The 63,849-nt window shown below is 35.9% G+C and overlaps 3 protein-coding genes across 3 annotated transcripts; 1 reads left to right on the forward strand and 2 right to left on the reverse strand.

Annotated features, from left to right (window-relative positions):
• Window positions 1–12,654: 12,654 nt before the first annotated feature.
• Window positions 12,655–13,590, forward strand: Olfr944 (olfactory receptor 944). The gene has a single exon (NM_146507.1). The coding sequence runs from the start codon at window positions 12,655–12,657 to the stop codon at window positions 13,588–13,590; it is 936 nt and encodes a 311-aa protein (NP_666718.1).
• A 19,192-nt stretch (window positions 13,591–32,782) lies between these two features.
• Olfr1537 (olfactory receptor 1537) lies at window positions 32,783–33,727 on the reverse strand. The gene has a single exon (NM_207665.1). It carries the CDS (start codon window positions 33,725–33,727, stop codon window positions 32,783–32,785), a length of 945 nt encoding a protein of 314 aa, NP_997548.1.
• A 19,288-nt stretch (window positions 33,728–53,015) lies between these two features.
• Olfr945 (olfactory receptor 945) lies at window positions 53,016–53,975 on the reverse strand. The gene has a single exon (NM_146506.1). The coding sequence runs from the start codon at window positions 53,973–53,975 to the stop codon at window positions 53,016–53,018; it is 960 nt and encodes a 319-aa protein (NP_666717.1).
• Window positions 53,976–63,849: the final 9,874 nt, after the last annotated feature.

The following is a 63,849-nucleotide window of genomic DNA, read 5'->3' on the forward strand; positions in this document are numbered from 1 at the left end:
TGTCTGCAAATTTTACCACATATTTAGAACCCATCTCTAATTAATATACACTAATAGGGAAGATTTAGGTTGTGACTTCCTTAAAGCAGAGGAGATGTCACATTAATTTATAGTGCAGCAGTGACCAAAGTTCAGAGTTATTTGCTTTGTAATTTAGCAAAATTTAGAAAGAGATGGGGAGTAAGAAACAGAGATAGAATTAGGAGGAACAATATGTGGGTAGGTGGAAACATTTTCCAGGTTCTGTCTTTGAAGCATGGTCTTAGAGTAATTTTACTCAACCTAATAGATCCCATGCGCATAATTCATTTGATATTTCTATGGTTTTAGAAATTTTATTCCTAATACTTTAGGTGATTCAGATCTCCACATACTACCAGAAGAAATTTCTCTTCATGAAATTATGCATAAAGTTAAACGCTCCATATTCAATTTTAATAGGTGAATAAATAATCTTAGGAAAATTTAATGTTTGTATAAGCTACCAGTCCATGTACCATACAATATAATCTCCAAATCCAATAATTAACAAAGAAGGAATAGTGACTGAAGAATGCTTAATGACTGAGTATAGAATGTGGGCATGTGATATAATATTAAAAGTCAGTTTGCTTACATATAGAATAGGAGCAATTTATAGCTGTTGACTTGATATTGAAAAGAGATAGAGATTGGACAAGTGCTATTCTTCAGAAGTTGTTTTCTCTTAGAGAATAGGCTAAGACTGAAACGAAAAATGCAATTTTTTTTGGCTTTTGTTCATAAAAATGTTTATGTTTTTGTACTGAAAAACTTTTATCAATGTTATAGCCATCTTATATGCCATACATATAAGAATGGTAGGAAATAGATTCATATATAAGTCCTATTATTATGTGTTTTATATCTGAGTGAAAAACATACATTACTCTCTTAGAAATTAAAGCTCTAATTGGGCAGACAAGATGAATCCAAGGGTAAATGCTCTTGCAACATAATTCTGATAACTTGAAATCTATCCTCTGAACAAACATGCTGTCTAAACCAAATCATTTGCACTATAATATGCACCATAATACACCATACACCTGTGCACACATATGTCATATAAAGTATACATACTAATAAAAATAACAACAATAATAGAGTATTTTAGAAAGGAAATTAAAACACTCCTAATAGAGTATGTGTATATTATATATAAAGACTTAAAGAAGAAAGTTTTGTATTGAGCCTTTTATATATCCAGAGTTTCCTGATTCTATTATTTTTAATCATTTAAGATGTATTATTATTTATCATCTCGCTAATCTGATCATTACTGTAAATTCTGAAATGACTAAACAAGAAAAATGTTGCTTCAAGTACTTCTTTGGTATCTTAAATGCTATGACTTTATACATGAAATGCACTAGTTGGATTATGATATGCATATCCATAAGTCTTATGACTTGATTTCTTTACCATATTGAACATTAAAGAACACTATTATTACAAGTTGTTCTCTCATTAAACTTTTCTTCAATATATGTGCATTGTTTGTATTTTTATTAGAATGACATCTGAATATTTGTTGGAAAATCTGATATTTTATGCCATTACTATTTCATTATTTAATTTTGTAGAGACCATTGAAACATTTTTCAATATAAGGACACACAATAACAACATATAAATATAGAATACATTGTTTGAACTTTAAGGACTATCAAGTATAAAGCTTGTCATGAGGTATTTACAGGAGTAAATTCAGGCTTCAAGTGGGACAGGAGTAAAATAATTTTTAGTGTATTGAAAATAGGTGCAATTCAAGTTTGAAAAACCAAAGTAAGAAAAACATAACAAGTATTTTTAGTGCATGGATGACTGTGCTTTGCTCAATATTATTACAACAGCATTTACAAAGCCATTGCACACAGGAATAACTAAGCAATATAATAAAAATACAGAAGCACAATACATACATGCAATGCTTCAAAATCGTGTGTATTCTGGTACAGTATAACATTTATTATACTTTGATAATATTTTTAAATGTTTAAAACACAACAGATCTTTGGTTTGACAGTACTGTGAGGTATATGTTTTATCTTGTGGAGGGAAAATGCTTCAATACACCATGATATTCATGACTTCGTTGTAGCCATGAGAATATTTTCCAATCCAGATGTTAATATAGCTCACAGGTTCACCTATAGAAAAAAATTGTTGAGCAGTGGTTTCCTCCAGTAGTGCTCATATTATTGTTCAGTACTCTGAAAGCTAGTCAATAGTGATTTATGTTCAAATCTAAGCCAGGTAGCTTCGTAATTTTATGTTCTATGATTCAAATACAGGATGCCCTCAGCAACAAGGTCATACCATTGGGCTCCAGTGTGTAATCAATGGTAATGAGAAGAGCCTGTGATTTTTTCAGGGGCTGATGGAATCTCTCTAGCCAACAACTTCCAAAAAGAGAACCCATTCACCCGAGATGGTAGATGAATACAAGGGAACAATGTCATCCAGAGAGAGGCGACAGTGGCACATTTGAACTGACAGTGATTGTAACAATATTCATAATTCCTGTGCAAGCTCAACCTGATTTGAAAAGTGTACTTCATGCTATTCCAATAATACCATGCTTTTGAATTATATGTTATTGACTGACTGAGTCATTTGTTCCTTAATAAATGTAACTAGAATTATATTGTATACAAAAAATGCACCAGATTATTTGGGTTCTTTCTTACTAAAGCCTCAACAATGGATGTATTCAGCTGTCAGAACATTTTCTCAATTCTTTTATTTTTGGTTGTGAGCCTAGCTTTTAACAGCTGAGCCATCTCTTCAGCCCTTCTCAATTCTTTATGCAGAAAATTGTTCCCATTTATCCTGGGTATAAACTAAGAAATAATAATTGAAGTGCATAGAAGATGAGTCTTCACACTTATAATATGTTGCAAACCAGTTTTACAAACTTTCAAGGCTGAACATTTTACTCCACTAACACATGTTGTGTGATGTGCCTAGATACTCCTCATCTGGGTTAGGCATTACTGGAATTTTTCAATGTTAATTTTAATTTCCTTGTGTGGTGATATCATATTTTGAGTGCATTCTTGTTTAAATATAGTGAGCCAATTCTAGTATACAAATTTATTCTTCACTTACTGATTTTGTAAATATCTTATTTATAAGTTTCATTTTCCAATAATATATATATTTTATTTTAAACATCATTGTCTTTATGGTATTACAAATTATGAATATTTTAGGTATTTTACATTAAATACTTTGTCAGATATATTTAATCACTGTGGATCTATCACCTGATTTTTATAGCTTAAAGCTTTAAAATATAATAATTAACTTACATTTTTATAAGCATGCTTTGATCATATTAACTATCTATTCTCCAATGCTTTAGAGGCTAATGATCCTTCCCTATCTATCCCATGCAGGTTTTTGTTATCTTGTTACTGTTTTCACAGCACAGCCAATTTGTTCAATTCACATTTACTGGGTTATATGATTTACCTCTGTTACATGGTAACCATGTCTGGCTGCAAATGAGAGAGAACTGGAATGTCATTTCAGCAATTAACAGCTGCCAATATCTCCTCAGAGAGCATGAAATCTGTGTGTAACTCTCATTTCCAAGGTGGCATATGGTGTACTTGGTCTCACATAGATCCTGTGCATACTGGAACATTCATGGTGAGTCTGTTCTACTGTCCCCAGAAACACTGCTATTCTGTAGTCACCTACCACCTCTGAATCTCCCAAGCTTCCTAACACTCTTCACAGTGATTCCTGAGTCATTGGAAGAGGGCTGTAATTTTAAGTTTAGATGACAAACTCATTAATTTATATTTTATTAAAGTTTTTGAATACAAGTAAACACCAACACACACATACACACAAACTCAAACACACACTCAGATTGGTATGAACAATCCACCTACAAGTGTCTTCCAAGCATTGATGGAATTTTTATTTGTTTTACTATGTTATCTGACTAGAATTTTAGAACTATAGAGTGGTGTATTGTGGTCTTATTAGTAAGAACACAATTGAAGACAATGTCTGCTCCATTTTAGAACTATTAGTATCCCATTTCTTAATGGGGAGTGGAAGTGCCAGGTCTACTTTCTTACAAAGTCATGATATATTATTTAGAGGCTCAGTCTAATGTGCACCAGTGATGCTGAAACTGCTTCTTTGAAATCATGAAAGCACTGGCTGGGTCATTGTAATTGCCAAGTACACCCCAAATTGCTGCATTACTTTGTCTCCTACAGTCCTTCTGGCCCCTTTCGTATTATGATTAAAATTACTAGATGTTTTGACATCTAATAATTATTATTATGTTATGTGTTTATTTCTAAGGAATCTGAACTTGGATTCTTCTAGTGCTGCCATTAATTTCATCTATGCTGTCTGCAAGACCTTCTGTCTTACTCAATCTGTAAGCTTTCTTGATATTTATGTTATAACCTATGCAAGAAATAAGTGTTTAAAACATTCCAAATTTTGCTTTTCATTTTAATTTTTATTGAATTATTTTATTTATATTCCAAATGTTGCCATACATTCTGGTCCTCTTGACTGACTTCTTTACCCATACCCCATCCTCATTGCTTCTCAGAAGGTACTCCCTAAGCCCCACTGAGCCCTTTTCAGAATCCCCCTACTCTGTAGCTTCAAATTTCTATAGGAATAGACTCATTTTCTCCCACTGATGTGAGACAAAATAGTCATCTGCTTCATGTGAGTCAGTGGCTTTGGACTAGCCTGTGTATGATCTTTGATTGGTGGCTTAATCTCTGAGAACTCTCAAGGTCCAGGTTAGTTGACACTGTAATTATTCCTATTGGGTTGCAATCCCCTTCAGCTACAACATTCCTTCCCCTAACTCTCCCAAAGGGGTTCCTGATCTCAGTCCAATGGTAGGCTGTAAATATCTGCATTGGCACCTCTCAGCTTCTGGTAGAAACTATCAGAGGACAGTCACACTAAGCTCCTGTCTGTAACCACAGTATGACATCAGAAATAATGTCAGAGTTTGGTGCCTGCACATGGGATCGAACCCAAATTAGGCCAGTCACTAGTCTATCCTTCAGTCTCTGCTCCATTTTTTGTGCCTGCATTTGCTTTAGATGGAACAATACTGAGTCAAAACTTTTGAAGATGCTTGACTAGGCCCATGCTTCAGTTGGGGGGGGGGGTGTTATTTCTTTCTACTAGTGGTTGTTTCTTCAGATTCCACCTCTCCACAGTTGGGCATTTCAGCTAAGGTCATAACCATAGAGTCCTGGAAGCCTCTCACATCCCAGTTCCCTGAGATTTTCTAGTGCGTCTCGCCACCTCCAACCCCTACTGCTGCATATTTCCATTCATTCTCTTGACTCCGTGGGCTTCTTTCCCATACACGATCCTGCCCCGCTTTTCCCCTCTCTCACTCAAGTCCCTTCCTCCCTCTGCCTCCTGTGATTATTTTGTTTGCCCTTTTGAATTGAATTGCATCCACACTTGGGATTTCATTCTTGTTAAGCTTCAAATGGTCTTTGAGTTGTATCATGGCTCTTCTGTACTTTTTGGCTATTATCAACTTATCAGTGAATACATACCATGTATGTCCTTTTGGGTTGGGTTACATGGCTCAGAAGGATATTTTTTACTTCCATTCATTGTCTGCAAACTTCATGATGTCCTTGTTTTTAATGGCTGGATAATATTCCACTATGTAAATGAAACACATTTTCTGCATCCACTCTTCAGTTGAGGGGCATCTGGGCAGTTTCCAGCTTCTGGCTATAACAAATAAGGCCACTATAAACATAAGTAGAGCATGTGTCCTTCTGGTATAGTGGAATATCTTTCGGTTATATGCTCAAGAATGATACAGCTTGTTCTTTAGATAGAACTATTTCTAATTTTCAGAGGAACTACCATATTCATTTCCATAGTGGCTGTACCAGTTTGCAATCACATCAGCAATGTATAAGAGCTCCTCTTTCTCCATATCCTTGCCAGTGTATGCTGTCTCCAGAGTTTTTGATCTTATCCAATCTGATTGGTTTAAGGTGTAATATCATAATAATTTTGTTTTGTCTTTCCTTGATGACTAAGGTTGCTGAACATTGCTTTAAGTGATTCTCAGTCATTTGAGATTCTTCTGCTGAAATTTCCCTGTTTATCTCTGTATCCCATATTTTCATTGGGTTATTTGCTTTTCTGGATTCTACCTACTTGTGTGTGTTGTATATTTTAGCTCTGTATTGGATGTAGGGATACTAAAGATATTTTCCAAATCTGTAGTCTGTCATTTTGTCCCATTGGCAGCGTTCTTTTCCTTGCAGAAGAATTTTATTTCCATGAGGTTCCATTCATCAATTGTTGATCTTAGAACCTGATTCACTGGTCTTCTGTATGGGAAATTTTCCCTTGTGCCAATGCATTCTAGGTTATTTGCTACTTTCTCATGTATTAAACTTTATATATCTGGGTTTATTTTGAGGTCCTTGATCCACATGGACTTGACCTTTGTACCAGGTAATAGATATGGATCAATTTGCATTCTTCTACATGTAGACCACCAGTTAGGCCAGCACAATTTGTTGAAGGTTATTTCTTTTATCCATCGAATGTTTTTGGTTTCTTTGTTAAGTGAGTGTCCATATGTATGTTCATTTATTTCTGGGTCTTCAAGTTTATTCCATTGATTGACCTGTCAGACTCTGTACCAATACTATTTGTTTTTACTCTCTATTGCTCTATATGTGCTACAGCTTGAGGTTGAAGAATAGTGATTTCCCCCAAATGTTCCTTTGTTGAGATTGTTTTTTTCTATCCTGGGATTTTTGTTTGTTTGTGTGTTTGGTTGGTTTTTTTTTTATTTGTTTTTGTTTTTGTTTTTGTTTTGGTACAGTATTTCTCTGTGTAGTCCTGGCTGTTCTGGAACTCACTCTGTAGACCAGGCTAGCCTCGACCTCAGAAACCCACCTGCCTCTTCCTCCCAAGTGCTGGGATTAAAGGTGTGCACCATCACTTCCCAGCGGGGATTTTTTTTAAATTATTATTTGTATTTTTTTATTTTTACTTTTGTTTTGTTTTTGTTTATTTCATATGAAGTTGAGAATTGCTCTTTCCATGTCTTTGAAGAATTGTGTTGACAGTTTAATGGTTATTTCATTGAATCTCTAGATTGCTTTTGGTAAGAAATCATTTTTACTGTGCCAGTCTTAGCATTCCATTAGCATGGGAGAATTTACTATCTTCTGTGTTCTTTGATTTCTTTCCTCTGGGATTTCAAGTTCTTCACATACAGATCTTTCACTTGCCTGGTTAGAGATAGCCTAAGAATTTCTTATATTATTTGTGGATATTGTGAAGGGTTTTATTTCCCTAACTTCTTTCTCAGCTCAATTATCATTCGTATAAAGGAAGCCTAATGATGTGGTTGAGTCCATTTGAAATCCAGCCATATTGCTGAAGTTGTTTCTCAACATTAGGAGTTCTATGGTAGAATTTTTGGCATCTGTTATGTATACTATTCATATAATCTGCAAATAGTAATACCCTGGTTTCTTCCTTCCTAACTTGTATCCACTTTGATGTTCTCTGGTGTCTAGCTAGAACTTTGAGTACTATATTAAATAGATACTGAGAGAGTGGGGCAGCCTTTTTTGTCCCTGATTTTTGGGGATTGCTCCTAGATTCTCTCCATTTAATTTGAAGTTGGCTGTTTGTTTGCTATATATTGCTTTTATTATGTTTATGTGTGTGTCATGAATTCCTAATCTCAAATATTTTTTGGGTGAAGTAGAGTTGTAATTTTTCAAATGCATTTATAGAATATTATAGGTTATGATGTGAGTTATTTGAGTTTGTTTATATGGTGGATTATGTTGATGGAATTTCATATCCTGAGCCATTTCTGCATGCCTGGGATTAAGCATAATTGATCATGATGTATGATGCTGTTGATGTATTCTTGTATTTAGTTTGTGAGAATGTTATTGACGATTTCTGCATTGATATTTATAAGCATATTTGGGCTGACATTCTTTCTTTGTGTGTCTTTGTGTGGTTTAAGTATCTGAGGAACTGTGGCATCATACAATAAATTAGGTAGGTTTCCTTATGGTTCTATTCTGTGAAATAGTTTGAGGAGTCTTGGTATTAGCTCTTCTTTGAATGTCTGGTACAATTTTGAACTAAAACCATTTTTTTGTGGTTGGAAGGTTTTTAATGATTGCTTCTATTTCTTCAGTGGTTACAGGAGTGTTTAGATGGTTTACATGATCTTGATTTAACTTTGGTAAGTGGTATCAGTCTAGAAAATTATCCATTTCATTTAGATTTTCTAGTTTTGTTGAGTACAGTTTTTGTAGTAAGACCTGAGATATATATATATATATATATATATATATATATATATATATATATATATATATATATGTTTAATTTCCAGAGTTTCTGTTGTTAAGTCTCCATTTTAATTTCTGATTTTGTTCATTTTGGTACTATCTCTGTGTCCTTTAGTTAATTTGACTAAGGGTTTATCTATCTTGTTGATTTTCTCAAAGAACCAGCTCTTAATTTTTTTTTGATTCTTTGTATAGTTCTCTTTGTTTCTAACAGGTTATATCCAGACATGAGTTTGATTATTTCTTCCCTTCTACTCTTGTTGGATGTGTTTGATCTTTATCTTCTAGAGGTTTTAGATATATGATTAAGTTGCTAGTGTAGGACCTCTCAAATTTCTTTATGAAGGTTCTTAGTGTTGTGGATTTTCTTCTTAGCACTGCTTTCATTGTGTCCCACTTATTTGGATATGTTCTGCCTTAATTTTCATTGAATTCTCAAAAGTCTTTAATTTTGCTGTTTATTTCTTCATTCATCAATTTATTATCAAGTAGAAAGTTATTCGGTTTCCATGATTCTTGTTTTTATGGCTATAGAAGTTCAGCCATTGTCTATGGGAGAGTATGCATAGAATTATTTGAAACTTCTTGTATGTGTTTAGGCTTGTTTTGTGTCTGATTTTATTGTCCATTTTGGAGAAAGCTCCATGAGTTACTGAAAATTTATATTCTTTTATTTTAGAGTAAAATATCCTGATGTTATATAATAAAACCATTTAGTTCATAACTCCTGTTAGTTTCAATCTCGTTCTGTGTAGTTTTGTTTTCCATGATCTCTCCATTGGTGAGAGTATGGTGTTTACATATCCCACTATTACTATGTGAGGTTCAGTGTGTGTTTTGATCTTTAATAAAGGTTTTCTTTATGGATGTGGATACTCTTGCATTTGTGGGATAGATGTTCAGAATTAAGAGTTCATCTTGGTGGATTTTTCCTTTGTTGAGTATAAAGTGTCCATCCTCATCTCTTTTGTTATCTTCTGGTTGAAAAATCTATTTTATTGGATATTATAATGGCTACACAAGTATTTTTTCCCATTTACTTGGATTTTTTTCCAGCATTCTTCTCTGAGGTAGTGTCTGTCTTTGACACTGAGTTATGTTTCTTGTATACAGCAAAGTTCTTGATCGCATTTATTTATCCAGTTTTTTAGCATATTGGAGAATTGAGCCCATTGATGTTGAGAGATATTAAAGACCAATGATTGCTATTTTCTTGTAAGATTGTTGATGGATATGGTATTTGTATGTGTGGTTCTCTTCTTTTTGGTGTTATGAGATGATTACTTTCTTGTATTTTCTTGGGTATAGTTACACTAATTTAGTTGAAGTTTTCCTTCTAGTATCCTTTGTAGGGTTGGATTAGTTGAAAGGTGTTGTTAAAATTTGGTATTGCCATGGAATATCTTGGTTTCTCCATCAATGGAGATTGAGTATTTTGCTGGGCAATGTAGCCTGGGCTGATATTTCTGTTCTCTTAGGGTCTGTGTGACATCTGTCCTGGATCTGCTGGCTTTTAGAATATCTTTTGAGAAGTTTGGTGTATTCTGGTAAGTCAGCTTTTTTTCTTTATAGCCCTTTTTATTCCTTCTTTGTTCTGTGCATTTAATGCTTTGATTAGAAAGGGATGGGAGGATTATCTTTTCTGATCTAATCTATTAGGTATTCTAAAGACTTCTTCATTTTGGTCATCTCTTTCTTTAGGTTAGGGAAGTTTTATTTTATGATTTTGTTCCAGATGTTTTCTTGATTTTTGATAGGGAATCTTCACCCTCTTTTTTCCTATTATTCTTAGTTTTGGTCTTTTTGTGTGTCCTGGATTTCCTTGGTGTTTTGAGTTAAGAGCCTATTATACTTTGTTTTTCTTTGACTGATGCTTCAATATCTTTTATACTTGAGATTCTTTTATACTCAAGATTCTTCTATCTTTTTTATTCTGTTGGTAATGCATGCATCTGTAGCTCCTGATTTCTTTCCTAGGTTTTCTGTCAGGGTTTGTGATTTCTTTATTCTTCTGTTTCCAGTTTCATGTCATTAACTCTTTTGTTCATTTTTTTCACCTACTTGATTTTGATTTCCTATATTTCTTCATTTCCTCTTTAAGTGCTTCTACCTACTTGCCTCTTTTCCTGTATTCCTCTAAGGAACTTATTTATAGCCTACTTAAAAGGCTTCTACCATCTTCATGAGATAGGATTTTAGGTCAGAATATTGCTTTTCACATATGTTATGGAATCCAGGCATTGCATGGTGAGAAAAGTGGATTGTAATAGTGCCAGATTACATGTTTTCTCTTCCTTATGTTCTTGTGCTTGCCTCTTGCTATCTGGTTGCCTCTGGTGTTAATTCACATGTATGACTCTTACTAGATCCTCCCTGTTTGGATGCAGTAGAGCTAATGACCTGGGTTAAGTCAGGTCTTATGGAAGGCAAGAAGTGATGTTTATGTTGGGGGACTGGGGCTCTTGTGTCCCTCATTAGAACAGGCCTCCTCTGTTCCTTTTTAGAGCAGTCCTCCTATGTCCATGCTTAGGGAAGACATCCTGTAATGCTGTTTTGCGTGAACTTCCCAGGAGACAGTCAGGTTTCGGGGCCCAAGGATAGGATCTTTCCCAGTTCCAGAAGGAGGTACAGACTAGAAGGGCTATGTGGCTCAGGAAGAGCAGGATACACCCCAAATCTGCTGGTCTCTGTGCAGTGAGAGGGTCTTGGTTGGTGTGCTTTTTTGGGTCAAATGTTTCAAATGTGTCCCTGGTTAAGGCTGACTTCCTGAGAGACAGGTAATATATGTGGTATGAAAGAGGGGCAGTCACACATCTGACCAGGGTGAAGGTACATATCAGAAAGAAGATTGGGCTCCTGTAGAAAAGAGAGATCCCACATCTGCTGGACTCTATGAAGGTCCCAGTTTACTTGGGTTAGTGGGACAGAGGTCTCACCTGTGTCCCAAGTTATGGCAGACATCCTTGGAGGCAAGCATGCTATGGGGTGTGGGAGAGAAGACAGGCAGCAGATCTGTCCCAGAGGGAGGTGTAGATCTAAAGGATGATTGGCCTATGGCAGAGGGGATAGACCCATTTTCTGCTCCGTGGGATTTTCAGCTGACTTAGGTATTGGGGCAGGGGTCTCAACTGTGTCCCTGGTTACAGCAGACCCCTTGGACACAGACAGGTTGTGGGGTATTGGAAAGGGGCAGGCAAACCCATCATCTCAGAGTAGAGGTACAGATTGGAAGAAAGTAACATCTTACTTTTTAATGATAAAATTCTAATTTATTTAGGAAGTTATTATGTGTACACAATCAACAACTGATTTAGAGTTTGAAAGAATATAGTACAGTACTTATATTTTCCCCTAGCTAATGGGTTTCTGCATTGCAATTCTTCTTATTTCACAACACATAAATTGAAAAGGAAGAACTGACTTGAGTCTGTTTCTTTGATTATAATATGTAGGAATACCTAATTTTCTACTTGAGTGTTTGTCAATATGATCATACAATGTAAAATTTGTACTGCAGATTTATTAGTGATAAGATGCCAGTAATACTTAATTCTTTACACTGTAAAAATTAAAAGATATATTATATTAGCTATCAGTTTTATTGGTATGTAATAGAAATGAATCTGGGCACTTTGTGTTTATGGGTTCCTAAGGTAACCATTGTTCACTGATTCTCTTCCAGAAATGGTTCCCCAACCAGCATCCCATGTTAATAGAATCATGTATTCACTATTTAATCCTATTAGTAACAAGTTTCAAATAATAAATGGAATGGGTGCTCCAGAGCTCAATTAATTTTCACTATTGTGTATTTAAAGACTTTATGTAGATTATGGATTAGAGAAATAGTAATGTCTAAAGTAAAGCTCTGGAGAACTCATCTGAAATTAGATTTTGGATAATAATTCATTGCATTTGTGGAAAAAATACTTCCTTGACACAGTGGGATATTTTTGCACAGTAATACGCACTCTACATCTCAAATTTGAGGCATAGTTTTGAACACATGAAATTTTATAGCTTTAACTCAATGACAGTATTTTATATACATGCATTTTTAATTAAGTATGTGTTTAAATTTTTAAATAAAAATTAATTGTGTTTATCTAAGCTAATTCACTTAAGGCAATTATATTGATGGCAAATGTATACTTAAGCAGAAAGAGTTTACATGAGCTTTTTGTACAAGTAAATGAAAAATAAACTTTATTCAGTTAATTGGCTTACAAACTTTATTCTCCTTTAGATCTGATTGGAGGACATGGCAGCCGGAAACCACTGCACAGTGACTGAGTTCTTCTTAGTTGGGCTCTCAGAGAAGCCAGAATTCCAGCTGCCCCTCTTCCTCCTCTTCCTTGGAATCTATCTAATCACTGTGACAGGAAACGTGGGCATGATCACACTGATTGGGCTTAGTTCCCACCTGCACACCCCCATGTACTTTTTCGTCAGGAGTCTGTCCTTCATTGACTTCTGTCAGTCCACAGTTGTTATTCCTAAAATGCTCATGAGCTTTCTGACAGAGAAGAACATCATTTCCTACTCTGGATGCATGGTTCAGCTCTACTTCTTCTTCATATTTGGTATTGCAGAGTGCTACACGTTAGCTGCAATGGCCTATGACCGATATGTTGCTATTTGTAACCCCTTGCTTTATAATGTAACCATGTCCTATCAGATTTACAATTCTCTGATTTCGGGGTCATATATTTTTGCTGTGGTCTGTTCATCCTTAATCACTGGCTTCATGTTTAGGATTCAGTTCTGTAATTTAGATGTGATTAACCACTATTTCTGTGATCTTCTTCCCCTCTTGAATCTTGCATCCTCTAATATCTATATCAATGAAATATTGATTCTAGTTATTGCTACACTGAATGTCTTTATCCCAGTGATGACCATTATTACTTCCTACATCTTCATTATTGCCACCATTCTCTACATTCACTCCAGTGAGGGCAAGTTCAAAGGGTTTAGTACTTGTAGTACCCACATCTCTGCTGTTGCTATCTTTTATGGTTCAGGAGCATTCACATACTTACAGCCCTCATTACTGAATTCTATGGGCCAAGCAAAAGTGTCCTCTGTGTTTTGTACTACAGTTGTACCCATGCTGAACCCCTTCATCTACAGCCTGAGGAATAAGGATGTCAGTTTTGCACTGAAAAAAATATTTGAAAGAAAAAAATTCATGTAAGCAGAAATCATGTGAGAATTATTCACCACAGAAAAATAATTAAAAATGCATAGAAATATTTTTGACTCCACCTGTCATTATTATTACATATTTCCTAGGATCCTTTAATAATTTTACAATTGGTAATTGCAACTTAATTTTTGAGTACCTAATATATTATATGTTTATCAGAATAAGAAATGTATACAAATAGTATAGTTTACACAAATTGTTACGATCATAGATGATGTCCCTTCATTTTATGTATATTTTTCTTCATATTTGATAGACTTTAAAAATATATAAACCTCTTTCTAGTTTACCACAAATGACACCTTTTAAAAAATTATTTCTTCATTTTTAAAACTCCAGATTTTATTCCCTCCCTGTACATCCTCTGAATGTTCCACATCCCATACCTTTCTCCACCCCCTCACCTGTTTCCATGATAATTTCACCATCCCCCATTTTCTATCCCATGAGAACTCTCTATTCCCTGTGGACTTCTGTCTCTTGAGGATTTGGTGCATCTTCTCTGTCTGAGTCCAAATCCTGCAGTCCTCTGCTGTATAATTTTACAATTAAAATTAAAATGTAGGGGGGTTCCTGGTTGGTGTCTCAGTGTCTGAGATAACTCACAGGTTCAGGTTAGTTGACAGTGCTTATCCTCCTATAGGGTTGTGTCCCTCCTCAGCTTCTTCCAGCTTTTCAATAATTCAACCACCAGGGACAGCAGCTTCTGCCCATCGATTTGGTGTAAATAATCTGCATCTGAAACTTTCATGCTTGTTTTATCTTTCAGAGGTGAGTCATGGCAGGTCCCTTTTTGTGAGCACACTACAGCATCAGTAATAGTGTCAGGCCTTGGAGCTTCCCCTTGAGCCTGATCCCAATTTGGTTCTGTTGCTCAAACTCCTTTTGCTTTGGCTCCTCTCCATTTTTACTCCTGCAGTTCTTTCAGACAAGCACAATTCTGTGTCAGAGTTTTGACTGTATGATGACAACCCCATCCCTCAATTGATGCCCTGCCTTTCTGCTGGAGGTGGCCTCTACAAGTTCCCTCTTACTAGTGTAGGGCTTTTCATATAAGGTCTCTCAGTTAGAGTCCTGAGAGTCGCCCACATCCTAGGTCTCTGGTTTATTCTGGAGGGTTCCCCCCACTTTCTACCTCCCAGGGTTGCCTGTTTTGATTCTTTCTGTTGGCCCTTGTCTTCAGTCTTGCCCCCTCTCCCAATACCTGATCATGTTCCCCTCTTTTCCTCCCTGTCTCCTTCTCTACACAGTTCCCTCCCTCCCTGCCCCATCCTGAGATTGCCCTCTTCTCCCTCCCAAGAGGGATTGAGGATTGAGACATACTCACTTGGGCTCTTCAGTTTAACCTTTTTTACGTTCTGTGGATTGTGTCCTGGGTATTCTGTACTTCTTCTTCTTCTTCTTCTTCTTCTTCTTCTTCTTCTTCTTCTTCTTCTTCTTCTTCTTCTTCTTCTTCTTCTTCTTCTTCTTCTTTTTTTTTTGATAAAATCCACTTATTAGTGAGTACATACCATGCATTTTAAAATAATTTTAATTCATTTTTCAGAATTTGATATATAAGTGCTGTAACTATATCTGTTCCCTTGTCTCCATTCAACCATTCCCATGGTCACTCTGCTATCTCTCAATTAATGACGTCTTCTCCTTTAATCCATATATACTCATAGGAAGACATATTCTGTTCTCAATAATTCTTATTTTCCCACTTTTCTTCATCTCAGAATGGGGTGCTTGATATTTGTCAGTTCTCCTTTGGAGAGCAGTGTTGTTTGTCTTTCTGGCTCTGAGTCACCACCATCAATCTTTTCTAGTTTCACTTATTTACATGAAAATTTCAAATTCTTATTTTTCTTGACACCTACATAAAATTCTACTCTATTTTCATGATCACTCAATTATGTATAGTTCATTTAGTTCACTTCCACTTCTTTGCTCTTGAGAATAGCAGATGAAGTATGGCTGAGCAGTTAACTGTTGTGTAGAATCAAGTCTTTGGTCATAGGCCAAAGACTGAAATTTCAGGGTCATATGTTACTTTATCTATCTATCTATATATCTATCTATCTATCTATCTATCTATCTATCTATCTATCTATCTATTGGCTTGTTTACACTCTTACTTACTTATTTATACCACCACAGCAAATTCAATAGAAGCTGCAGCAGTTAACAAAAATTTCAAAAGTGGACAAAGTTTAGTTAACATTTCTCAACATCCTCTTGATATATATGTATATGTACATATTTGTATTTTATATTCTCGATTTTATCTTAATAAGATAAGTTGAAATCTGAAATTTGCATTTGAGTTTTGTTTGTTTGTTTCCTAGTTTCTTAGTTTCATTATAATAGGATAGTAGAGATTGAGTAATTTTCCATACCACATGGGAATTTGTATATATGTTTACAGGACATTATGGTTCTGTGTCCTTGGTTTTGATTGGGAAATAAAGTTTCAAGCAGCCAATGGCTGGGCACAGAGACAGAGGCAAGATATTTAGTATTCTGATGCAAGAAATACAGCAGAGGCAGAAGAAGAGAGTCCAATATGAGAGGGGTGTAGGACAGACCATTCCTTGATGGCAGAAATTCAGGTGCAAAGGGTAAAGCAGCCCTGGAAGAGTTACCCAGAAGGGTCTGGAGCAGTAAAGGTAAAATATAGACTTAGAGAGAAAAAACTCTGCATGGTCTTTCCTTCAGTCTCTGCTCCGTATTTTGTCTCTGTATCTCCACCCACATGTATTTTGTTCTGTCTTTTAGGAAAGACCAAAGTACCCATACTTTGGTCTTGCTTTTCTTGAGCATCATATGGTCTGTAAATTGTATCTTGGGAGCCGGATGTGGTGGTGCATGCCATTAATCCCAGCACCTGGGAGGCAGTGGCAGGCAGATTTCTGAGTTCAAGGTCAGCCTGGTATACAAAGTGAGTTCCAGGACAGCCAGAGCTACACAGAGAAACCCTGTCCTCCGCCCCCCCCCCAAAAAAAAATTGTATCTTGAGTATTCTGAGCTTTTGGGCTAAAATCCACTTATCAGTGAGTGCATATCATGCATTTTCTTTTGTGATTGGGTTGCCTTACTCAGCATGAAATTTTCTAGTTCTATCCATTTGCCTAAGAATTTCATGAAATTCACTGTTTTTAATAGTTGAGTAGTACTCCCCTGTGTAAATGTATCACATTTTCAGTATCCATTCATCTGTTGAAGGACATCTGGGTTCTTAACAGCTTCTGGCTATTCTAAATAAGGTTCCTAAGAACATAATAGAGCATTTGTCCTTGTTATATATTAGAACATCTTTTGGGTATATGCCCAGGAGTGGTATAGCAGGATCCTCAGGTTCCAATTTTCTGAGGAACTGCCAAACTGATTTCCAGAGTGGTTGTACCATCTTAAATCTCAACAGCAACTGAGGAGTGTTCCTCTTTCTCTACATCCTCACCAGCCTCTACTGTCACCTGAATTTCTGCTTTTGGACAATCTGACTGGTGTGAGGTTGAATCTCAGGGTTGTTTTGATTTGAATCTGCCTGATGACTAAGCATTTTGAACATTTCTTTAGTTGCTTCTCAGCCATTTAGTATTCCTTAGTTGAGAATTCTTTGTTTTGCTCTGTACTACATTTTTAATGGGGTTATTTGGCTCTCTGAGGTCTAACTTCTTGAGTTTTTGTATATATTGGATATTAGCCCTATGTCAGATGTAGAATGGGTAAAGATATTTTCCCACACTATTGTTTGACATTTCATCCTATTGATAGTTCCCTTTACTGTATAGAAGCTTTGTAATTTTATAAGGTCACATATATCTAAACTTTACCTTAGAGCATAAACCATTTGTGTTCTTTCAGGAAATTTTCCTATGTGCCTATGTGTTTAAGGTTCTTCACCACTTTCTCTTATATTAGGTGCAGTGTTTCTGGTTTTATGTGGAGGTCCTTGATCTACGTGGAGTTGAGATTTGCACAGGGTGATAAGAATGGATTGATTTTCATTCTTCTAAATGCTGACCCTCTAGTTGAACCAGCACCATTTGTTGAAAATGCTGTCTTTTTCCCACTGGGTGGTTTTAGCTCCTTTGTCAAAGATCAAGTGAGGATAGGTGTGTGGGTTAATTCTGGGTCTTCAATACTGTTCTATTGATCTACCTGTCTGTCTCTGTACCAATACCATGCAGATTTTATCACTGTTGCTGTGTAGTATAGCTTAAGGTCATAGATGGTGATTGTCCCAGAAGTTCTTCTATTGTTGAGAACAGTTTTTGCTATCCAGGGTTTTTTGTCATTCCAAATGAATTTGAGAATTGTTCTTTCTAACTCTATGGAGAATTGATGTGGAATTTTGGTGGGGATTACATTGAAACAGTAATTGCTTTAGGTAAGATGATCATTTTTACAATATTACCCCTGCCAATCCACAAACATGGGAAATCTTGCCAAATTTTTGAAATCTTTGATTTCTTTCTTCAGAGACTTGAAGTTCTTTTCTTACATATCTTTCACTTCCTCAGTTAGAGTCACACTGATGCATTTATATTACTTTTGACTATTGTAATATGTGTCATTTTCCTAATTTTTCTCAGTATGTTAGTCCTTTGATTATAGGAACGCCTACTTTTGATTTGTTTGAAGTAACTTTATACTCAGTTACATCGCTCCTTTGATTATAGGAACGCCTACTTTTGATTTGTTTGAAGTAACTTTATACTCAGTTACATCGCTGAGTTCTTTATCAGGTTTAGGAGTTCTCTGGATCCATACCATATACAGTTAACAAACCTTAAGGTTACAACTTACAACATTCTAAGAAAAAAAATATTGCATTTTCTGTTTTAAATATTAGTCTTATCACCAAGGGAGAACTAAATCTTTGCAAAATACTTCATAAGGTTCATAACTTACAACATTCTTAGCACATACTACAAAGAATAAATCTATTGAAAGATTTTGGAGAATCATATTATGTCAGACAGTCATAGTTTTAGACAGTCTATAAAAAGAAATGTATATTTATCAAATGACAGAGAAAAGGTGCTTAGTGGCATTCTTTCAAGTAGAATGAAGAGCATTCTAAAATGTGGGTGATGACTATGTTTAATAGAGTGTAGGAACTTTAAGTAGCTAAATGTGCCCACCACAGGAGGGATTGTATGCATGAAGAATTTATAGACTTCCAAAGTAGATTTTCGTTAGATACATAATTTGAAACACACATGCTTAAGTAGAAAATTTTTGGAGTTCTTTTATTCTGATAATCATTGTGGAACATAAGACATTTTGAGAGCAAAATGAATTTTCTGAGAAAAATATAAAATCTATAGACATTTGAATCAACTGAATTAGCAAAAATATTGTTGTGAAATATAAAATGTTTCCATGAAATCTTTAAATATTGAACATATAAAGTAACATTGATGAGTCTCAGAATTTTATGGTTGTGAATTTACACAAATGTTTATTATTCAACATTACTGCGAATATTGGTATCCTTCTGTATCTAGTGTAAGACAATGAATATGCAATAATAATCAACTCTTTTATAAAGTATATATTGCCTTGTCCTACTACTTTTGTTTTATCTGTGATATGTTTTTTTGTTTGTTTGTTTTTGTTTTTTTTGGTGTTTGTTTGTTTGTTTTTGTTTTGCTTTTTTGAGACAGGTTTTCTCTGTATAGCCCTGGCTGTCCTGGAACTCACTTTGTAGACCAGGTTGGCCTCAAACTCAGAAATCTGCCTGCCTCTGCCTCCCGAGTGCTGGGATTAAAGGCATGTGCCACCACGCCCGGCTTGTGATATGCATTTTGTCATATATTTAGAACCCAGTTTTAATGAATATACCTTAACAAGAAGGATTGAGGTTTCGGATTCTTTAAACCAGAGTACATGTCACTTTAATTTAATTGCTACAGTGACCTAAGGACATTTTATTTCCTTTGTAATATAATAATATTTAGATATATATGAAGAATAAGAGACACAGAGAGAGAAAGGAGAAAGGAAATGGAGACAGGGGAGAAAGTTGGCAGAAAGTGTCTGTAAGCATGGTATTATAATGATTTTACCCAATCTAATGGCTCTCAAGTGGAAAACTCATTTGGTATTTCTAAAGTTTCCCAATTATTATTCTTAATATTTTTGGTGATCCAGATTTCTACATGCTGCTGCAAGACATTTCTATTCATGAAATTTGTCATAGGATTAGGAGCTCTATATTAAATAAATTTTAACAGATGAATAGTTATAAGAATATTTTAATGGCTATGTAAGCCACCAGTCTCTTTATAATAAAACAAATATACTAATATACTTCCAAATATACTAATGAACAATGAAAGAATATCATGGGTTTAATGTAACTAAGTGTATAATTTGGAGAGTTGATATAATATCGAAACTCAGTGACTCTAGAAATAGAATAACAACTACTTATTTATAGCTTTTTGTGGTGATCTTAGAAGAGCCAAAGATTAAACAGGATGTATTGTGCAAAGTTGCAGTTCTCTCTTGGTGATAAACCAGAAAATGCAATACTTTTTGCTTTTCTTCATAAAAGAATGTTTACATATTTACATTAGAAAATTTTCCTAATGCTGTTATCATCTTATGTGACTTTTTTTAATATTAGTTTTTTATTTTGTGGTTGTATTTTTTAAAGATTTATTTACTTATTTTATATATATATATATATATATATATATATATATATATATATATATATATATGTACACTGTAGCTGTCTTCAGACAAACCAGAAGAAGGCATCAGGTCACTTTGCAGATGGTCGTGAGCCACCATGTGGTTGCTGGGAATTGAACTCAGGACTTTTGAAAGAGTAGTCAGTGCTCTTAACCATTGAGCCATCTCTCCAGCCCTTTGCAGTTGTATTTTTTTTTATTTTTTATTACGTATTTTCTTCATTCACATTTCCAATGCTATCCCAAAAGTCCCCCATACCCTCCCCCCGACTCCCCTACCTACCCACTCCCACTTTTTGGCCCTGGAGTTCCCCTGTACTGGGGCATATAAAGTTTGCAAGTCCAGTATAAGAACATTAGGACATGAGTTAACATGTACTTTATATTAATATGTATTTTACATCTGAATGAAATATTACTCTCTTAGAAATTAAGATACAAACTGGGCAGAGAACACAACTCAGATGGTAAATGCTCTTGCCACACAATCTTAGTGATCTGACATATATTTTCCAAACCTGCATTGTGGAAGGAGTAAAAATGCTGTCTAAAATTATTTTTTGTCTCTTTAATATGCAGCACAACATACCATAAACATGTGAATTCAAACTTTATATAAAGAAAGACATAAAAATAATTTTTATTATTTTAAAAGTATTTTTAAAGGGAAATGTAAGCATCTGCCAGTGGTGTGTGTGTATATTCTATATAGAGAGATTTGAGAAGAAATCTTAGTATGGATCAATATAAACTTGCACATTTTCCAGATTCCATTATTTCTAATCTTTTAAGATACATATTTCTCTTTTTAAAACATATTTCTTAATACTGGGCTATACTGATTATTACTGTAAATTCTGAAATGGCCCAGAACAGACAGTATGTTTTAAGTATTGTATTTGTGTCTTAAATGCTATGACATTTTAAGTGATATATATTAATTGGATTATGGCAAACCTGTCCGTAAGTCTGCCAGGCTTGCTTGCTTGCTTGCTTGCTTTCTTTCTTTCTTTCTTTCTTTCTTTCTTTCTTTCTTTCTTTCTTTCTTTCTTCCTTCCTTCCTTCCTTCCTTCCTTTCTTCTTTCTTTCTTTCTTTTTTTAATATTTTTATTACATATTTTCCTCAATTACATTTCCATTGCTATCCCAAAAGTCCCCCATACCCACCCCCCCACCACTTCCCTACCCACCCATTCCCATTTTTTGGCCCTGGCATTCCCCTGTACTGGGGCATATAAAGTTTGCATATCCAATGGGCCTCTCTTTCCAGTGGTGGCCAACTAGGCCATCTTTTGATACATATGCAGCTAGAGTCAAGAGCTCCGTGGTACTGGTTAGTTCATAATGTTGTTGCACCTACAGGGTTGCAGATCTCTTTACCTCCTTGGATACTTTCTCTAGCTCCTCCATTGGGGGCCCTGTGCTCCATCCAATAGCTGACTGTGAGCATCTACTTATGTGTTTGCTAGGCCCCGGCCTAGTCTCACAAGAGACAGCTATATCAGGGTCCTTTCAGCAAAGGCTTGCTAGTGTCTACAATGGTGTCATCGTTTGGAGGCTAATTATGGGATGGATCCATGGATATGGAAGTCTCTAGATGGTGCATCCTTTTGTCTCAGCTCCAAACTTTGTCTCTGTAACTCCTTCCATGGGTGATTGTCTCCAATTCTAAGAAGGGGCAAAGTGTCCACACTTTGGTCTTCATTCTTCTTCAGTTTCATGTGGTTTGCTAATTGTATCTTATATCTCGGGTATACTAAGTTTCTGGGCTAATATCCACTTATCAGTGAGTACATATCATTTTAGTTCTTTTGTGATTGTGTTACCTCACTCAGGATGATGCCCTCCAGGTCCATCCATTTGCCTAGGAATTTCATAAATTCATTCTTTTTAATAGCTGAGTAGTACTTCATTGTGTAAATGTACCACATTTTTTTGTATCCATTCCTCTGTTGAGGAGCATCTGGGTTCTTTACAGCTTCTGGCTATTATAAATAAGGCTGCTATGAACATAGTGGAGCATGTGTTCTTCTTACTGGTTGGAACATCTTCTGGATATATGCCCAGGAGAGGTATTGCAGGATCCTCCGGTAGTACTATGTCCAATTTTCTGAGGTACCGCCAGAATGATTTCCAGAGTGGTTGTACAAGCTTGCAATCCCACCAACAATGGAGGAGTGTTCCTAAAGGAAGCAACAATTACTTTTCCTTAATATCTCTTAATATCTTTCTTTCTTTCTTTATTTATTTATTTATTTTAAAATATAGAGTATTACAAAACACTGCTTTGGTAAGTTCTTCTATGATTAAATTTTTGTACAACTTTTCTTGGGACTATTTGAAAGATTCAGTACATGAGGATTGTTTGTATTTTCTTAGATTGACTTCTGGATACTTGCTGATAACTTTTTCCTATTTCATGCCATTTGTATTTCATTGTTTTAATTTTAGAAATTCCATTGAAATATGTCTCAATAAAAGGGCACATAATAAAAAAATAGGAATAAGTATTACATTGTTTGACATGGAAATACTAGCAAATACAAAGCTTGTGGTGAGGCACCTACATAAGACAAAGCAGACTTAGAATTGCACACCAGCAAAAAGAAGTATGTCATAGCTTAATGAGAAAAGGTGTGACTCAAGTTTGCAAAATTAAAGTAAAAATATGAATATCACAAGTTTGAGTGCAGTTGTTATTGTACTTTGCATAATATATATGAGAATAGCACCCACAATGTCATCATACATAAAAATAATTGAACAATATAGTTAAAATACAAACAGCCAAGATATAAATGCTTCAAAATTGTCAGTATCTATTTTGGAATAGTATAATTCTCGACATGTTTTGATTAAAATTTTAAAATGTTCATAAAGCAACAGGTCTTTGGTTGGACAATAGTGTCAGGTATAGATTTTATCTTATGAAGCAGAATATGTTTCAATAATTTCATTATGTTCATGACACCATTGTTTCAATAAGAAAGTCTTACATTCCAGATTTTAATATATCTCAAATGTTACACAGCTGGATAAGATTGTTGAGTGTTTCTTTGCTCCAGTAGTGTCCATAGTATCTTCCAATACTGGGAAAGCTCTCCATTAATAATGAAACTTCCAGGACAAGCCAGATGTGATATTTTCATTATCTTTTTTTCAACTACGGTATACCTTCATCCACAAGGTCATAACATTGAGCTCTGGAGTGTAACCAAGAGTAATAAGAAGAGCTCATGATATTTGCAGAAATTGGTAGGATCTCACTGGCTAGCAACACTGAAATAAGGGCCCACTTCCTCAATATCATTGGTGCATAAAAGAAAAAGATTGTCATCCAGACACAGGAGAACATTGCACGTATGAACTGACAATCATTATGATGGTATACATAATTCCTGTGCAAGCTCAAAGACTGAAAAATGTACTTTATGGCTATTCCAATAGAAAGCTTTAGAAATATATGCCATTGCATGCATGAGTGCATTGTTCCTTTACAAATACTACCTAGAATTTATTCCATACAAAAAGTACAATTGAATATTTGGGCTGTTTCATACTAAAGTATTAATAATGAAGGAATAAAGCTGCTAGAACATTTTCACAATTCTCTATGGAGAAAACTGTTGTCATTTATCCTGGCTAAAACCTTAGAAATGTGACTGAAGTACATAGAAGATATGTATTCACACTTACAATATGCTATCAAGATAGTTCTCAAAGTTTCAAGGTTCTGCGTTTACTCCACAAACACGTGGTGTGTGATGCATCTAGCTACTCTTTGTCCACATTTGGTATTGCCACAGATTTTCAATTGCTACTATGATATACTTGTATGAAGATATTTCATTTTGATATCATTGATGATTAATCTTTTAATTAATTATATTTTATTTACATTCCAAATGTCTCAACATTATTTTCTTAAAGAAACAATTCATTGGGCAGACACTGTTTCAGGCTCTAGACATTGGGGCAGCTTCCTTGCCAGAGGAGAGGTATCTGTCCTGCCCAGGAGGGCTCTGTTGGAGCAACTGGTGGAGCCATCTTGGTTCCCGGATCCCTCAGAGACTAGACTTTGCAGGTGAGAGTGTAGACTGCAGAAGCTACACAGATTTTGGGACAGTCCCTGTTTTAGGCTTTCATCTTCTGCCAGGAGGCAGGTCTCAATGCCAGATATCAGTGTACCTTCCCTGCAAGAGGAGAGCATGAATGCAGAGAGTGCTCTGATCACTGAAACTCAGGAGAGATCTAGTCTCCCAGGTCTGCTGATAGAGGCTAACAGAATCAAGGGAGGAACAAGCTCTAACCACACACAAGTATAAAAACACCAGAGATTACCAGACAGCGAAGGGCAAACATAAGAATCTTTCTAACAGAAACCAAGACCACTCACCACCATCAGAACCCAGCACTCCCACCTCAGCCAGTCCTGGGCACCCCAACACACCCAAAAAGTTAGACCCAGATTTAAAAGCATATCTCATGATGATGGTAGAGGACATCAAGAAGGACTTTAATAACACACTTAAAGAAATACAGTAGAACACAGCTAAAGAGGTACAAGTCCTTAAAGAAAAACAGGAAAACACAACCAAAGAGGTGATGGAATTGAATAAAACCATACAAGACCTAAAAAGGGAAGTAGACACAATAAAGAAAACCCAAAGTGAGGCAACACTGGAGATAGAACCCCTAGGAAAAAAATCTGGAACCATAGATGCAAGCATCAGCAACAGAATACAAGAGATGGAAGAGAGAATCTTGGATGCAGATAATTCCATAGAGAATATGGGCACAACAATTAAAGAAAATGCAAAATGCAAAAAGATCCTAACTCAAAACATCCAGGAGAAAAATCTGGTGTAATTCTGATAGGCTTGCCTTTATATGTTACTTGACCTTTTTCCCTTACTGCTTTTAGTATTCTATCTTTATTTAGTGCATTTGATATTCTGATTATTATGTGTCTGGAGGAATTTCTTTTCTGGTCCAGTCTATTTGGAGTTCTGTAGGCTTCTTGTATGTTCATGGGCATCTCTTTCTTTAGATTTGGGAAGTTTTCTTCAATAATTTTGTTGAAGATGTTTGCTGGTCCTTTGAGTTGAAAATCTTCATTCTCATTCACTCCTATTATCCGTAGGTTTGGTCTTCTCATTGTGTCCTGGATTTCCTGGATGTTTTGAGTTAGGATCTTTTTGCATTTTCCATTTTCTTTGATTGTTGTGCCGATGTTCTCTATGGAATCTTCTGCCCCTGAGATTCTCTCTTCCATCTCTTGTATTCTGTTGCTGATGCTGGCATCTATGGTTCAGATTTCTTTCCTAGGGTTTCTATCTCCAGTGTTGCCTCACTTTGGGTTTTCTTTATTGTGTCAATTTCCCTTTTTAGGTCTAGTATGGTTTTGTTCATTTCTATCACCTGTTTGGATGTGTTTTCCTGTTTTTCTATAAGGACTTCTACCTGTTTGGTTGTGTTTTCCTGTTTTTCTTTAAGGACTTGTAACTCTTTAGCAGTGTTCTCCTGTATTTCTTTAAGTGAGTTATTAAATTTCTTCTTTATGTCCTCTACCATCATCATGAGAAATGCTTTTAAATCCAGGTCTACCTTTTCAGGTGTGTTAGGATGCCCTGGACTGGGCAAAGTGGGAGTGCTGGGTTCTGATGATGGTGAGTGGTCTTGGTTCCTGTTAGTAGGATTCTTACGTTTACCTTTCCCCATCTGGCAATCTCTGGAGTTAGTTGTTATAGTTGTCTTTGTTTAGAGATTGTTCCTCTGTTGATTTTGTTACCCTCTATCAGCAGACATGGGAGACTAGCTCTCTCCTCTGAGTTTCAGTGGTCAGAGCAGTCTCTGTAGGCAAGCTCTCCTCTTTCAGGGAAGGTGCACAGTTATCTGATGTTTGGACCTCCTCCTGGCTGAAGATGGAGGCCCAAAACAGGATCTTTCCCAGAAGCTGTGTTGCTTCGGCCAGGAAGGAGGCCGGTTGCCTGGATCCGAAGATGGCGCTGCCTCAGAAGCTCTGTGGCTCTCACCTTCCCAGAAAGGGCTGGCTTCTGTATTCCACACCGTCACCCGTGCAGCCTGCCCTCCGTGGAGTCCCGGAGCCAAGGAAGCTCCCGCAGGGGCCTGAGGCACAAACCTCTAGGGCTGGCGGATCCCTGTGCACTCACCAGGAAGGTGGCCGATTGTCTGGAGCCGAAGATGGCGCTGCCTCAGAAGCTCTGTGGCTCTCGCCTGTCCCAGAAACGGCTGGCCTCTGTATTCCACACCGCCACCCGTGCAGCCTGCCCTCTGCGGAGTCCCAGAGCCAAGCTATTTCCAATTTTCTAAGGATCCACCAGATTGATTTCCAGAGTGGTTGTACCAGTTTCCAATCCCACCAGCAATGGTGGAGTGGTCCCTTTTCTCCACATCCTCTCCAACATGTGTCGTCAAACTGAGGTTTTGATCTTAGCCATTCTGATTGGTGTATGGTGGAATCTCAGGTTCATTTTGATTATCGTTTCTCTGATGAGTAAGGACTTTCAATATTTCTCTAGGTATTTCTCAGCCATTTGGAAATTCCTCGGTTGAGAATTCTCAGTTTTGTTCTATACACCATATTTTTATTGGGTTGTTTTTTGTTTTTTTTTTTTTTGTTTTTTTTTTGTTTTTTTGTTTTGTTTCTTTGTTTTTTGTTTTTTTTTTTGTTTTTTTTTTTTTTTTTTTTTTTTTTTGTGGTTGCCTTCTTGAGTTCTTTATATATTTTGGATATTAGCCCACTATCAGATGTTGGGTTAGTGAAGATTTTTTTCCCTGTCTGTACGTTCTTGATTAGTCTTATTAGCTCTGTCTTTTGCCTTGTAGAATGTTTCCAGTTTCATGAGGGTGGATTTAGCAATTCTTGATCTTAGATGATGAGCCATTGGAGTTCTGTGCAAATTCTTCCCTGTGCAAAGAGTTCAAGGATCTTTACCACTTTCTCTTCTATTAGATTCAGTGTATCAGGTTTTATTTTGAGTTCCTTGATCCATTGAGACTTGAGATTTGCAAGGTGACAAATATGGCTCTATTTTTATTTTTCTACATATCAACAGACAGTTAGACCAGCACCTTTCATTGAAGATGCTTTCTTTTTTCCATTATATATTTTTGGCTTTTTTGTCAAAGATCAAGTCTCCATAAGTGTGTGGTTTTATTTCTGGGACTTTACTTCTATTCCATTGATTAATGTGTCAATCTCTGTACCAATACCATGCAGTTTTAATCACTACTGCTCAGTAGTAAAACTTGAGGTCAGGAATAATGATTCCCCCAACCAATCTTTTATAGTTAAGTACTGTTTAAGCTATTCTGTTTTTTATAATTAGATATTTTCTTTATTTACATTTCAATTGTTATCCCCTTATTTGATTTCCCCTCCAAAAATCACCTATCCCATTTTCCTTCAACCTGTTTCTATGAGGATGTTCCCCTAAAATCAAACACCCACTTCTGCTTTCCCTCCAGGCACATCTGTACACTGGGGCATCCAGTCTTCACAGGACCAAGGGCCTTCCCTCCCATTGATATCCATCAAGGCTATCCTCTGATACTTTGTGGCTGGAGTCATAGGTCACTCCATGTTCATTCCTCGGTTGGTAGTTTAATCCCTGTGAGCTCTGGAGGGACTGGTTGGATGATATTGTTGTTCCTCCTATGGGATTGCAAACCCCCTCAGATCCTTCAGTCCTTTCTCAAATTCCTCCATTGGAGAATCTGTGCTCAGTCCAGTGGTTGGCTATAAGCACCTATCTCTGTATTTTTCAGGCTTTGGCAGAGACTTTCAGGAGACAGCTATATATGGCTCCTGACAGCAAGAAATTCTTAGCATCCACAATGATGTCTAGGTTTGTTAACTGTATATGGTATGGGTCCAGATTACTCCTAAACCTGATAAAGAACTTCAGCAATGTGACTGAGTATAAAATTACCTCAAACAAATCAGAAGAAGGCTTTCCTATAATCAAAGGATTAACAGACTGAGAAATAAATTAGGGAAACGACACCCTTTACAATAGTCAAAAATAATATAAAATACATTGGTGTAACTCTAACTAAGCAAGTGAAAGATGTGGAAGACAAGAACTTCAAGCCTCTGAAGAAAGAAATCAAAGATCTCAAAAGATGGCAAGATTACCCATGCTTGTGGATTGGCAGGGTTAACACTGTAAAAATGGCCATCTTACCTAAAGCAATTACTGTTTCAATGTAATTCCCAATAAAACTCCAATTCTTCATAGAGTTAGAAAGAGTAATTCTCAAATTCATTTGGAATGACAAAAAAAAACCCAGGATAGCAAAAACTGTTCTCAATAATAGAAGAACTTCTGGGAGAATCACCATCTCTGACCACAAGCTATACTACACAGCAACAGTGATAAAATATGCATGGTATTGGTACAGAGACAGGAAAGTAGATCAATAGAACAGAATTGAAGACCCAGAATTAACCCATACAACTATGGTCACTTGATCTTTGACAAAGGAGCTAAAACCACCCAGTGGGAAAAAGACAGCATTTTCAACAAATGGTGCTGGTTTAACTGGAGGCCAGCATTTAGAAGAATGAAAATCAATCCATTCTTATCTCCTGTACAAATCTCAAGTCCATGTAGATCAAGGACCTCCATATAAAACCAGAAACACTGCACCTAATATAAGAGAAAGTGGTGAAGAACCTTAAACACATGGGCACATAGAAAAATTTCCTGAACAGAACACAAATGGCTTATGATCTAAGATAAAGATTAGATATATGTGACCTCATAAAATTACAAAGCTTCTGTACAGTAAATGGAACTAGCAACAGGACAAAATATCAAACAATAGCTTGGGAAAATATCTTTTCAACTCTATATCCCATACAGGACTAATATCCAATATATACAAAAACTCAAGAAGTTAGACCCCAGAGAGCCAAATGACCCCATTAAAAATGGAGTACAGAGTGAAACAAAGAATTCTCAACTGAGGAATATTGAATGTCTGATGAGCAACTAAAAAATATTCAAAACTTAGTCATGAGAGATATGCAAATCAAAACAACCTTGATCCCACCTCACACCAGTCAGAATGGCTAAAATAAAAATCCAGGTGAAAGCAGAAGCTGGTGAGGATGTAGAGAAAGAGGAACACTCCTCCATTGCTGGTGAGATTGTAAGATGGTACAACCACTCTGAAAATCAGTTTGGCAGTTCCTCAGAAAATTGGAACCTGAGGATCCTGATATACCACTCCTGGGCATATACCCAAAAGAAGTTCCAACATATAACAAGGACAAATGCTCTACTATGTTCTTAGCAACTTTATTTATAATAGCCAGCAGCTATTAAGAACCCAGATGTCCTTCAATAGATAAATGGATACAGAAAATGTGGTACATTTACACAGTGGAGTACTACTCAACTATTAAAAACAATGAATTCATGAAATCCTTAGGCAAATGGATAGAACTAGAAATTTTCGTCCTGAGTGAGGTAAACCAATGACAAAAGAACACACATGATATGCACTAACTGATAAGTGGATTTTAGCCCCAAAGCTCAAAATACCCAAAATACAATTTACAGACCACATGATGCTCAAGTAAAGCACTATGGGTACTTTGGTCCTTCCTAAAAGGCAGAACAAATTACCCATGGGTGGAGATACAGAGACAAAGTATGGAGCAGTGACTGAAGGAAAGACCATGCAGAGTTTTTTCTTCTAAATCTATTTTACCTTTGCTGTTCCAGACCCTTCTGGGTAACTCTCCCAGGGCTGCTTTACCCTTTGCACCTGAATTTCTGCCATCGAGGAGTGGTCTGTCCTACACCGTTCTCATAGTGGACTCTCTTCTTCTGCCTCTCCTGTATTTCTTGCATCAAAATCCTAAATGTCTTGCCTCTCTCTCTGTGCCCAGCCATTGGCTGCATGAAACTTTATTTCCCAATCAAAACCAAAGACGCAAAACCATAGTGTCTTGTAAACAGATATAAAAATTCTCATGTGATATGGAAAATTATTCAATCCCTACAATTCCATTGTAATGAAACCAACAAAATAGGAAACAAACAAACAAAACTCAAATGCAAATTTCAGATTTCAACTTTTCCTATTCAGAAAAAATCAAGAATATAAAATACAAATATGTACATATATATGCATATTCATATACATATCAAGAGGATGTTGAGATATGGTAAATAAACTTCATCCTTTATTGAAATTTTTGTTAACTGCTGCAGCTACTATTGAATTTGCTGTGGTGTGTTAAATAAGTAACTAAGAGTGTAAACAAGCCAATAGATAGATAGATAGATAGATAGATAGATAGATAGACCGATAGATAGATAGATGATGATAGTAGATAGATAGATAGATAGATAGATAGATAGATAGATAGATAAAAAGATGATAGATAGATAGATAGATAGATAGATAGATAGATAGAAAGAAAGATGATAGATAGATAGATAGATAGATAGATAGATAGATAGATAGAGTAACATATGACCCTGAAATTTCAGTATTTGGCCTATGACCAAAGCCTTGACATTCTACAAAACAGTTAACTGCTCAGACATATTTCATCTACTGCTATTCTCAAGAGCAAAGAAGTGGAAGTGACTTAATGAACTATAATTAAGTGATCATGTGTAATTAAGTGATCATGAAAATAGAGTGGAATTTTAGGTAGGTATCAAAAAAATAAGAATTTGAAATTTTCATGTAAATAAATGAAACTAGAAAAGATTGATGGAGGTGACTCAGAGCCAGAAAGACAAACAACACTGCTCTCCAAAGGAGAACTGACAAACATCAAGCACCCCATTCTGAGATGAAGAACAGTGGGAAAATAAGAATTATTGAGAACAGAATGTGTCTTCCTACGGGTATACATGGATTAAAGGAGAAGAGGCCATTAATTGAGAGATAGCAGAGTGACCATGCGAATGGTTGAAGGGAGACATGGGAACAGATATAATTACAGTGCTTACATATCAAATTCTGAAAAATTAATTAAAATTATTTTAAAAGGTATGGTATTTACTCGCTGATAAGTACATTTTATTCAAAAACAAACAAGCACACAAACAAACAAACAAAAGTACAGAATACCAAAGATACAATCCACAGAATTCAAAAAAGGTTAAGCTGAAGAGCCCAGGTGAGTATGTCTCAATCCCTCCTGGGAGGAAGAAGGAGGCAATCTCAGGATGGGACAGGGAGGGTGGGAACTGTGTGGAGAAGGAGACAGGAAGGATAAGAGGGGAACATGATCAGGTATTGGGGGCGGGGGGACAAGACTGAAGGCAAGGGCCAGCAGAAAAAAATCAAACAGGCAACCTGAGGAGGTAGAAAGTGTGGGGATCCTCCAGAATATACCAGAGACCTAGGAAGTAGGCGACTCTCAGGACTCTAACTGAGGGACCTTATATGAAATGCCCTACAGTAGTAAGAGGGAACTTGTAGAGGCCACCTCCAGCAGAAAGACAGGGCATCAAGTGTGGGATGGGGTTGCCATCTCACAGTAAAAACATTGACACAAAATTGTTCTTGTCTGAAAGAACTGCAGGAGTAAAAATGGAGAGGAACCTGAGGAAAAGAAGCTTCAGCAACAGAACCAAATTGGGATCAGGCTCAAGGGGAAGCTCCAAGGCCTGACACTATTACTGATGCTGTAGTGTGCTCACAAAAAGGGACCTGCCATGACTCACCTCTGAAAGATAAAACAAGCATGAAAGTTTCAGATGCAGATTATTTACACCAAATCGATGGGCAGAAGCTGCTGTCCCTGGTGGTTGAATTATTGAAAAGCTGGAAGAAGCTGAGGAGGACAACCCTATAGGAGGATAAGCAGAGTCACCTAACCTGGACCCCTGAGTTATCTCAGACACTGAGCCACCAACCAGGAAGCCCCCTACACAAATACAGCAGAGGACAGCAGGATCTGGACTCAGTCAGAGAAGATGCACCTAATCCTCAAGAGACAGAAGTCCACAATTAGTAGAGAGTTCTCATGGGGTAGAAAGTGAGGGGTGTGGAAATTCTCATGGAGTCAGGTGTGGTGGTGGAGAAAGGTATTGGATGTGGAATATTCAGAGAATGGACAGGAAGGGGATACAATCTGGAGTTTAAAAAAAAGATGAAATATTTTTTTAAAAGATGACATTTTTTGTAACTAAGAAAGAGGTTTATATTTTTAAAGTAAAGTCTATCAAATATGAAGAAAAATATACATAAAATGATGAGATATCATCTGTGATCATAACAATTTGTGCAACCAATACTATTTGTATAAGTTTTTAATTCTGATAAACATATAACACATTGGGTACTCAAAAATTAACTTACAATTTCCAATTGTAAAATTATTAAAAGATCCTAGGAAATATGTAGTAATAACGACAGGTAGAATCAAAAGTATTTCTATATATTTTTAATTATTTTTCTGTGGTAAATAATCCTCACATGATTTCTGCTTACATGAATTTTTTTCTTTCAAGTATTTTTTTCAGTGCAATACTGACATCCTTATTCCTCAGGCTGTAGATCAAGGGGTTCAGCATGGGTACAACAGTAGTATAAAACACAGAGGACACTTTTGCTTGGCCCATAGAATTCAGTGATGAGGGCTGTAAATACGTGAATGCACCTGAACCATAGAAGATAGCAACAGCAGAGATGTGGGTACTACAAGTACTAAAAGCTTTGAACTTGCCCTCCCTGGAGTGAATGGAGAGGATGGTGACAATAATGAAGATGTAGGAAGTAATAATGGTCAGCACTGGGACAAATGAATTCAGTGTAGCAAAAAATAGAATCAATATTTCATTGATGTAGGTATTAGAGGATGCAAGATTCAAGAGGGGAAGAAGATCACAGAAATAGTGGTTAATCACATCTAAATTGCAGAACTGAGTCCTAAGCATGAAGCCAGTGTTAAAGGATGAACAGATCACAGCAAAAATATATACCCCTGAAATCAGAGAACTGTAAATCTGATAGGACATGGTTACATTGTAAAGCAAGGGGTTACAAATAGCAACATATCGGTCATAGGCCATTGCAGCTAATGTGTAGCACTCTGCAATACCAAAAGTGAGGAAGAAGTAGAGCTGAGCCATGCATTCAGAGTAGGAAATGATGTTCATCTCTGTCAGAAAGCTCACGAGCATTTTAGGAATGACAACTGTAGACTGACAGAAGTCAATGAAGGACAGACTGCTGAGGAAATAGTACATGGGTGTGTGCAGATGAGAACTGAGCCCAATCAGTGTGATCATGCCCAGGTTCCCTGCCATGGTGATCAGATAGATTCCTGTGAAGAGCAGGAAGAGTGGCAGCTGGAGTTCTGGCTTCTCTGAGAGCCCAGCTAAGAAGAACTCAGTCACTGTGCAGTGGTTTCCTGCTGCCATGTCCTCCATTCAAATCTAAAGGAGAAAAAATTTATAAAACAATTAAATGATAAAAGTTTAATTTTCATTTACTTGTACAAAATTCCCCATGTAAATTATTTCTGAGTAAGTATACATTTGTCTTCAATATAATTGCCTTAAATGAATTAACTTAATTACAATTAACTTTTATTAAAAATTTTAAACATATACTTAAAATTAATAATGCACTTCATAAAAAACACTATCACTGAATTAAAGCTTTAAAATTCCATGAGATCAAAACTATGCCTCAAATTTGAGATGTAGAGTGGGTATTAGTGTAGAAAAATATCCCACTGTGTTGAGGAAGTAAGCTTTCCCCCAAAGAATTATTATCTAAAATCTAATTTCAGATGGGATCTCTAAAGCCCTACTTTTAAACATTACAATTTTCTAATCCTTAATCTACATAAAGTCTTTAAATACTGAAAAGTGAAAATTAATTGAGTGCTGGAACACCCATTGAATTAAATATTTGAAACTTCCTGCTACTAGGATTAAATATTGAACATGTGCTGTTGCTAGCAGGGGATGCCGGTTTGGGAACCATTTTTGGAAGAGAATCAGTCAGTAGTGTTTACCTAAGGAACTCATAAAGACAAAGTGCCCAGATTCACTCCTATTACATACCAGTAAAACTAATAGAAAATACAATGTATTTTTTTTTATCTTTACAGTGTAAAGAATTAACTATTACTGGCATCTTATTACTCAAAAAATCTGTAGTATGATTTTTGCATTGTAAGTTCGTATTGACAACCTCTCAAGTAGAAAATTAGGTATTTTATCCTTTCAATAGGAGCACCCATCTTCTTTCTGATCTGTACCTTCACCCTGGCCAGATCAGTGTGACTGCCCCTCTTTCATACCACACAGACTGCCTGTCTCCCAGGAAGTCAGTCTTAACCAGGGACACAGTTGAAATCTTCTACCCAATAAGCACACCAGTTGTGACCCCCACCCCCACTCTCCCACCCCTGCCACTGCAGAGAGACCAACAGATTTGGGATGTATCCTACTCTGCCAGAGCCCCATAGTCCTTCTAGTCTGTACCTCTGTCTGGAAATGGAGAAGATCCTACCCATGTACCCCAAACTTGACCTTCTCCTGTGGGTTCCCTAACAAGGGACACAGGAGGTCTGCCCAAACCATGGACATAGGAGGACTGCTTTAACCACGGACCTAGGATTCCTGTTCTAATGAGGGACACAAGAACCCCAGCTTCCCCAACCATAAACAGCACTTCCTGCCTCCCAGGAGGCCTGACCTAACCTAGGTCCCTAGGTCTACTGCTCCAAACAGGGAGGCTCCAGTAAGAAAGATCCAGGCCAATTAACACCAGAGGTAACCTGATAGCAAGAGACAAGCACAAGAAAATTAGCAACAGAAATCATGTAAACTGGGACGATTAGAACCCACTTTTCTCACCATGCAATGCCTGGATACCCTAACATATCTGAAAAGCAATATTCTAACCTAAAATCCCACCTTATAAAAATGGTAGAAACCTTTTAGGAAGGATATTAATAACTCCCTTAGAGGAATACAGGAAAACACAGGCAAACAGGTAGAAGCACTTAAAATGGAAATGAAGAAATCCCTTAAAGGAATATAGGAAATCAAAATCAAGTAGGTGAAAAAAAAATGAACAAAACAGTCCATGACCTAAAACTGGAAACAGAAGAATAAAGAAATCACAAACCCAGTAGACAGAAAACCTAGGAAAAAGATCAGAAGCTACATATGCAAGCCTCACCAAGAGAATACAAGATATAGAAGAAAGAATCTTGGGTATAAAAGATACCATATTAGATATTGAAACACCAGTCTAAGAAAACACAAAGTATAATAGGTTCCTAACTCAAAACACCTAGGAAATCCAGGACATACAAAAGGACCAAAACTAAGGCTAATAAGAACAGAAGAGGGTGAAGATTCCCAATCAAAAATCCAGAAAACATCTGCAACAAACTCATAGAAGAAAACTTCCCTCACCTAAGAAAGAGATGACCAAAATGAAGAAGTTTATAGAACACCTAATAGATTAGATCAGAAAAGATAATCCTCCCATCACATACTAATCAAAACATAAAATGCACAAAACAAAGAAGGAATAGTAAAGGCTGTAAAGGAAAAGGGCTGACTCATCAGAATACACCAAACTTCTCAAAAGAGATGCTAAAAGCCAGAAGACTCAGGACAGATGTCACACAGACCCTAAGAGAACAGAAATACCAGCCCAGGCTACTTTGTCCAGCAAAATACTCAATCACCATTGATGGAGAATCCAAGATATTCCATGACAAAACCAAATTTTAACAACACCTTTCAACTAATTCAACCCTACAAAGGATACTAGAAGGAAAACTTCAACACAAGAAGGGTAACTACACCCAAGAAAACGGAAGAAAGTAATCATCTCACAACACCAAAAAGAAGAGAACCACACATACGTAATACCATATCCATCAACAATATTACCAGAAAATAGCAATCATTGGCTTTTAATATCTCTCAACATCAATGGTCTCAATTCTCCAATAAGAAGACAAAAGCTAAAAAAACCTGGATACACAGACAAGATCAAGAATTTTCCTGCATACAGGAAACATAATTCAATGACAAAGATAGACACTACCTCAGAGAAGGCTGGAAAAATTCTAAGCAAATGGTTCCAAAAAACAAACTTCAGTAGCCATTATACTATCCAATAAATTAGATTTTCAACCAGAAGATAACAAAAGAGATGTGGATAGAGAATCCACACTCACCAAAGGAAAAATCCACAAAGGTGAACTCTTAATTCTGAATGTCTGTGACACAAATGCAAGGGCACTCACATTCATAAAAAGGGAAGAAATAAACAGCAAAATTGAAGACTTTTGAGAATTCAATGAAAATTAAGGCACAACATACCCAAACTTGCGGGAAACCATGAGAGAAGGACTAAGAGGAAAATTCATAGCACTAAGTACCTTCATAAAGAAATTTGAGAGGTCCTAGGCTAAGAACTTAACTGCATGTCTAAAATCTCTAGAAGAAAAAGAGCAAACACACCCAAGAAGAGTGGAAGGGAAGAAACAAATCAAACTCAGGTCTGGATACAACCAGTTAGAAAAAAAGAGAACTATATAAAGAATCAAAAAAAAATTTAAGAGCTGTTTTTTTGCAAAAATCAACAAGATAGATAAACCCTTAGCCAAATTAACTAAAGAACACAGAGTCAGTATCCAAATGAACAAAATCAGAAATGAAAAGGGAGACTTAACAACAGAAACTCTGAAAATTAAAAAAAAAATTATCAGATCTTACTACAAAAGACTGTACTCAACAAAACTGGAAAATCTAAGTAAAATGGATTATTTTCTAGACCGATACCACTTACAAAAGTTGAATCAAGATCATGTAAACCATCTAAGCATTCATATAACCACTAAGGAAATAGAAGCAATCATTGAAAAACTCACATCCACAAAAAGTTCAGTGCCAGATGGTTGTAGTTCAAATTCTACCAGACATTCAAAAAAGAGCTAATACCAAGACTCCTCAAGCTATTTCATAAAACAGAACCATAAGGAAATCTACCTCATTTATTGTATAAAGCCACAGTTATTCTGAAACTTAACCCCAACAAAGACACACAAAGAAAGAATGTTAGACAAAATATGCTTAAGAATATCATTGCAGAAATACTCAATAAAATTCTCGCAAACTAAATACAAGAATATATCAACACCATCATTCACCATGATCAAGAAGGCTTACTCCCAGGCATGTAGAAATGGTTCAATATATAAAAATACCTCAACATAATCCACCATATAAACAAACTCAAAAAAACTCACATGATAAACTATAATATCCTTTGAAAAATTGTAACTCTTCTTTATGCTAAAAAATTTGAGATTAGGAATTTATGGCACCCACTTAAACATAACACAAAAAGCAATATACTTCAAACCAACAGGCAACTTCTAACTAAATGGAGATAATCTAGAAGCAATCCCCCAAAAGTCAGGGACAAGAAAAGGCTGCCTCATTCTTTCCCTATCTATTCAATATAGTACTCAACATTCTAGCTAGGGCTATTAGACAACAAAGAACCTCAAAGTATATACAAATTAGGAAGAAAGAAATCAAGGTATCACTATTTGCAGATTGTATGAATAGTATACATAAGGGATGCCAAAAATTCTGCCATAGAACTCCTACCACTGAGAAACAACTTCAGCAATATGAGTGGATTTCAGATTTACTCTACCAAATCATTAGGCTACATTTATTCATATGATAATTGGGCTGAGAAAGAAATGAGGGAAACAAAACCCTTCACAATATCCACAAATAATATTTAAAAATCTTAGTCTAACTCTAACCAGGTAAGTGAAAGATCTGTATGTAAAGAACTCTATCAAGGACCTCAAAATAAACCCAGATACACAGACTCTATTATAAGAGAAAGTGACAAATAATCTAGAATGCATTGGCACAGGGGAAATTTTCCTGAACAGAACACCAGCAGCTCAGGCTCTCAGATCAAAAATTGATAAATGGAACCTCATGAAACTAAAATTATTTTGTAAGGAAAGGGGCACTGTCAATGGGACAAAATGGCAGACTACAGATTTGGAAAAGATCTTTACTAACCATACATTCAATAGAGAGCTAAAATGTACAACATGCACAAGAAAGTAGACTCCAGATAACCAAATAACTCAATGAAAAAATGGGGTACAGAGCTTAACAGAATTTTAAGCAAAGGAATCTCAAATGAATGAGGAGCACTTAAAGTAATGTTCAACATCCTTAGTCATCAACGAAAGACAAACCAAAATTTCACTGAGATTCCTTCCACCTTACACCAACCAGATTGGCTAAGATCAAAATCTCAAGTGACAGCATACACTGGCAAGGAAGTGGAGAAAGAGGAATTCTTCTCCATTGCTGATGTGATTGCAAACTTGTACAGCTAATCTGGAAAACAATATGGCAGTTCCTCTGATAGTTAAAAGTATCTGAAGAGCAAACTGTAACGTTCCTGAGCATATACCCAAAAGATTTTCCACTATACCTCAAGGATACATGCTATATTTATGTTTATCATGGCCTTATGTGTCATATTCAGAAGCTAGAAACAGCCTAGATGCCTCTCAACTGAAGAGTGGATGCAGAAAATGTGGTTCATTTACATAGTGGAATACTATCCAGCCATTAAAAACAAGGACATCATCACTTTCACAGTTAAATGAATGGAACTAAAAAATATCCTCCTGAGAAAGGTAACCCAACACAAAAAGGACATACATGGTATGTATTCACTGATAAGTAGATATTAGTCAAAAAGTACAAAAGAGCAATGATACAACTCACAGACCATTTGAAGCTTAACAGGAATGAAAGCCCCAAAGTGGATGCAATTATAGCTAAAAGGGGAAACAAAATAATCACAGAAGGCAGAGGGAGGAAGGGACTTGTGTGAGAGAAGGGAAAAGCAGGGCAGGATGATGTACAGGAGAGAAGCCTAGGGAGTCAAGAAAATGAATGGGCATATGTAGCAGTAGGTGTTGGGGGTGGTGAAAATCTCAGAGAACTGGGATGTGAGAGGCTTCCAGGACTCAATGGGTATGGCCTTAGCTGTAATGCCCAACTGTGGGGAGGTGGAATGTGAAGAGACAACCACTACTAGATAGACATACCCCCCCCACCTGAAGCATGGGGCTAATCAACTTTCTTCAAAATTTTTGACTCAGTATTTTTCCATCTAACGCTAATGCAGGCACAAAAATGGAGCAGAGACTGCAGAACAGACTATCCAGTGACTGGCCTAATAATTCGGGTTGCATCCCATGTGCAGGCACCAAATCCTGACATTATTTTTGATGTCATATTGTGGTTGCAGACAGGAGTTTAGTGTGACTGTCCTCTGATAGTTTGTACCAGAAGTGGACAGATGCCAATGCTGATATTTACAGCCTACCATTGGACTGAGGTCAGGAACCCCTATGGAAGAGTTAGGGGAAGGGATGAAGGAGCTGAAGGGATTGCAACCCCATAGGAATAACAACAGTGTTGACTAACTTGGACCCTTGAGAGTTCTGAAAGATTAAGCCACCAATCAAAGATCATACACAGGCTGGTCCATGGCCCCTGACTCACATGAAGCAGATGACTACTTTGACCTCAGTGGGAGAGAATGAACCAAATCCTATAGAAATTTGAAGCCCCAAGGAAGGGGGATACTGACATGGCTCACTGGGGCTTGGGGAGCACCTAATGAGAAGCAATGAGGATGGGGTGTGGGTAAAGAACTCAGTCAGGGGAGTCAGGAATTATGGCAACATTTGGAGTATAAATAATATAATTCAATAAAAACAAAAACAAAATGTAAAAGTTAAAATGTTTTTAAAACACTTGTTTCTTGCATAAATAGCAACATAAATATCAAGAAAGCTTACAGATTGAAATACACAGAGTAAGACAGAAGGTCTTGCAAACAGCAGAGATGAAATTACTGGCAGCTCTAGAGAATTCAACTTCATGTTCCTTACAAATAAACACATAAACATCAACACATACATAATTTTAATCATAAAATGAGAGGGACCAGAGGGACTGTAGGAAACAAAGAAAGGCGGCAATCTGTGATGTACTTGGCTATTAGAATGACCCACTCAGTGCATTCATGATTTCAAAGAAGCAGTTTCTGCGTCAATGGTGCACATTATACTGAGCCTGTAAATAATACATCACGACTTGTGAGGAGATAGACCTGATACTTCCACTCTCCATTAAGGCATGGGCTACTAATAATGATAAAATGGAGTAGACATTGTCTTCAATTGTGTTCTTACTAATAAGACCACAATAAACCACTGTATAGGTCTGAACTTAACAGTCACACAGATAACATAGTTAAAGTAAATTGGTCAGAAAACACATTTTAAAAAAAATCCATCAATGTGGGAAAGACACTTGTAGGTTCAATGGATTGTAATAAAGAATACTGGACAGAAGATGACAATGGTGATACCAATCAGTGTGGTGTGTGTGTGTTTGTAAGTGTGTAATTTTGTGGGTGTGTATGTGTGTGTGTTGGTATATACCTGTATAAAAATTTCAAAACCTTTAATAAAAAATAAAAATTAATGATCATGACATCTAAATTTAAAACAACAGCCCTCTTCCAATGGCTCAGGAATCACTGTGAAGAGGGTTAGGAAGCCTGGGAGATCCAGAGGTGGTAGATGACTACAGGAAAGCAGTGTATCTGGACACAATGGAGCAAAGTCACCATGACTGTTCCAGTATGTACAGGGTCTGTGTAAGCTTAAGTAGACCAAATGCCACCATGGAAATGGGAGTTAAACACAGAGTTCATGTAATCTGAGGAGATATTTGCAGTCAATAATTGCTGAAATGGCATTCCAATTTCTCTCATTTGAAGCCAGACAAGGTTACCATGCAACAAAAGGAAATCATATAGCCCACAAACTGTGAACAGAACAAATTGGCTGTGGTGAGAAAACAGTAACAAGGTAACACAAACCTGAATGGGATAGACAGGGAAGGAGCATTAGCCTCTGAAGAATTGGAGAATAGAAAGTGAATATGATCAAAGCATGCTTATAAAAAATGTAAGAGTTAATTAATATATTTTAAAGATTAAAGATATAAAAATGAGGTGACAGACCCACAGTGATTAAATATGTCTGAAAAAGGATTTAATCTGAAGTACCTAAAATATTCATAATTTGTAATGTCATAAGGACAACTATGTTTAAAGTAAATATATTATTGAAAAATAAACTTTATAAATATGTTCAAAGTCAACAATTGAAGCATAATTTGTATACAAGAATATGCTCATTTATATTTAAACATGAATGCAATCAAAATATGATATCACCACACAAGGATATTAAAATTCACATTTAAATATACCAGCAATGCCTAACTCAGATGAAGAATATCTAGACACATCACATAACATGTGTTAGTGGAGTAAAATATAAACTTTGAAACTTTGTGAATCTGGCTTGCAACATATTATAACTGTGATAACACATCTCATTGCTACAATGATGTCATGAATATCATGAGTGTATTGAAGCATTTTCCCTCCATAAGGTAAAACATATACCTCACAGTACTATCAAACCAAAGACCTGTTGTGTTTTAAACATTTTAAAAATATGATCAAAGCGTATAAAAGAGTAAACTCTCTCAGAATAGACATTGACTATTTTGAATCATTGCATGTATGTATTGTGTTTATTTTTTATTATATTTCTTATTTATTACTGTGTACAATTGCTTTGAAATGCTATTCTAATAACTATTGAGCAAAGAACAGTTATCCATGCACTAAAAGTATTTATTTTTTTTAATACTTTAGTTTTTCAAACTTGAGTTACACCTACATTCAATACACTATAACACATTTTCTTTTTGCTCATGTATCATTTTAAGCCTGATTTTCTCCTGTAAATACTTCATGAGAAGCTTTATATTTGTTAGTCCTTAAAACTCAAACAGTGTATTCTATATTTATACTTTGTTATTGTGTGTCATTATATTAAAAATGTTTCAGTGGTCTCTATAAAAATAAAAAAAACTAAAATAGTAATGACATAAAATATCAAAATTTCCAAAAACTATTCAGAATTCATTCTAATAAGAATACAAATAATGCACATATATTTTCAAGTAGCATATTCTAATGCAAGAGGTTAAGTTAGGACAGCATGTTTCCTCCTTCCCCCTTGCAGGTTCAGAGGATAGATCTCAGGTTATCAGAATTGTGTTACAAGAGCATTTACCCTTGGAGTCATCTTGTCTGCCCAATTAGTGCCTTAATTTCTAAGAGAATAATGTATGCTTTTCACTCAGATGTAAAACACACTAATATGACTTATATATTAATTTATTTCCTAGCATTCTTATATTTGTAAGTCATTTAAGATGGCTATAACATTGATTAAAAAGTTCCCAGTACAAAAACGTAACATGTTTATGAACAAAAGCAAAAAATATTGCATTTTTTGGTTTCAGTCTCAGCCTTATTACCAAGAGAAAACAATATCTGAAAAATAGCATCTGTTCAGTCTCTACCTATTCTCAACATCAACTAAACAACTATAAATAGTTCCTATTCTATATGTATGCAAACTAGCTTTTAATATTATATCACCTGTCCACATTCTATACTCAGATACATTGAGCCAGTACTATTCCTTCTATGTTCATTACTGTATTTGGAGGTTATTTTTTTATGGTATGTAGACTGGTAGCTTATACAAACATTAAGTATTCTTAAGATTATATATTCATCTCTTAAAATTTATTTAATATAGAGCTCTTAACTCTATGCCAAATTTCATGAATAGAAATTTCTTCTGGTAGTATGTGGAGACCTAAACCACCTAAAATATTAGGAATAAAAATTCTAAAACCATAGAAATATCAAATGAGTTTTGCATGTGGGATCTATTAGGTTGAGTAAAATTACTCTAAGACTGTGCTTCAAAGACAGAATCTGGCAATTTTTTCCACCTGCCCACGTTTTATTCCTCCTAATTCTCTCTATTTCTTCATCTAAGTATTGATGAATTATAAAGCAAATAACTCTAAATTTTGGTCACTGCAGCAGTATAAGTCAATGTGACTTCTTCTCTGCTTTAAGGAAGTTACAACCTAAATCTTCCCTATTAATGTATATTAATTGGAGCTACATTCTAAATATATGATAAAATTTACAGACAAAATAAAACTAGGAGGAAGATGCAATACAAGTTGTAACTGAATGGGTTATTATTGCATAATCATGGACTAACACTATATACAGCAATGTACCCTTATTCAAAGTATTGATACATAATAAACAAAAATATGACTAAAACCACAACCATACAGTCAATACAATTCAATATATTCAGTATTTAAAGTTTTGATGTTAACATTTTAATATTTTTATCACATGTCATAATTGTAGGAATCACTAGTTAAGAATGCTTTATACCATCCAATACATTGAAAGATTTTTTTCTTTTTGAATTAAATTAAATGAGAGTGCACCCATTTATTTATTTTTTGTTCATCACTACACAAATGTGATGATGATTTACACTTATAAACCTAGATAAGCAAGTCCTTAAATTTATCTATAAAACCACCACTGTCAACTTTTGAGGTTTGGTTTTTGCTGTGTATTGTAACACCAAGTGTAGGCCCCCAAGACTTTGTTTCCCCTGAAAAGAGAATCCACACATAGACCCAACTGAAGCTATGTGACCTTTCTTCCAAGTTTCATTGATTAGTAAATAAACATGTAAACATCCAATAGCTATCCAGAAGAGACAAATGTACAGCTTAAGATTCCTAAGCTGGAGGTCAGAGGAGACCACAAGTTGGAGTGAAGAAAGTGAATGGAGGATAAATTAAGAAGCTCAACATAATGGCCATACGGGTTGGCTAACTGGAGATAAGAGCAGCTCAGAAGAAACATGGCAAATTATATGAGAACATTGTTGGCAAATAGACAAAATAGCATAGAAGAAAAATATCTGCCCAGCTCTCATGCTGATTAACGCTGTTATAAATATAAAATGTCTATTGTGCATGTGAGAGAGAGAGAGAGAGAGAGAGAGAGAGAGAGAGAGAGAGAGAGAGAGAGAGAGAGAGTGTGTGTGTGTGTGTGTGTGTGTGTGTGTGTGTGTTATCTGGAAACTAAATGTTTAAAGGAAGGGAAGAAACCCTCAGATACAGATCAAAAATTTCATCAACAGTCCACTCATTTGATTCTGTTTAATTTTTCATGCACATAATCCCCTCCTTCTGTGATGTACATAATCGTCTGCTTACAGTACCTAGAGTATATTATAGTTGTTCGTTCTCTGCATTTTAGAATGTTCTTCATTATATTCGAAAGAGAATCACTATGCACTTTTTCTTTGTTATCTGCTAAATATATAATTCCTTCAATATCCCATTTAAAAGTATTGCTGACATGGTGTGATTCTCCAAAATTTTGTAAAGGATTTATACTTTCTACAATGTGCTTAGGAAGTTGTAAATTCTGAACCTCATGCTTCCTTGGGGAGTAAACTATACTACTAGCCAGATGAATTTTTGGACTTATTTGCCAGTCCCCTCAGTAATACATGTCTGACACATTACAAGCTTTATGGTACTTTGCAGAATAAGGGAATATTTGCATGAACGAATGGAAATATTTGGACTCTTTTACTTGACTTCTTTCAATGACTGCTACAGTCCTTATAATCCTAAATAAAAAGTGTGACTATGTGAACAATACACTCTACCTTATGAATCTTGAAATATTCAATATCAAATTTTATTTGCTGCTTGCCAATGGCATTAATACTGGAATTGGGAGAAATAGGCACCAAACATTCTTCAGTTAGCCTCTAAAAGAAAAAACCTAGTCCTCAATATCAACAGTACCTTTGACCCTGGTCTGCATCAAGTCTCCTTCTCCCAGGAATGACCTAGTCTGTGCATCTGCAGCTTCAATTTCACACCCACAGTCAACTGAGCAGCTATGAAGCTCTGTCTGTCCTGAGTTTATCTTCTTCAGGTACTGTTTGCTCTGAAATAAATATTCCCTATGGATACTCATTATTCTACAATTGTTCTAATGAGAAAAGTAAACAATTATCAGTGCTAATTCCCCAATTCCCAAGACAATATACAAATGATTTCTGGTAACTTCTAAACTGTCAACTCCTACAAAAGGTTTTGCATGTGGATCATTGAAGAGCTGTGTAAAAATGATCCAGCATGTGTGGGAGTGAGATTCCGTACATTTCTTAGGAGCCTTTGGATTATACAACAGACAAAGGCCACAGTGAGGTAACTAGGTTTTAGAGAAACAATGACTTTTGTGATGAGTTATATGATATTTATTTTAAGTTTAACATTATTTAAATAAAAAATCTATTCACAAGAATACTGCTAACAGTTTCTCCAAGAACATAAACTGCCTTGTTCTCTTCCTTCTTTAAGAAACCAGGAAAACAAAAACAAGGTCTAAATGAAAGAGATAGGGGCACCATTGTTACAATAGGAGGAGTTGAGTTGTTCCAGGACTAATAGGTCGAAACCAGAACAATCTAAATTCTTAAACTATTAAAGTTGTTTACAAGACTAATGTGTCTTCTATTCTAACCAATTTAAAATGCATTAAATAATTAATTCCTTATTTTTCTCCTTTAAGCGTTAAAGATAATAAATGCTCAAATGGATGAAGAACATATAAAATATAATTAAAATTGTATACCATTCAACACAACACAAACCTTTAATGTTATATAGAAATTCAAAAATCTTTGAGGATAATTTCATAGAAAAAATTATGAAAACAGGCATGGATTCAAAAATTATTGCACTAGTATGCTTAGTTCAAGTGAATAATAACTTAGTTGAGATATGAAAAATGTGGAAAATTTCAGAAAGCCATTTACAAAATTGGATGTAGCTTTTAGTGAAATATTTGAAAGTCAGCAAATAAAAGTTTATTTAATGTACATTAGCTATCTTAAGTTTTCTGCAAATCCTGTTTGTAATATATATATTAATATATATATATATGACTCTTGTTTTACATTTTATTTATGTATTTATTTTTATTAACACACATTAATTTTTGTACTATATGTACGTGAGTGTTATACTCCCATTAATACAATTTTTCATGAAAATTTGATGTTTCTAATACATTTCCTATTAATAACTGGCCAATTTGTCATATCATTGAACTAATAGACCTTGAAAACTTGTTTGAGACCAAATATGAGTAATATATAATGGATAGTTTCTACTTCTCTCTTCTGGTGTCCTGCTGTAACTGTATAAGTAATAAGGCTAATTCTGAGTTATCAGGTACAAATTCAGCAGTCTCTATATGCAAAACAACTCTTTCTACATATAAATGATCAGTGATTATGCCAAGAATTTCAGGATAATCTAATAATACCATAAGGATTGCATATAATTCTGACTTTTGATCTGAGCCATTCTCTTTATGATATATAGAAAAATCCAAAGAGTTGCTTTTATAAACTGTATATGTTTGCTTTTCAGATATTTGTTGTTAGTATTGCCCATGTAATTACTACAAGCTTTTTTCCAATCTTCATTGATCCCCCCATAATGGTATAATCTCAGCATTTATAAGAGGTACTACATTTTCAGCTGAATCTTTTCTATATATGTCTTCAATGTTATACTCTTGTTTATGAGCTAAGAAAATCCATATCTTCTCTTTACATAATAAACCCAGTAAGAAAATGACTTGACGGAAAAATTATCAAAATATGAGCACGTTTAGCATCAATTTGATCCACAAATGCACCTTTCAGTCTTTCTTCTACAAGAATTAATTTTTTCTTCTGCTTCAGTTATTAGATATCTTGGACTGTTTGAATTCACATCTCTTGCAATGTTTGAAACAAATTTCACAACTCCTATATACTTAATGTAATTGTAGGCCTTAGACAATTAATATCTCCCATTCATTTTTGAAAATTCTTGTTATTAATTCGTATGAATCTATACCTTTTGTAGTCTTATATTTTGTTGATTGATTTCACAACTAAGTGAATTGCCTCTTTGTTTGTTTGTTTGTTTGTTTGTTTGTTTGTTTTTGGAGCCCTCTGTAAACCCCACATGACAGATTTTTTATATGTTACCTTAAACATAATCTCTAAAACATCTTTGCTAGAATCAGCCAACAGAATCTCAAACATATAATAAGAAACACTAGACTGAGAGAACTGCCTGCGAATAACTTGTAGTGGTTGTTGCAGAAAACACTGGCTACAATTTGGGCTCTTTAACATTATCTATGGAAGTACCTTCCAGTGGTATCTTTAGTGGATGACTACTACTCAAAGTAGGTACTGAATAGCAAACCTTTACCTATCCTGCTCATGAAAGAGTACTGTGAAAGAATCATCTTTCAAGTTAATTATTATTATAGGCCATGATCTCCATAACAAAGACAGTAAAGGAAGTCCAGGCTGTAAAGTACCTACTGGTTGAATTTCTTTGTTAACTGCTCTTAAATCTGTTATCACCCTCCATTTTCCTGATTTCATTTTTACACCAAACACAGGGTACTTCCTGGGGCTTCTACATGTTGAGTCTCCTGATGTTCTTTTACCAGTTGTTAAAGTACCTGCAATTTTTCCTTTGTGAAGGGCCACTGCTTTTGCCATATAGGTCTTTTTGATAACAATTTTAGGAGTAAGGCTTTTGGTATGTCAGAAGTGACTCCTTTTATAAATTTGGAAATTCACGCCCTGTGATGCCTGTTTTGAGGATGGTAGGCATGGCTTACAATTTTTCAGTCACCCACATCAACAATTTTAACAGGAATATCTACCGTTTCACACATAATTTCCTTATTTTCTTTACCTGGAATTGGAGGAATATACATTTGTATAATCCATTCTTGTAAAAAATTACTTCCCATAAATTTATGGGAATGTCAGTCACATAAGCTTTCAGCGTCCCCATTTTTTTCTTCTTGTCTGACAGTTAATTTATTAGCCAATTGTCTTATTCGTGATACTTTACCAATTCCTATAACCTGTATGTAAACCTGTGAAGTCGCCAATCTGAATTACAAGACTTTTTAGCAAAGTATATTAGCATTAGCACCTGTATCTATCAAACATTCTATGTCAACACCATTCATTTGCACCATTAATTTGAGTTTCTGATCATTTGCCAGAATACACATATTTCAGTATTCCCCAAAGCTGTTGTCCTTTCTACTGGAGTGGCCTTGCCCTTAATGTAGGAAATAACAACAGATGAACAATTTTTGTGTCCTGCATCAATTTTCATCTCCTTTCTCACATATGCCATGATTTTAATAATTTCCTTACTATCCTTATCTACTATACAGTGATGCACAATAAATCCTTGAAAAGTTACCACACTTCTTCCCAGATTACTCCCACTGTTTCTAAAGTCACAAGAATATATACCCCAGTAGTAAACTTTTAACAGTCAACTTCTGATGATAGGGTAAGTGGCATAACTATGTCCAGATGAAAAGCTTAACCCACTTCTGTATATAAGATCATAAACACTTGCTTTTGATTTTCCTGCCTGCTTGGTACTTTCTGTTTACCAAAAGGGAGGTGGCTCATATTTATTGTGGAGCCTCTAGCTGGGGTTGACATTAGCTGAGACTCACAGCAGTGGGGACATACATCCTGAAGGAGTCACATCCTGTAGCCAGGATCAAACCACAGTGGAATGATAGGGACACCAACATACTCACAAAAATTTGACCTAAAATTTACCTGTCTACAAGAAACACAGAAACAGAAGGATAGGACAGAGGTTGAACGAATGACCAAGCAATAACCTGCTCAACTTGAGACCTGTCACATGGGTAAGCACCAACCCATAACACTATTATTGATACTCTGTTATCTTTGCAGAAAGGAGCCTAGCATGATTGTCCTTTGAGAGGTTCTGTCCTGAACCTGGCTCAACATATACACACACCCACAGCCAAACACTGGATGGAGCATGAGGACTCTATTTCTTTTTAATTATTTTATTTATTTTCATTCCAATTATTGCCCCAATTCCAGATACCCTCCCTAAAAATTATTCACCCCCTTACCTAACCCTTTTGCCTCTGAGAGGGTGCTATCCTATCCACCCAACCTCCTAACCCACCCCCACCTCATCATTGCATCTCTTTTTCCCTGGGACATCAAGTCTCTACAGGTTTAGGAGCATCCTTGCCACATGGGGCCAGACAAAGCAATCCTCTGCTACATATATATTGGGAGCCATGGTTAAGCTCACTCATGTATGCTCTTTGGTTTATGTCCAGTCTCTGGGAGCTCTGAGGGTTCCTGGGTTAGTTGATACTGTTGTTCAGTTCCTTTAATTGTTCCCCTAACTGTTCCATGGTGGTCCCCAACTTCAGACCAATGGTTGGCTGTAAGGGTCTGAATCTGTCTTAGTCAGCTGCTGGTAGAGCATCTTAGTTTATGTCCTAATTGCTACTCTCCCTCTGGGTATTCCACTTGCACAGTCAGTCTCCCTGCAACCCCCATGAAGTTGGTCAGTCAATGGACAGCATTTCCTTCAGTCTCTGCTCTGTTTATGTCTCTGCATTTGTTTTTTAGACAGGAACAATTCTAGGTTAAATTTTGATGATGAGTCTAGCTATAAATGAAGCCAACTAAAATGTTTAACTTTATGACACTGTAATCCAAAAGGAAAAAACAAACAAGCAAACAACAAAAAACCCTCACTGTCCTATATTTATTTCTCATGGGTATTGTGGTCATGATGGATAAATTCTGACTAACACAGAAAATAAGTCCCATGTCCAAGTTTATTGCTGTGATCATTGTGACTACAGGAGCATGTAATTCACAAGTTCCTGTAATGAAGTTATGTCTAATTGAGTGTCATATTACCTAAAGAATTTGACAAAGGTTTTACAGAATAAAATATGCCAAACTCTCACAAGAATAGGTGGAAATGAGAGATAGCTTAGGAGAGAACAGCAGGAGGATTGGGGGCAGGCAGGTAGAAAGGCATTTTTACCATGAAAATTTTACAAAGTCAGGTTGAGGAGAGAACAAGCTAGATGTAGGTGAAGACAGAGCTATCCAGAGAATGAGAAGTAGCCAGAAGACTATAACCATAATCTAGAGTGAGTTTGAGGCCAAATGGGGTAATTCAGTTAGATGCAAGAAAAGCCGATCTGAATCAGTCCCATTGGGAAGGAGTTTTGAGACACACACCAGAGTTAACTAATCCAGCCAGAGTTTAGAAAGAGCTAGAAATTGTGATCTTTTTCAGCAATATGTCTCAGAGCCTAAAAATATTCTAGGCTTAGAGAAGTTATTATAGAGACTAGAAGTTTCTAGGACTAGGCCTGTGAGAGCAGAAGGAGGCAGAAAGTCAAAGACACAACAATAACATCAGGCACCTAAATGTAACTTTTACATATTTTATGTATTTCAATAAACTCATTTTCACTGAAAGGTATAAATGAGGAGCAATAACACCAATCTCCTCCAGAATGTAATTAGGAACAACCAATTTTGACAAAACTATCAAATTAGAAAAACAAACAAACAAAAACAAAAAAAAAACACATACACTAACAAAGAAACAACAAAAACAAGCATAAAAGAAAAAAATGAAACTTGCTGATTTCTTCTGTCATTAGTCTGAATATAATAAAGAATACAAAGGACAACATACTCAAGAAGATATGAGGAAATGCTAACTAACCCTCATTCATTAGTGATGGGATTTTAAACTATTGTAGCTACTTTTAAAATCCATGTGGTAAGTTAATTAATTAACAAGGAGAGTAAGTAAGTAAGTAAACAATCTACCATATGTCCCTGCAATTTTGAAATTCTAAACCACAGTTAACTCTTCCCCATGTGCATCGCACTGCTATTCATAATAGTTAAGCAATGGACGTGACCTAAATAACGGACAAATGACAAACTGATAATGAAAACACAGTGAAATTCTATTTAAATGTAAAGAAAAATAAGGTTTTGAAATTTTTATGTAAATAACTGGAAGTGGTAAATATTGATTAAGGTCACTCAGAGACAGAAAAGCAAATAACACATCGTCTCCTTGCTGCATAAACCGGATAAAGAAAATGGGAAGGTGTTGGTGGGAATCTACTGTAGCTATTGTGATATCAGGGTACAGGTGCTATGGAGAGAGAAAAAGAAATATTTGGGAGCAATTTGGGAACAGGGATGGGAAGTCAATATAGAAGGAGCAGTAGGGAAGTGGGAAGAGGGATAAATATCAATAATGATGTTTTAAAAATCCATCAAAAAACATGTAATTCTATGTTTACTTAAACACAGACACACACAAACACAAACACACATGTCCATAAATATTATATGCTACTATTATTGTCCTTAGTTGCTTCCCTGAAAATTAAAGCAACTAAAGATATCAGATGTTTTTGATAAAGTGCTTATATGAGTCAAACTGTATTTGACCTAGAAGTCTTCTCCCATGGAACTAGATTTCATAACAAAGAATAGTGAAATACAAGTTGACAGGGATATAAAACAGTTATTATATCCAGTTGCAACATCCATGAAACACAATAATAGCCAGAAAGTCAAGTAATAGCTAAAAGTACAATAGTATCAGTTACATCGTGGCAGGAAACAATAGCTATCAAATTGTTCTTAAGGCTGACTCAATAGGGGAAATTTATTGCTTGGTTCTATAAATACATTAAAATATGAGTTTCTGCTGAGATTATGGAACCTAGAGGAGAATCAGATAGTGTCACCTACACAATCTGGTATAATTTCTAACTACATACATAGTTCTTATTGAGTTATTCACAGAAAAATAGAATTCTTTTTATATAAGATAGACACAATAACAGAACTTGCTAACTGGTGTAAATAGATGGAATAATTGATTGTGGGGTGAAAGGCCACAATCATCCATCTAAAACCTTACCTTCTTCTTTAAAAGAGACAGAGCATTTTGGAAGGATACTGAATATTCTAATATCTATAGTACAATGAAGTCTATGGAATAATGTGTCTTCAATGCATGGCAGAAAAGTAAAATTGAATATCTCAAAAATATACTCTTCTCAAAAAGAGTCCAAAAAGCAAAAACAAAAACAAAACAAAAACAAAAAAAATACCATCTATCATACCAGTGTTGTTGGGGGAAATCTCAGGGACCTCATTCGTAGATGGAGAAATAGGGACATCCATGATTACTGAGAAGAGATTCCGTTTTTTTATGGGTATATATGAACGAAAGGAAAAGAGTCCATTAATTTGAGAGATAGCAGGGGGTTAATGGGGGTGGATAGAGGGGGATGAAAAAATGATGTAATAACAGCACTTACATATGAAATTCTCAAAAGTCAATTGAGGATATTTAAAATAATATCATTTGTTGTAATTAAGAAAGATATTTATCAATTTTAATTAATGTTTACAAATGTGAAGAAAAACTAATATACCATTATGGGCTATCACCTATGGGCATAAAGATCCATGTTCTCCTTATTTTGTTTACAATGTTGATTCTTAATAACATATGACATATTAGGGACTTAAATTTTAAAGTGAAATTTGTAATAGTACAAGTTATCAAAGATCCTATCAAATGAGTACTAATAATGAGTAAGGTAAAATAAACAGTATCAAGTCAATTGATGTACTCTAGATAACTTTCCTCTAAGAAATATTATTTATGTGACTTCTGACCACATGAAATTCTTTCTTTCAAGTATTTTCTTCAGTGCAACTGTAACATCCTTATTCCTTAGGCTGTAGATCAAGGGGTTCAGCATGGGTACAACAGTAGTGTAAAACACAGAGGACACTTTCCCTTGGTCCATCGAATTCACTCGTGATGGTTGTAAGTACATGAATGCAGCAGAACCATAGAAAATGGCAACAGCAGAGATGTGTGAACTGCAGGTGCTGAAGGCTTTGGACCTGCCCTCCCTGGAGCGAATGTGGAAGATGCTTGCAATAATGAAGATGTAGGAAGTAATAATGATCAATGTTGGAGCAAAGATATTCAGTGTACCAAAAAATAAAATCAACATTTCATCGATATAGGTATTAGAGCATGCAAGCTTCAAGAGGGGAAGAATATCACAGAAATAGTGGTTGATCACATCTAATTTGCAAAACTGAATCCTTGTCAGGACCCCTGTGTGAACTGATGCACAGAACACAGCATAAATATACACTCCTGAAATCAAGGAACTGTAAACCTGATAGGACATGACTACAGTGTAAAGTAAAGGGTTACAGATGGCAACATAGCGGTCATATGCCATTGCAGCTAATGTGTAGCACTCTGCAGCCCCAAAAATGATGAAGAAGTAGAGCTGAGCCATGCATCCAAGGTAGGAGATGATGTTCTTCTCCGTCAGAAAGCTCACCAGCATTTTAGGGGTAACAACTGTGGACTGACAGAAGTCAATGAAGGAGAGACTGCTGAGGAAAAAGTACATGGCTGTGTGCAGGTGGGAACTGATCCCAATCAGTGTGATCATGCCCAGGTTCCCTACCACAGTGATTAGATATATTCCTGTGAAGAGCAGGAAGAGTGGCAGCTGGAGTTCTGGCTCCTCTGAGAGCCCAGCCAAGAAGAATTCAGACACTGTGCAGTTGTTTCCTGATGTCATGTCCTCCATTCTGATCCTGAAGGAGTGAAAGTATAGTAAAACTGTTAGGGTGAATTTTTTATTCTTTCTCACATATGTACATAAAGTACCTATATAAATTATCTGCCATAGGACTCCTTTGCCCTGTATATAATAGCTTTAACTGTATCATCTTTGATAAATAAAATATTTATTACTATTATTTTTAAACATATATTTAAAAATTAAGAATGAATTTCATAAAAAACACTATCACTATATTTACAGCTTTCAAAAATGTTGTGATTTCAAAGCAATGTATCTAAATTGGATAAAAAGTGGGTATTAGTGCAAAACCATGACTGTCTGTGTTGAGGAAGCAAGCCTTTCCTAAAAAACAGTGAATAATTTATCCAGAATCTTATTTTACTAAGAGACCTCCAGGATTCTTCTTTTTAAACATTCCCATTTTACTAATTCTTTAGATACACAAATTCTTTAAATATTCAAATGTGTAATTTGGATTTTAGGTAGTGGACACCTGGTGCTACTAGGATGAGGATTCTGTCTTGGGAAACAGTTCTTGAGAGGTACAGAGTCTTCAGCAGTGGTTACATAGTGAGTACTTAAAGACAAAGTACTCATATTCACTCCCGTTATTTATCAATAATGCTGTTAGCTAATACAGTATATATTTATTATTTTTATTGGATATTTCTTTACATTTCTAATGTTATTCTCTTTCTCCTTTTCCTTTTCATAATGACGATCATATAGCAGAAAATACTCCAAGTAATTGGTATCATTGTAGTGCTTATGTACACATAAATATTATTTAAAAGTATTTGAAAGAGTAAACAAGTCCAACACTTATCAATGTTTATCATAACCAGTGAAAGATAGAATTAAAACATTAACAGAAATATCAAATTAATTCTGAAGTAGTATGTTTGGACACTGGAAAAAAATATTTGACCTTAAGTAAAAACTAGCACAATAATGAAGACAAGAACTAATACATAGGAGTTTTCAATAGTATTGTAGAAGGATATACTTAATCAAATATTTCAATAACCAAATATTATATAAGTTCTTTCATAAGGTCCATTACCTATCTACAGAGTGATTTTAGATTTGGTTTTGGTGGCAAATATGGATTTTATCTTGTGAGGTGGGTTTTAATTGTAATTATTAAGTGGTTGTTTTCCCACAAATTTTTCATGCTTCTGTTGCACTGGTGGACATATCAGTGTAGTCTATTTATTTTTGTTATTGTGAATTACAGAGTTCTCAACTCAGTAAGATGTGACAGCATGCTCAAGATGTATGTAAACCCAAGCAGGTGGAAAAATTGAAATGGAGAACAGAAGTGATCATGGAGTTATACCTTCAGAAGTTATACCTCTTAGAAGCACTTGACTGTTGATAGCTTCTGAGAGATGGGGTTGGGTCAGTTCTCTTTAAGTGTATAACTCCTGGTAAAATCAACCAATCTTCAGTGGAAAGCCACATAAGCAAAAATGTGTAGGCCTCAATAATTGGACTTTATATGAGAAGGATTAAAATGAAGATGCAAAGTTATGTTAATAGACAAGGGTACGTACCTCAGAAAAGTGGATGCAGGCTGTAAATATCCAAACATAACATGTGAAATTCTTAAAAACATAAAGGAATATTTCTAACTACAACAGTGGAAATGAACACAAAAGACTTTTAGAGTCTGCCAGTTTTTGTTAACTAGATGATGAGTGAAAAGTACTTTTATTTATTCCTCAGGTAAAAATTCCCAAATAAAATACTTTTGTGACTCTGTTATTACCTAAGTACATGGGGTAGCTGTCAATAAAATCAAAAAAATCCAAATCCTATATATTAGTTGTTTCTACTTTTTATGCACTTTTTTTCTTCAGTATAATTTACCTTAGGTAATACCATTTGCAGATATCTTTAAAATTTCAGAAATTCCAATGCACTAATATCTTGACAATGTGTTTCACCTGCTTTTAGTAAATTGTTCTTTCAAAAAGAAGCTAGAATGTTCCCATCTGATTACATCATACAATTGAGAATCAGAGGAGAAAGGAGAATTTTGGTCAAGTTTTAACAAGCAGGAGGTTATTATAACTATTATTCCTAATCAGACTGTTATTATATCTGCATAGTATACACAGTATATAAAATGTTCCTACCAAATAGGGAAACACAAAGTGGCTTTGGGTACCAGCTTTATAGCATTAAAGCTTAGTGATTTAAAAGCTAAATTCTTATCCCTACTCACAATCTCCAAGCCATTCTTTTTTTAACCAGATGGAAGGAAGGGAAAGAGAAATATTCTATGCTGTAAAGGAGGGTTATATTTGAATAGAAGCTGAATCATCTGCTGTTTTATATCCAGTTTCAAAAGAGGTATATTGGTAATTATTCATCTAGACCCATTTTCATTTTAGTATGTATATGCATATATGTCCACAGCATCTCAATTCATCTTACTCTTTATCTAAGTAGATTATTGAGAAAACCACTTCCATGTTTATATATTTTATGTTAAGCCATGATGGTTTACAGTCATTTTGAAGCTGTTGACTTACATTTTGAGTGTTTTAAATTCATTTTTGCAATGCATTATGCAATTGTTACATATGAATTTCAGTGTTAAATTATTACATGACATAATAATAATAATTTAATTCATAAATAACTAAAAGTACACTTATTCTTACCTTTACTCTTGCTCATCACTTTACCCTTACCCTGATCCTGAACCTGACCCCTAACAGTACACCTACACCTAACCTTACAACTACCACTACCTCTACCCTACACCAAACCTAACCCTACCCCTGACCCTTTACCTAATCCTATCTCTACCCCTAACCATAACGCTAGTTCATATCCTTACCCTTACTCTATCCCTAAGACTAATTCTTAACCTTACCCTATCTTCAATCCTAACCCTGCCTCTAACCCTAATCCTTACACCAACCTGCACCTTAAACCTTATTCTAAACCTAACACTTCCTCTAACCCTTACCTTTAGCCTAACCCTATCCCTAACTTAAACCCTTATAATTACCCTTACCCTAGCACTAATATTAACCCTAACCATAGCCCTAGCCATAAATTAAACCTAAACTTAAAACCAAACTTTGTCTGAACTGCATTCATTACCCTGAAAGCTATATTAACATTCACATATAAAAACCATGTGGGGCTGGGCATGGTGGCTCATGCCTTTAAACCCAGCACTAGGTAGGCAGAGGCAGGCAGATTTCTGAGCTCAAGGCCAGCCAGCCTGGTGTACAGAGTGAGTTCCAGGACAGCCAGAGCTACACAGAGAAACTATGTCTCAAAAAACAAAACAAAACAAAACAAAACAAAACAAAACAAAACAAAATGTGGGCCGGTTGCTAGCACATCCTTTGTAGAATTTAGGACAAACAGTTTACAAATGTACTGCTAATACAGTACTTTTCAAGAGATAAGGAACTTAGGGAACTTGCAGTGCTTTCATTAAACCGTACATACCAAAGTGCAGGAAAATAGAAACAACAACAACCCAACCGTGTTCTATTAGTAAAACAATGTTCCATCCACTGTAGAGACTATTAAATGCAGGTTGAATTCATAAACCACAGTACCTTTTAAGGGAAAAGATATTGAGTTTCCTCTTCAAAACACATGTGGGCAAGCAAAGATAATGGGAAAAAAAAAACACCTTCTAGACTTTACAACCACATGACATCCACAGAAGAGAATTGGACAAATATTTTACACCTGAAATCATGCAGTACTTTTAGGAGATAGGAAACTTTAAATGCCACACCTAATACATACACAATACCCATTGCTTAGAGAACTTTAAAAACTATGGAAGGAAAGAAGGAAATTTGTACTACTCGGTGGATCAGGAAGTTTGCTATAAAACAGAAATCTCTTATATTTGACAGGCAAGCTGCAGCTATGAACTCTCACCAATATCTATCCTCTGTAAGAGTCAGGTTCAGGATCAGGGTAAGGGTAAAGGCAAGAATAAGTGTGCTTTTACTTATTTATGACTTAAATTATTATTATTATGTCATGTAATAATGTAACACTAAATTCCATATGTAACAATTGCATAATGCATTGCAAAAATGAATTTAAAACACTCAAAATGTAAGTCAACAGCAGCTATCACACTAACATGGATGAGAGAAAAGCACAGGTTTCTTTCTTTCTTTTTCTTTCCTTTTTTTTTTTAAAGATTTATTTGTTCTTATATGTAAGTACACTGTAGCTGTCTTCAGACAGACCAGAAGAGGACATCATATCTCATTATGGATGGTTGTGGTCCACCACGTGGTTGCTGGGATTTGAACTCAGGACCTTCAGAAGAGCAGTCAGTGCTCTTAACCACTGACCAATCACTCCAGCACAATTCACAGGTTTCAATACCTAGAAAAATGCTAAAGGTAATTAAAGAATAATTGACTTAAGAGACTTAGAAGATCAGACTCATCCAGGGGTGAACCACCTGATAGTATATCTACTGAAAGAAAGCTGTTTTGGTTAAACACACATCTAGGAGAACTAAATATACCCAGAATTTAACATATATGCATAATATATATACACATACATATGTACATCCATACATGAGTATATGTGTTTCCACAATTATTTTTAAAAGGTCATAAATGTTAGAGGCAGTGGGGGAATATAGTTGGAGCTAGAGTATGAAGAAAGATGGATGGAAATATTGCAAGTACATGACTATGAAATTCTCAACAAGTATTATAAAATAAAACATAGAAAAATATTTAGGAAGAAGAAAGTATATTCTACTGACCTCAGTATTCTAACAGTATTTCCGCACATCCTAGCAGTTGCAATTAGTGGCAAGAAGAAAACAAAAGGGGTTAAGTAGCATTTAAAATTAGTTTTGTTTGAAAATGTCTTTCTTTATTGTAACATAGTGCCTTTAAATTTGATAACTGTAGCCATAATGTGGCTTGGTTTAAACCTAGTGGATAGCTAAACAGAACAAACCAGAAAAAGAAAGAAACAAAAATAAAAAAAGCCAGGAACAGACAAGGGGCGATTTCAGCAGATTGAAGGGAAGAATAATGAAAGCACATTTTTACATGTTTGAAAATGAAACCACGAAAGTGTATTCATGAAAGTGTCTTATGTATTTGTGGAAAATTGTTTTCTAGAAAACATTTAAAAATGAAAATTTGAAAAAAAAAAAAAACAAGAACTCTGTCATTACTGGAGAGGTTGGAATAATTTAGCCATCACTTTCAGGAAGGATCCTCTTTCAGATTGTCAGTCACTTCTACTCATTTACATTGACTTTATTCAGATTTGCAAGCCCCAACATAGTATTATCTTTTATATTTAATTTAAAGTGTTTGATAATTTTATACATAAACACACTATTTCATTATTCCAACTCAAATCTCTCGCATCCAACAATTCATATGAATCCAATGTCCTCTTATGATTATTCCATATATATACAAGCATATAAACATTTATTCATACATATCCTGTTAAAATCATTTAGTGTTTATTATGTGCATTTAGGGCTAAACACTGGGACTGGAGTAACTATCAGAGAACACAATCCTGGAGAGTCAAATTATCTCTCTCTCATCAGCTACTAACTGCTTGAAGCTCTTGATCTCTGGTAAAAATTATGAGATTTCCCCATCTAATTGGCATGTATGTTTTTGCCATTGTGATAATCTTGGTTAGGTAAACCTAAGTCAAAATATTTTATGCATGAAGCTTTACTCTCATTATACAAGGTCCTATCTCAGCATACTTGCTGGTCATTTGCTTCTTATAATCTTTCCAAACCTTTTTGTTATGCTCTGTACTGGCTAGTTTTGTGTCAACTTGACACAGCTGGAGTTATCACAGAGAAAGGACCTTCAGTTGAGGAAATGCCTCCATTAGATCAAACTGTAAGGCATTTTCTCAATTAGTGATCAAGGGGGAAAGGCCCTTTGTGGGTGGGACCATCTCTGGGCTGTAGTCTTGGGTTCTATAAGAGAGCAGGCTGAGCAAGCCAGTAAAGAACATCCCTCCATGGCCTCTGCATCAGCTCCTGCTCCCTGGCCTGCTTGAGTTCCTGTCCTGACTTCTTTCAGTAATGAAAAGCAATATGGAAATGTAAGCTGAATAAATCCTTTCCTCCCCAACTTGCTTCTTGGTCATGATGTTTGTGCAGGAATAGAAACCCTGACTAAGACAAAGTGGTACCAGGAGTGGGGTATTCCTGTGACAACCTGACCATGTTTTGGGGAAGACTGTGGAAGGACTTTGGAACTTTGGGCTAGAAGATCCATTTGGTGTTAAGAGCTCTGTCAGATGTTGTGTAGGAGCTTGGAAGATAATGTTGAGAACAGTGCAGAAGATGGAGGCCCGGCTTGTGAAATTTCAGAGGGAAGAGTAAAGACTCTTTTCAGGTATTTTGGAGTTTGATTATTTTGTGGCTCTGGTTAGCTGGGGTTGAAAAATCAGCTGTGATTAATAAGATACCCGAAATAGTAAAGCAAAAACTTTGCATTACTGAGACTATTGATGCTGGTAAGCTGGAGCTAATAAATTAGCAGTGGTTAATAAGAGACCAGCATCGTTGAGGTAACATCTTGTGGGAAGTGTTTTCTGAAAGCACAAAGAGGCTGTGTTCCAGAGATAGCCAAGGTAGTACTCCTGTTGCAGCAGGACTTGGTAATACTTAAGGATCACCCAGGTGGTACCTGTTTTGAAGGCATGAGGGGTTATGCAGATCAGCTGAGGGTTGGCACTGTGAGAGGCCATGGAAGGCCATTGGTGAAGTGCAGTCTCAGTTGCAATTGATGGCCCAGGACTGAAGGGATCATGCAAAGGAGTTGAGGCTTGGCACCATGAAGGCTTGGCACTATGAGAGGCTATTGTTGAAGTCAAGTTACATTGGAAGACAGCAGCATTTTGGAGATGCCAGTACCATGAGATGACTAATAGAACAGCAGCAGCAATGGAGTAGAGGCAGCTGGAGCCTAGAAGACAACGTATATGTGTGCTACAAAGAGCATGACTGGAGAAGAGACCCAAGCCCTTGGAGGAGCCCAGAAGATCGTGAGTTGGATCACAGACTTTGGACAGTTGGAGATTGATTTTTGCTTTTCATTGTGGCTGTGCTTTGATATTTTTCCCCCTTGAAGGAAGAAATTTTAGTGAAGCCCACAGTTAAGAGACTTTAAATTTTAAAGTACTTTGAATTTTAAAAGATATTTGATATTTTAAAAGGATTGAACTTTTAATATGTAAAGACTGTGGGACTTTTAAAGTTATTTAAGATCTTGGCGATGAATAAGACCTAAGGGTTGAGGCTTACTAGTGATGTATTTGTGTGTCAAGTTGACAAGGGATCAACTGTACTGGCTTGATTTGTGTCAACTTGACACAGCTGGAGTTATCACAGAGAAAGGAGCTTCAGTTGAGGAAATGCCTCCATTAGATCCAACTGTAAGGCATTTTCTCAATCAATGATCAAGAGGGAAAGGCTCCTTGTGGGTGGGACAATCTCTGGGCCAGTAGTCTTGGGTTCTATAAGAGAGCAGGCTGAGCAAGCCAGTAAAGAACATCCCTCCATGGCCTCTGCATCAGCTCCTGCTCCCTGACCTGCTTGAGTTCCAGTCCTGACTTCTTTCAGTGATGAAAAGCAATATGTAAATGAAGGCTGAATAAATCCATTCCTCTACAACTTGCTTCTTGGTCATGATTTTGTGCAGGAATAGAAACCCTGACTAAGACATGCTCCTTGGACCTCAGGTATAGGTGTCATGACCCACTTGCGTCAGTTGGGGCTGCAGAATTTAGATTAATTGTCTTCAGTTTTGCCTAGTTGGGCCTTTCCATAATAGCCTCCATCTGTTAATTAAAGAAGTTTCTGTAATAAGGGTAATGAGATAATCCTACCTAATGATACTAAATTATTTTAAATACATTTAAAATTATAGCTGTTAGTCAAAGGGTTGATATGAGGTAGGGGAAGATAAAACGTGGAGGATAAAATAAAATAATTAATTAAAAAATAAGATCCTGTGAAACAAATAAAATATCAGAATTCTCTCTTCCATGAAAATGCACAAAACTTAAACTAAAGTTCCTTGCTTAAATACTATACACACACACACACACACACACACACACACACATATATATATATATATATATATATATATATATGGCCGTTAAAGAAATTGGTAGAAGTAGGTACTTCTCTATGATATATAACTTCATGATGTATGAGTAGTGGGTTGGGTTTATACTATCAGGCTTACTATGTAGCATGTCTTAAGTCTAATCACATAGTATTTGGTCACCACCATAATTTCAGTGCCAGTGTTGCACAGTAAGGACAGTTTGCCATGCTTGCAATTGTGCAAAATTGCATGCTTTATAGCTGGCCAGAACTATTGATTACTTTTCTCCCTTGGCAGGTTCCATAGCATCTTAGATGTATTGCATAAATTCCAAAGAGAGCTGATGCAAACTTCAATTAAATCATTGCTAGACACCACTGAAATACTAAAAATGCTCATGAGAATTATTTTATGTATTATGTATTCTGAATTGTTTCTTTAAGAAAATACTGTTGAGCCCTTCCACCTGGTCCTTGCTGCTGAGGCAGACCCCTAGTTGGTATGCTCCCCTGAAGACTCCATATACTGATACATGCCAGAGGACCTGATGCAATCAAAGCAGTTGGACGCACAGCACTCATTGCAGTTGAGGATCCTCTGCTCTCAGAGAAGTTGAGGATTGGCTGCACTCAGTGCAGTTGGTTGACACCTTGACTACTCCACAGAAGACCCAACAGTCTGAAGGCCTTCCAGGAGATCTACTGCGAACCAGGGCAACAGATCAGCAGCTTCTCTGCCACTGTGAAGAGCTCCCAATAGGAAGGCCCTACAGGTGGTCTGATACAGCCAGGGCTGCAAGCCACCCAGGAGACCTGACGCAACCCAGGGACAAAAGAGGCAAACTCCATACAGTCACCCAGATCAATAAACCAGATGGTGAAAACCAGAAATAACCAGATGATGAAAGGCAAGCACAAGACCATAAGCAACAGAAGCTAAAGTGCGTGAGCATCATCAGAAACCAGTTGTCCCACTACACCAAGCCCTGAATATACTAACACACCTGAAAATCAGGATTCTGTCCTAAAATTGTCATCTAAGGCTACGATACCCAGCAAAACCTGCAATTACCAATGACTGAGAAACCAAGGTATTCTAAGACAAAGCCAAATTTAAACAATATCTTTCCAATATTACAGCCCTACACAGGATAATAGAGGAAAAAGTCCAAAACAAGCAGGGAAACTACATCCAAGACAAAGCAAGAAATTAATCCTTTCAGAACAAACCCAGAAGAAGATAGCCACACAATTATAATTCTACCTCCTACAACAAAAATAACAGTCGGCAATAATCACTATTCCTTAATATCTCTTAACATCAATGGACTCAATTCCATAATAAAAGGAAATAGGCTAACAGACTGGATATGTAAAAAGTATTTTGCTGCATACAAGAAACCCACCTCAGTGACAAGGACAGACATTGCCTTGGAGTAAAATGCTGGAAAATCCAAACAAATGGTCCAAAGAAACAAGCTGGAGTAGCTATTATAATATCGAATAAAATCGACTTTCAATCCAAAGTTATCAAAAAAAAAAAAAAGATGATGAAAGACGCTTCATACTCATCAAGTAAAAAAACCTACCAAGGTGAACTCTCAGTTCTGAACATCTATGCTCCAAATGCAAGGGCACCCACATTTGTAAAAGAAATGCTACTGAAACTCAAAGCTCACATTGAACCTCACACAAAAATAGTAGATTTTAACACCTAGTTTCACTAATGGACAGATCATGGAAACAAAA

The sequence above is a fragment of the Mus musculus genome, chromosome 9 (genome assembly GCF_000001635.26).
Source record: "Mus musculus strain C57BL/6J chromosome 9, GRCm38.p6 C57BL/6J".
NCBI lineage: Eukaryota > Metazoa > Chordata > Mammalia > Rodentia > Muridae > Mus > Mus musculus.

What these genes read in the sequence shown, in the direction of transcription:
- Olfr944 (NM_146507.1), top strand. Translation starts at nt 12,655, where the DNA reads ATGGCAGCCGGAAACCACTGCACAGTGACTGAGTTCTTCTTAGTTGGG.
- Olfr945 (NM_146506.1), bottom strand. Translation starts at nt 53,975, where the DNA reads ATGGAGGACATGACATCAGGAAACAACTGCACAGTGTCTGAATTCTTC.
- Olfr1537 (NM_207665.1), bottom strand. Translation starts at nt 33,727, where the DNA reads ATGGAGGACATGGCAGCAGGAAACCACTGCACAGTGACTGAGTTCTTC.